This window comes from Melospiza georgiana, chromosome Z (genome assembly GCF_028018845.1).
Source record: "Melospiza georgiana isolate bMelGeo1 chromosome Z, bMelGeo1.pri, whole genome shotgun sequence".
NCBI lineage: Eukaryota > Metazoa > Chordata > Aves > Passeriformes > Passerellidae > Melospiza > Melospiza georgiana.
In genome coordinates, this window is record NC_080465.1 from 68,464,693 (window position 1) to 68,536,781 (window position 72,089).

A 72,089-nucleotide genomic window follows, 5' to 3' on the forward strand; every position below is an offset into this window, starting at 1 on the left:
ATATATACACTGTAGCAAATAAAGAAATTAATGTTCATTTGCTGTAAGTTCCATATTTCTCTTATTTCTCTTCATTAATTAGTGTTCTATCTCCTGTTTGTTTTCTCACTTCTCATGCTAATTAGCCCAGTTCTTCAGTCTTTTATTATCTTTTTCCCAAACAGCACATCCAGTACAACTGCTGAACTGACTTGGTTATTTTCTTCCTTAAGTTTCTGCAAAATGTCCTTACGGTTCATGAATTTTGCATTACTTGTGTCCACTTTCAAAAACAGATGTCTCTGCAAGGCTTTGTTAACATGCTTCTAGATCTGAGATAATTGAATTAGATCAGTGTTGATTACACTTGTTTCTGCGAAACTTCAAGTTTCAGTAATTTTCCCAAACCATGTTCCCACAATACAGGCTTATCACAACCTTGCTAAATGCTGGCTCTAATGGCATATGATAAAGTGTAAAGTTACATTTCCTCAAAATAATTAAAACAATTAATTAGAAGAGATAATTAAAATAATTAATTTTAAAAATTATGAGTAAAGTTATGTCATTTCCCACACTAGCTGGCACAAGGCTTATTAGTCACAGATGTAGAGAGTTAAAACAAAGCCACATTTATCCCTAGTGTTTGCAGTAAGCACTGCATGATACGAAACAAAGCATTAATCCTAAATAGGGATCAAATGCTGTTGTGCTAAGGTTAAAAGAATTTTCCCCCACTGCTGCATAAACTCCTTTTAAAAGAACACAACTTGATGGGTAACACTTTTAACTATAAGGCCTATGACTGTCCACAAAAGTATGTTCTACATCCTTTCCGCATATACTTCAAACACAAATATTAGATACTACACAGTAATATCTAAAATTTCTGGCTGAAGCATGGAGGTTATGAAATGCTGCTTCCTTAAAAGCATAATTGGATTTTATATCTAGTGGTTATCTGGGGAAAGCAGAAGACTACTGAAGGAACTTAAAGGAGCAGAACCACAGAATATTCTGACTTGGCAGAGATCCACCACAATCATAAAGTTCAGTTCCTGGGCCTGCACAGGACACCAAAAATCACACCATGTGCCTGAGAGCATTGTCCAAACACTTCTTGAATCCGTCAGACTGGGTGATGTGACCACTTCCCTGGGGAGTTTGTTTCAGTGCTCGATTACCCTGTGGGTCAAAAACTTTTTCCTGATATCCAACCTAAACCTCCAATGACTTAACTTCATGGTATTTACTCAAGTCCTGTCACTGGTCATCACAGAGAAGAGATCAATATCTACCCCTCCTCTTCCCTACAAGGAAGTTGTAGGCTGCAATGATGAGGTCTCCCCTCAGTCTCTTCCAGGCTGAACATTTCAAGTGACCTCAGCTACTCCTCATATGGCTTCCGCTCCAGGCCCTCGGCATCCTGATTGCCTTCCTTTGCATGCTCTACAATAGCTTAATGTCTTACATTGCGGTGCCCAAAACTGTCCCCAGCACTCAACGTAAGGCTGCACAAGTGCAATGCAAATTTGCAAAAGAGAAACACAAGAGTGCTGCTATTCTGCAAAAGTTTACAACATACTGCTTTGCCACAGCTCTTCCTTAAAACGGAAAAGTTTGTAAAAGGAAACGGAAGTACCCCTCTCCCAGGAGGGAGTGTCCTGGGCCCGCTCCGCCGCGCCTCACGCGCTAGGGCGGCTCCCGGCATGCCGCGCGCGAACGCGGCCATGTTGGTGCGCAATGTTCCACAGCAGCACGCAGCGCCGGCACTGGACCTTCCATGGCGAGGGTGAACTGGCGCGGCGCCGCGCTGAGGGGAACCGCCGGGCCCGGGCCAGGGCAGCGGCCAGCGGGAAGGTGCGCGGGGACACAGGAGTTGCGGGCGGGGCGGCAGGGTGAGACTGCGGCGAACTCAGGTGCGGCTTTGCTTCTCCCAAGGTGCCGCCGGGCGACCCGCTGCTGCTGGAGCCGCACGAGGAGCTGGCGCTATGCAAGTATTACGAGAAGAGGCTGCTGGATTTCTGCGCCGCATTCAAGCCCGCGATGCCGCGGTCCGTTGTGGTAAGCGAGGCGAGGAGGAGCTGCCGCCTCGGCCCTCCTTATTCCATCGCCTGCTGCCTGCTTGGCTTGTTCTTGAGGGCGCGGATATCTTTAAATCTCTTTATCTCTCTTCTCTTTTCTAGCACTACAGTATGTGGCCGCTTTTTGGGTTGCTTTGTTTTTTTTTTTTTAATTTCGTTTTCTGACACGCGTAGCCATTTCAGAATCTGATTATGTTTTTCAACGTGATCTTTTGCTTGTGGCTCTTAAACTTGTTTGGGTGACTGAAACAATCTCCCAGTCGCTAAAGGAGACGATCCGAAATTTGGGGTCGCCTTCAGATGTTTCTCCAGCATTTGTGCTTCTCCGACCACAAAATAAGCTGGATTGTATACTGGCAAAATATTATCCTACAAAGGAAAAGCAGAATTACCTTGAACTTATATGTCTTGAATGCAAAAGAGCGTCTTTCAGAAGGGAGAAGTGGGGATGTAGAGCTGAAGAATTGAGTGAAATTGTCTCTCTCTCTCTCACTAAGACATTAAGGTGTATGATTTACATTGTCCCCTGTTAATCCTCCCTTTTCCACGCAGGTGTGCTGAAGAGCACCATGCTTGAGGGTGCCTTTCAAAGATGGCAGTCACTGCCATGGCATGTTCTGTGAAGCCAGACTGATGTTTGAGAAGTAGCTCCTGCAGAGTCTCGTTTTGGAAAGCATCAGCTTTCATGCTGATAAACGTGCTGCAAAATTTACTGATGTAAAAAGTCAAATGGTTTGAATTGCTTGCAGCTTTCTGGATAATTTTTTTCAGCTTTTGATTTTTAAATTTCAATAAAACACCCACTTCTTTTCATAAAGATACTGTTGGCTTTTTAAGCATGTCTAAAAAATGAAAATTAGTTTGTATTACAGTTGTAATGTAAGGTTCTTGCAGGCAAAAGTAAAGAGTTTGAAATACTTAATGACATTTAATGGCTGTATGTGTCTTAGTGGCTCAGTGTATCCTGTATGCCTGTAGTATATATCCAAACTTTTGTGGTTTGTGGGTGCTTTTTTTATTTTTATGTATTTATATTTTTTTTAATCCATTTTTTTTCCCTCCCCATTTTTTTCAATTTAGGGAACAGCTTGCATGTATTTCAAACGTTTTTACCTCAATAATTCAGTGATGGAGCATCATCCTCGGATAATAATGTGAGTTATCAACACTTCTTGAGTTACTCTATCAAATGAAATATTAAAGGTATGATCTTTATATTTTTAAAGTCCTGAAAAAAAAACAAGAAAGAAAATCTGAGATCTTAAATAGGAGTAAAGACAAAATATGGTCAGTTTCACTGCATTTTTGCTGTATTCAGAACAAATGGATGAATGGATGCTGCATATGTCAATTGTTTGCTTTTTTGGTTTTTTCCCTCCTCAAGGCTAACATGCATATTTTTGGCCTGCAAAGTAGATGAATTTAATGTATCCAGTGCACAGTTTGTTGGTAACCTTCGAGAAAGTCCTCTTGGTCAGGAAAAAGCTCTTGAACAAATACTGGAATATGAGCTGCTACTTATTCAGCAACTGAACTTCCATCTCATCATCCACAATCCATACAGGCCATTTGAGGGATTTCTAATTGATATTAAGGTAGTATTCTCTGATATGCTTATGCTCTGTGTAGTAAAGTAATACAAGTCTGTCATGCATTGTCTTGAAAAACTTTATTTCCTTTTGTGCCTGTGATTTAAAAGATCTAATTTCTATAGTGATAGATACCTGAAAGATAGTTGTTTTACTTGTGGTCTTTAAGTTATTTAGGATCTTTTTGGGATAAAGATATTGTCTGCTACTTTTCCACTTTATAAAATACTGTTGAATTGTGTGTTCTGAGCTTATGAACAGGAATGACAAACAGCTGCCTTTTTTTCTAAATCATTACTTTTTAGACTCGCTATCCAATGCTGGAAAATCCTGAAGTTTTAAGGAAAACAGCTGATGACTTCCTTAACCGAGTGGCTCTGACAGATGCATACCTGCTCTTTACTCCCTCACAGATTGCTCTCACTGCGATATTATCTAGTGGCTCAAGAGCAGGAATTAATATGGAAAGGTAGTATTTTTTTTCTTATATGCGTGATTTAAACAATCTGTTTGCTTCTTGTGTAAAATTGTTCTGCTCTAGACATTCTTAACTACTAGAATTGTGTATTTATTGATTGCTAGCACTTGTCTGTTCTTTATGTTTTAGAATGGCAGTGGTACTGTTCATTTTCACAAATAGGTGATGAAAGCAGTCAGTTGCTGTCTGGTTTTTATATTCCTTTGGAAGAAGTTAAAAAAAAACTGATGACTTTGCCTTAATTAGAATAGCATAGGATTTTCAGACTCAGTTTGAGGGTTACACAGGGAAGAAAGTGGAAATATGGTAGAAACTGAGAGTCAACTGAAATTACACTGAACTGGCAGCTAATGGGCATGCTGTATCATGCTGTGTTTGGCTGCTGCAACTGTTCAGTTTCCACAGATATGCACCAGGGGTAATGTGTTGCTTTAATCTTTTCTTTCCCTTTTGTGTCCTTGACACTGGTGTCTGCGGAGGTACTGTCAAACACTTTGATACTTTTGCTGAAATGTGTAGTTTGGATTAGTTTTCTTATAGTTTTCAGATGAGCTGAAGTAGTTGCTGTAATGAGATGTACCTGGCATGTTTTAATATCATGCCACTACCTGTGAGCATTTTGCATCTGGAGTGTAACACCTGTTCTAAATCCAAAATGTTCTTTTAAAATAAAATCTTCCATCTGTTCTAAATGTATCTCAAATCTCTCTAGTTCTAAAATAAGGAGTGTTGGGAGTATTCCTTCCAGGATTCACTGTCTTCTGAGAATTGTGTAAAAACATTCAGGTGCTTACTTTAACTTGAAAGTTGATCTCATTCTTAGATCTGTGTTCTGTACTGCTCATGCCAAAATTCAGAAAACTGTGCTTGCAAAAAGGACAAAAATAATTTGTAGATAATGTGTGATTCAAGGTGTCTGAACTTTGTTGGCACATTCAGGAAGAATTCAAGTCTTTGTTATCTGTTTTCACCATACAGTTGTTATAAGCTTGTCATTTACTGTTTGATGTGAGTTTTTGCTGTCAGACGTGAGAGAAGCTGATGGTCTGTGGTCAGGTGCAGCTCTAGAGGTGGTACAGAACACGTGGGAATTGGAATACCTGTTGCTCTTATGGGGGAAGGGATAGAACTCCTTGGTTGTTGTGGGTGTTGGTGAGGACGATTGCTCATGTCCATTTTATCCAGGCAGTCTGCATTAGTGTTCTTACTAAAGAGAAGTTTGATCTCATTGGAAAGAGGAAGGGACCCATAGGCTCATGCAAGACAGCATTTAGTAACAGCTTTCAGCTGCCAAAAGAAGCAGGCCTGTCTTGCATGCTCTGCTGTTGCTCAGTCTGAAAACCACTATAGTAATTGCTTGTCCTGTGGGCATTTTGTACAATAGCATGATGTTGTCATAAAGTCATAAACTTAATTTGACTTAGCTCTCTGAGGCTTAGAAATACTTAATTTGGCAGTATTATTTCTTCATGATTGGTGGAATATTTTTGTTACCTTCTTAGTGACAGATTAGCTTTTTTTATCACTTTATAGCACTTCAGTAAACAAAGCGTTCTTCCTTATCTACTTATAAAGCTCTGGGAGAAGTTAATTAAAAATAATACACATTTACTAACTTACAAATGATTGCCATAGATTATTATGACACTTTAAAAATTTATTCTTCAATGTCTCTTTGCAGCTATTTATCAGAAAGTCTTATGCTGAAAGAGGACAGATCAACCTTATCCAGATTACTAGATGAAATGAAATGTAAGTAAACATTGGAAAATTATGTTAAAGAATATCTCAAAATGAGGAAAAACCATCTTTTTCCAAATTACAAAAGCTTTAGATGGAAGGGTCTGCTTCAAATGGTTCTCTTCACCTTAAGGCATGCGTAAGTATGCTGCAGACAGTAGAATGAGCTACCCAGGATGTGGATAGAAGAGGAAAAACGACAAAATGAACAAATAAATTAAACAAATTAATATGAACAAAATAAAAAAATTAACAGGCAGAGGACCTGCCTGATGCTTTCAGACATAAGAGCTAGAGTCTAACTGACTAGTGCTAACAACTGATCCGGAAGTGAGAAATTTATTTTGAGAACTAGATAATGGTATCTGTAGGACAGAACGAAATTGCTTTTTAAGTCACTGTATCTTAAACATTGCGGTTTCAGGCAAAGCCTGCATGTAATAACTACTACTACCAGATGAAGGACTAATGTGATGTGCCAGTATTTATAGTGCACATCTGGTTTGCAGCTATAAGATGTTTCAGAAGATGCTTAGTTTCACTAGTGTGAGAAATATCTTTGTGTGTGTGTGTATATTTTACAAATATTAAGAATGCTACCATGGTAAAAGGAAGTGTAGTACACTGATTATTACCTTTTTGTATTTAAATGAAAAGGCTGTTATATGAAATTCCCAGTAGGTAATCAGTTACTGAATGCATTAAGCTAATGCATGCACTTCAAGTGGGAGTGGTGGCAGTGAAACTAGGCTGGCTGACATGAGCAGTGAATGCACCATACAAGTAACCAGGGTCTACAAATTCAATTTACCTTTAATTTATAAAATTTAAGATGTCCTTTACTTTCTGGTCTTCTAACAGATCAGGTCTTTAAACTTCCATTGCTGAGATGGAAGGGAATGCTGGGATCATTTACTCTTCAGTTTTTGTGGATGGTAGCTTTAGCCCAAAGCTAGCTCTTCTGTAAACATAAGATGATTGGAAGGAAATTTTTCAAACATTTGTAAATTACTTCTACAGAATACTGGTGGTAGAGAAAAAAAAACTTGTAAATTTAATTTGCACTATTAGAAAGACTGGAACTGGTATTTTTTTAGGACAGCAGGTACAGTGTTGATTACAAAAAATACCTGTATATTTTGAAGCTTGTTAGCAGAATAATGTGAACTCTGCCTAAGGAAATCCAGTGTGGTGATGCTGGATACTTGTTTCAGTGTAGTTACAATGAGGAAAGGAAGGATGACCTCTTGGCTCAAGCCTGGCTATGACATAAGCAATACTCAGCCACACTGGAGACTGGACAGGGTTGTGTGATTCACAAGTGTGGTGGGTTGACCCCAGCTTGATGCCAGGTGACCACCAAAGTTGCCAAGTGACCACCAAAGACCCTATCACTGACCTCCCTAGCTGGGCAGGGGAGAGAAAAAAAATAGCAAGTTCATGATAAGAGCAGGGAGAGAGGTCACTTACAGTTACTGTCATGGGCAAAACAGACACAACTGGGGGAAGTTAATTAATCACCAATCAAATCAGAGTAGGGTAATGAGAAGTGAAAACCAAATCTTAAAAAGACCTTTTCACCACCCCTCCCTTCTTCCTGGGTTCAATTTCACTCATGAATTCTCTTCCTCCAGTGCAGGGGGACTAGTCAGCGTATCATGTTTATCATGTTTCTGTTGCTCCTTCCTCCTCACATTCTTCCCCCATTGCAGTGTGGAGTCCCTCCCACAGAGACAGTTATCTACAAATTTTTACAACATGAGTCCTTCTCACATGCTACAGTTCTTCATTAACTGCTCTAATGTGGGTACATTACACGGGATAGAGCCCTTCAGAAATAGGCTGCTTCAGTGCCATTCTCCCATGGGGTCACAAGTCTTGCCAGCAAACATTCTGTAGTGTAGGTTTCTCTTCCCTACATGGTATGGTACATAGCATGGTATTCCCAAGGGGTCACAGCCTCCTTCAGGCACATCTACCTGCTCCAAAGTCGCCTCCTGTACAGGCTGTAGGTGCAGCTGCATACTCCACACTCCTGCTGACCTCCATGCAGGGAAACGGCTGCTTCACCATGGTCTGCACCAGGAGAATCTGTTTCTGTGCCTGGAGAACTTCCTTCCTCATGTTTCTCCCTGACCCTGGTAGATGTAGGGTGTAGATGTTCTCATATATTCTCATTCCTCTTTCCAGCACCCATTAGTGTTGCATCAGTTTTTGGATTTTGCCCTTAACATGTGTTATCACAGATGTACATCCACTATCACTTAATAGGCTTGGCCTTGGCCAGTGCTGGATACATCTTGGAACCATCTAGCATTGCCTCTGTTGTGCATGGGGGGAACCTCTGCCAGCGTCTCATAGAAGCCACTCCACTCCTATAGGTCCCCCACTACCAACATCTTGCCATGCAGACCCAACACAACAAGGCAGAGCAGAAATTATCTGTGTGCTTACAGCTGTGTTGTTGCCATTTTAGGCATGAAAAATCTCATTAAAAAATATGAACTGCCGAGGCCTGAAGAGGTTGCTGCTCTTAAAAAGAAGTTAGAGAAGTGTCACAGCTTGGACCTCTCATTTAATACAAACCCGTAAGTATATCTTGGATGTGTTAAACTTTGGCCTTTTTTATTGGCATATGAACATTTATTTTTTCTTACCTGTGTGAGTGATGGAAAATGAAAACCCTTAAATGTGCACACAGTGTTTGCCTGCTTGCTGTATCTACTGGAAGCTGAGGTCAAAGAAAGTAGTGTTTTCACTAATGCATGAACAGGTTCTTATGTGCAGATCTGCATGGCAAGCTGATTATTTTGTAAAACAAAACTGGAATACTGGGTGGCTTCTAAGGTGTGACCATTTGATGTTGTATGTGATGAGAACTAAGGGCTTTAAAATCAGGTGATTAAAACAAGAATGCTGTAAAGGCTTAATGTTTTCTTAAGAATTATGTGGATGGAAAGGACTACACCCTGAACTTCCAGCAAAATGCATGCTGAGGCATTGGTATTCATTTTTTATGAAACAGGTATGTCCATATTGTAATCCTGGTGTCAAATGATGACAGTCTTAACTTATAAAAATACCTAAGCATTTCACTTTTCTTCTGGGTTAGGAAGAAGAGGAAAGGTTATGAAGATGATGAATATGTCACAAAGAAAAGTAAAATGGATGAGGTTAGTAAACTTATTATACAAGTTTTTCCTGTTTTTTTTCACCCTTAATGCCAAGACAAAAGTGACACAACTACTGAGATAAATTTATGCATCTGTATTACAATTTTATTTGTTGTGCAGACTGAACCTTTTTCAACTTTTCTTCCAGAGCTTTTGTTTGGACAATGGTTAGGAGAGAGTCCATGCTGGCAGTGGAGTAGAACCCTTTTTAATTGGACTCATTTTGATACTAAAGATGCTGGATACTGATAGTGTAAGACACACTAAGGATGGAATTTAGAAAAACTTGCTAACATCTAAAGAGGGTCACCTACCAAATTGTGAAGATAAAAGACAAGATTTGTGTCTTGCTATTAGAGACCATCATAGTAGGTTGATGCTATAGTGTAAAATTAGACTCTAAAACATTATTAAGACAAGATTATAATAAAATTGGCAAGTTTTCATTCCAAATGCCAGTCTTGAAAAGTATACTAAAACTGGCAACTCCATAAAACAGGCACTTGGAAAACTGTTCACTTTATGACAGAATGACTTAGAACTAACAGCTCTGTATGAGCTTTGGAGGTTTCACTTGTTTCCTGCCCCAGTTTGATTTGTATTAGTTACTCTGCTATGGTCTGAGGCAATTTTGATTTTGGATCTTCTTTTTAATTTATATCTGTAATTGTTTCCTAAAGGAGTAACCTGATAGGATACTCACATAGCCTACAGCACTTTGTGATCAACTTTTTTACAGTTCCAAAGGTCCTGAAACTCACGGTTTTTCATTAGTGATGTATCTGAACTGGGTTTCTACTTGTGTATATTTTGCTGAGTAATAGCCACATGAAAGAGCAGATTTCCGCTGGCCAGGACATTAAGGAGAAAGTGTGCTTAACTTTTTTAAAACTTACAGTGTGTGCTGCAGACTGCTCATATCTTAACAATGGCTTCATTAATCCTGTAGTTAGCTGATATTAGACTGTAATCTACAAAGCCGTAAAAAGCAGAGGACATCAGCAGAAGATGCAATATGAGCTATTTTGGAAATCTCTACATAGTTATCCAACATGAAGCTCATGCTTCTTTATCTCAGGTGCTGAAAAGAGTGTCTAACATGACTCTGTGTCCATGACTGTAAGCATAGGTATGGGTAGCTAGTTTTAAGGTTAAAGGCCTGAACTGCCCCAAGTTAAAATATTTTTTAGTCTTCTGTTCATGGAATTTCTCAGTAAGGTCTTAAATCCAGCCCATAAGCACCACACCACCACACACAAATGTTGCTCAAGGTGCTGTGTTTTTTCCTTCTATTAGGAAGAGTGGACTGATGATGATCTTGTGGATTCAGCATTACTTTGAAGGAAGATGGACTCCTACCACCCTCTGGTGTCAGGTGTGACTGCCTGCCACAGGTTCCTTATTATGTGTCATAAGATGTTTGTGCTGTTAGTTCTTACCTTTTAATTTTAGTAAAGCCATTTAATTTCCTAAAAGAAAAAGTTGTGGTTCAATTAAACCATTACATTATTATCCATTACAGGTCCAACACTAGTAAGATTAGCTTCAAGAAATCTGGCCCTTGTTTTTGATTCAGAAACAGTTTGATGTGGCTGCAGTGTAGTGTTATGAGCACCAGGTGATTTATTTCCTTTTCATATACCCAGTTAGAGTTCTACAATACAAACATGTACATGCAGCTTTGGGTGTTTCCCAGTTTGATTGTCTTTGCTGCATTTTGTGTGTAACAGGTAAATTAGGTAGGCAGCTCTGTCTTCCAGTTTGTATTTTTACCATGTTATATTGCCTGTACCAAAGCAACCAAATCTACAAAAGAATCCCTGTTAATACACTCTGTTAAAGTTTTAAGTAGGACACACTGAAAGGTAAATTACTTACTTGTCTGAGATGCAGTTTAACATAGACTTGACATGGTTATGGAACAATCTAAGAAAAGACTTCTCTAGTAACAAGGTGTTGCAAACACATGTATTTTCACTATGGAAGAACATCACATGTGTCTGCCCAGTGCCATACATATGATATCTGGGAGCTGTCACCTTCAAGCAGCTGTTCCAGCTGGAGACCAGGGCAACACAGCAAGAGTCACTTTAGTATTCCAGCAAAGGTGCAAAAGCAAAGTCTCTGATTTTATGTGACAGTGATTTGGAGTTCTGATAGACAGGAAAAACTTGCTAGGTGTTGTAAAGATTTGGAACAGTGTTTGTATGTTAAAATTATTTATGTGGTATTTCATTGGTCTTGTCAGTGAATCTTTTTATTCCCTATTATTATATCACTGCCTAGAACATAACACACAGTGATGATGAAATACCCTTTAAATCAACAGCACATTTTACTTCTTATTTTTTTTTAACATTTCATGGCACTGTAGTGGGCAGGAACACTAGACAAGGTTGCTCCAAGCCTCGTCCAATGTCACCTTCAACACTTCTGTGGACTAGGGCATCCCTGGCTTCTCTGACACTCTGCCAGTGCCTCAGCCCACTCACAGGAAAAAATTTCTTTTTATTAAATCTCAACCTATGCAGGGAGTTTTAACATATATTTTCTCACCCAAAAATGTACAAATTAAGGCATTAGGATAAGGTAATGCTGGCTGAGGACTCATGCTCAAAAAGTGACACATTGTAAACACTGCAAAGTATACCACCAGTGCTGACACTAAAAAATTTCCACAGTAGCCATGAAGCCAGTTTTCATAGAGTTAGAAACAGGCACCTTGATTTATTTTAAAAACTTACTTTTCACTTATAAAAATATTTATGCTAGACTTACAGTACAAAAAAGACCAAACGATACCTATTTTATAAAATGGTTTAATGAATGCATGCATGTCTGATATAATGATCAATAAATTTACTGAATTCAAATTATTTACTGTTGTAAACATTTTACAAAAGCATTGTGATTTATCTGGATATACAGTTCTTGATGGAAAAAACTATTCAGATGAATCAGTGGCACATCAAAAAAATAAAGCTGACAAGACCCATTCTGCATATTCTCTTTCAACATCATTCCAGCAAGAGAAACAGCATGGTATAAAACATGTACAGTAAAGGTGGTTCCTACCATAACATCAAATTCTGGAAACTGTAAATACAACTTAAAAGTGGTTGAAACAGTCAGAAGTCATAATTATTGTAACCAGTCAGAAATTACAGTAAGAAATGTTATCCAGTTAGTTATAGGTGGTTGTCAGAACAACATCTTTCTTCTCATGTCAGTTGATAATTCTTTTCCAATGAGACAGCAAAAACTTTGGCAATCAGAGGTGCTGAAAATTTCAAAGTCCTAGACACAGTCACAGCATTTTCTCTGCGGAAGGTTAACTGTACACCAAGGCTCAGAGGTTGTGAAATTTCATTGTTTCCAAGTGGAAAAAAAAAAAAGTGCAAATGTCCTGCACAGATAGCTTAAAAAAAAGCTGCTGGTACAATCATTCACCAACAGGATCTTTGTTTTCTTTTTGCATAGTTCACACATCACTGGGAATGTGACAGGGTGTGCTGTTTTTGGCAAGAGCAAGAAGGAAGTGATATTGGTGAGAGTTGCCATGTTGGGCATGCTGGATCCATGCAGAATTCAGGTCGAGAGCTGCTACCTGATGTTGTTAGACACTGAATACTGATTTTGTTTTTGTTGTAGCAGTTCAGTAATGGCCAAAAGCTTCTTAAGAACATGCTGTAAAAAAGAGTGAGTCAGTAAAACTACATGTTAGCTACTGAAGAGAGAAAAGGCCTGCCTGAGCAGCATTTTCAGCATCAGTCTATCAGACCTGCGACTTGAAGTTTAAATATATTACTAAAAAGAGAAAATGTCTGATTCCCTAGCCAATAAGGGTAGTCTTTAAACGATGTTAGGGACTTTGTCTGTCCTCCCATGGATGTTCTTGCTTCTTTGTAGTTAACAGGAAGGCAGAGGAAGTGTACAGCTAATACAACACACTATTAAAATCTGCCAGCAGTTTTCCAAGCATACAGGTGTACTGGCAAACTAGTACTTTGGTATTAATAGAAAGCTAAAGAAAGTGAATTTGGTTCTCAACGGAAAAAAAAAAATACAGATCTGAAAACTTAAGACCGAGAGAGTCTGTCAGGAGACAGTAATTTTGTGGATTTAAGGCTTCCTTCAGAAACTTAAATAAAATAAAACACCCAAAGCTAGTTGGTTTTGTTGCATGGAAGAACAAAACTAAGGATTAAGTATTTCCTTCACAGCTAATAACCCCATGGTGAAATACAACATCATACTGCTAACAGAAATACCACAAAAGAATCCGTCAGTATGGAGGAGTAATTCAGGACTCAGCACCCACGATCTACGATTTCTGTTAACTCACCTGCATCACCCCTCGTTCATTGCTGAGTGTCCGTAGCTCATCTGAGTGTGCCACACAGATCTCATGCAAAGCTGCCAGGTCACGGGAGAGGTCAGTTCGGGAGTGCTCTGCAGTGTCTGGAAGCTCAGGAACATTCTTCAACAAAGTAGAAGACAGCAGATTTAGGGTGCCAAGTCCAACTTTAGTCTTTCCAGCTAAACCTCCAGTCCACCCTTCTATTATTTATTATCTGTTTATTTTCTTCTCTTCACAGGCATGTGTTTTGTGAGGATACTGCAATTTGTAGTGCTAGGAGAATTCTTACTACAAGATCTGGTGTTGCTCTACCTTTGAGCTCACCAGAAACCTACAGCATTTTGATACTCAAACCCTCTAAATGAAGGGAAAATCCATCCATTTAGGGCTTTTTTAAATCTAAATGAGAGAAAAGCAACAAAATTCAGCAAAATCTGCTGTTATCTGTCAAGTAATTCATTAAACTGATGATAAACCAATAATGCTGCAATTAAAACAGCCGAATAATCCAACAGGTATTTTCAAACCAACAGTTATCAGAGACCTCATGTAAAATCTGTCATTTAAAGAAAACTGATGTATCATAATATGCAGAAGTTGTGATTTAATCACAAAAGGATGACATCTGAAACCTACCCACATGCCACCCTTTTTTTTTTAAGTGTTCTGAGATATCTTCTAGGACACTTCTTAAAATTATTAATTCAGGATGCTTAGCATATTTTTTTTCATCTCACTTTTTAAAATTAATTACTGCATTTAAAATACTTACATATAAAACATGACCTAACTCCTGTTACAGCAATCACACTCACAAAATAGTCACGTTTCACAAGAACAGAGTGACAGCATTTCACTTTCAAACTACAATATGTAGAATGCACGGAGTGAAGCTTTTGCCAGTTCTAACTGAAATTCAACCTATTTTTTAAAGAAAAATTACTTTCAGTCTCGGATTAAAACCATGTTATATATAAAAATTTCTGGTTTAAAAACCAGAAATTTCAGCTTCTCACATTTACAGAGGCACTAAATTAATAAAATGTTGCGCAGATAATTGATGGTTTTAATTCCATATGACAGACCAGCAATTTTTAAATAAGTATTAAAAAACAGATAAAAGCATTCAAAACTATGTGGCAGCTGATGCATTACTGAGCTAGTTAATAAGAGGTGTAAAAAATTTTAGTTTACAATTCTGCTATGTAACTTCAGCAAATATTTTTTTAACCACTTACCCCAAGCTCATCCAAGAACATGATCATGCGATGTTTGTTGCTCTTGATGAATGGATTTACCCCTTCCATATATGGCTCCTAATAATTTTTAAAAGTATTCATTAACAAATCATTGCCAAGATAATTGTCACATCTGAGACGAACACAGTGCAGTCAGGCAAATGACACTGCAAAACGAATATGTAAATAAAAATAATATCTTTTTTCTAGTGTATTTCTAATGTCTAGTGTGCTGGCAGTCAAAAGACTACAGAATTTGGTTTTCTTGTATTCAGAAGATAGACAACCTGTGATTCAGAATTCTTCTTATACATGCATACAGACAGAAATTTGTATCAAGGTGATTGTCTCTAAATACCTGCTTGCAGTGAATAGATGCTCTGTGTTCAGAGGTATCATCAGGAACAAGTGCTTTCTTTCATGTTTTGTCATTAACTCTTACATTCCAAGTTCTGTGTGTCAGAGAAACAGCCTTCTCACACCAGCCTGAAGTCATGTTAATTATGCTTAAATCAACAGATGTACTTTTAGCAATATTTCAGCCTGGAAATTGAGACCAGTCACTGCTGGCATTCTCTTAGTGTCTTAATAGAAACTTCATTGAAAGCTTGGGCTTATTAGTGCAATAAATACACTTGACTTACAGTTTTCATTATGTCTAGCAGTATGATAGTATAAACAGGACAGCTTTGAAGTTGTCTACCACAGAAAACACCAATCTAACAAGTGATAAATGCACGGTCAAAGTAAAGAAGAGGAAGTCATAGGTTCTGCATGAGAAAATAGCAACAGATTTTTTGCATGTGTTGAACAGGAACATATGAAAGGTATACTGGAAACACAGTTCTCTGTAGGATGTTCTCTATATGTAAAATTATATTCACCTTTGCTCCAAATTCAACCAGATTTGCTAAATTCTGCACAGACTTGGCGACCAGCGTCAGTGTTCTTGCAGCAGTGGGGGAAGGAGAATCTGGCAGGAATGCACAGTAGATAATCACTGGCCATTCGATTTAAAATTTACAGCAGTAACATTCAAATAAATTCTTTTCCCATTCATATTTTTATTGATTTTTAAAATATAAAACAACTGCATCTGAAAGATATCACTTGGTAAAGTAAAATATATTGCTTTTGTAATGTCTAAAAGCCATGTTAATCTGATAATCTTATTTTCTGTAACAGTAGCACAGACCAAGAAGGCAAAATAAATGTTACTAAGAGTTAGGTGAAATGATAACCATTTGCTCAAAACTTGAGTTTTGCTGAAACTTGTTAAAATATTTACCTTTGAAATTTAAAAAAAAAAGTTTACATTTTTCTTATCTGCTTAAACCCACATCCCACATAAGTGGGCACTGACAAGTTACTGACAGCAGGAAAACAAAGTCAATGTTACATGTGATCATAGCCTGGAAAATTACTTTTCTCTCCAGTTAAGGTAAATGGCCTGGTTGAAAACATTCCACTGACAGGGTTTTAGGATTATATGGTCTGTAAGTTTCCCTTAACAGTAGTCGAGAATACTAGCTGGAGGTAACTCAGCACGATTGTGATGGACAAGCTCAAAAGGCATTACTCAAAATTTTTAAGTAGTTCTTTACACCTGCAGTCACATGGCAACCCAAGTTAGGAAGGTACCTAACTTGCAAACCACACAAAGATAACAGAATGCCAAAGAAATTATCACTTGTTCCAGGCCATATTTCTCAAATGCTTTCTCCAAAGCGTATATAGGAATGATTGCTCTGTGAGAGAAAGGAACTTTGTCTGACACAATCCTTCTTATTTAATAGTTTAAAGACTGATGATAAGAAAACAAGCCACATTATCTTAAAAACTGTCTTTGAATAACAAAAAAAGCTCTTCTGAACCGGATTTTTTTATTTTCTCCTATATTTCCTATTTTTCAGCCTTTTTGAAGGCCATCCCTTTCTCATCTTAAAGATTCTATATCTAAGATCTACTGTATTTAATGGCTGGAAGCCATCTAAGCAGGACATTCAAATTATTCAAGAAAAATTTTCTAGATGCACCAATGTATTCCAAGCTCTGTAGACACAAACCAACTTTATAAATCTTGTACATTTCAGAAATACCACTGCATTCAGCTATTAACTCTGGCATTGCACTGTATTCAAAGTGATGTCTGAAGTTCCCATAGTTACATTTTTCACAGTGCTAAAATACATTAAACATTGCTAGACTTGACTCAAAATTTTATTATTAAATATCACAGTAGATGTCTTTTTTTTACTTTAAATTATACTGCGGGTATCTGCAATCAAGCCTTTGAGGGTGAAAAGCCTATACCCTAAGAAGAAGTTAGCCAAATGATGTGGATAACTTGACTTGAAACACAGCATTCAAAAAAACTTCCTATTTTGCTACATCAGATGCTACAGTGATTTCATGTCTCGTGCTGCATAAAGTATAGATTTGATCTGAAGCACATAGTCACCTGAGATGATATTAAACATCCTTGGATTCAGGATAGCAGGACAAATCAGTCGAAGAAAAACAAAGCCACTGAAATGAAATAAAATTGTGTTTTGTTCAAAACCATTAGAAAATACAAGTAAAATTCTGTAGTCTTTCAGTAATAAAGACAATGTGGCATCTTGTTGAGACAATCACCAAGAAACTAGCCTGTGCTATGTAAAAATATAAATCAAGATCATCATGCTATGATTCTAGGAACTGCAATGAAATCTCAAAGAGAGGCACACTGATTTCCCAGTAAAGGTGAATGAACTGTTTAATCATGTAGGAGGAAATTAATTGCAAAGTAATTATGAAGCCAATCCCTGACCATGCTTGTCTCAAAAAGGACCCACCCTTGGTCTCTGACCTCCCAAAAATGTCTCCACTGTCTGCTACTGCATCCATCTCACAGCCAGCCACTTCCCCAGGCCACTGTAAGCTGGAGAACAGGAGTGGATGAGCAAAAAGATCTCTCTTGTCAGAACACACCTTTAGGTCAGCTTCATCTGATCCATTATCCTGACGATCTACACTTCAATAGCAAAATGAGGGATCTGCTGCTTGCCACTATGAAAGAATTGCTGCCATTTTAAAAGCTGGAAAAAGAATGCTCGGTTCTAACTGCAGAACTAGGAATTCTTGCAGCAGGAACCCAGAATAGGTTTCAGCAGCATGAGAAAAATCTATTTTCCTGTTAATACCAGAAGTAAAAATCACCACTCACGTTAACCTCAACTCCAGCTAATTGTTGTATAATGAAGTGACATACAGACCAATTAAGTCAATCTAAAATATCTGTAATTTTATCCTTGGACACCACCAGCAGGCTGGATTTCACCACAGCAATACCTGAGCCTGACTTGTAATGAAAGGAGAAAGGGAACTTTGCCTGTTGTTAAGTACACAGTTAGTCCACGTTTCTTTAAAGAGACAAATATAGTGATGTTGATGCACCTTCTGTAAGTCCAAGATACCTAGTATGTTCCGCCATACATGTATCTTTAAGAAATACCAGTTATGGGCTGGTAAGAAACAGTTCTCAGCAAGAGGTTAAGCTAAAATAATTTTTGTGGTGAGAATTCAAAGCTACAAGTCAGTAATTAATTTTGAAGTCTTGGCACATACACCAGTCACTCTTTTAAAAAAGTGCCCAAAATTGAAGGCCAACAAGGTACACATCTAGCAGAGACCCTGCTGATAGGGAAGATCTGATATTCCTTACCTTTGTCAACCTGCCTAAATTAGGAATGAGCAAATATCTATAATGGAGTTTTAAACCAGACAGAAATGGTAGCACATTATGACTGATACAATAGAGAAGAGATACCCAGATATCAAAAACTGTCCATCTGGCTCTCAATATTGAATCATTCTTAAACCAAAAATAGCACAATGGAAGGTAATAAACATCATTGAAGGCGGTGAAACTGCACTCCAAAGAAAAATCTCTAGTATCCCCTTGTGAAAATGGAACACCACAAAAGCAAGTGACAAAATATTTTAGCATCCAGTGGAGACTACTGGGAAAACAAAGTGAGCTGCGTGTTCACTAAGGAAAGCCACATGGTCCTCTCTGGAGCTGGGGAGGAACAGCCAGAGATTGGACCTGGGGAGGAACAGCCAGAGAAAGGGAATTCACTACTGACCTTTACAGCCCTGCAGCAGCTTAGCCCTTCAGAGTAAAAGAAGCTCTCAAGTAGGAGCAGTCTCCATTTGAAGGCAATGCCACTTCACAGAATGAAACACATAAGGCTTCTGGTGTCAAAACGATAAATACAAGCCGAAGACAAATACTCTGAAAGATCCCTCCATGGGAGATTAACCTCAACTAACCATACAACTGCTTGACACCAGGAAAAGAAAAGCTGAGGCTCTGATACCCTTAAAATCCCTGCCACGTTTAGAAAAAAAGTGTCAAGACCACAGCTTTGTCAAAGGTTTTTGTTTGACCTGCCCTGGCAATGAACAGTTAGAGTTAGTTTTGTATTGTGCTGGTTTAATAATGTAGACTGGAGTTTTGGTGGCTGGTGTGAGTTCAGAAGAGCCAGGTTCTGTAACCTCCAGCAGCATTTTCAGAGGAGCTCCAGAATATTTCAATGATTGGGCCTGTAGTACTGTAAATTCAAACTGAAAACCATTAAGTAAAGCTATACTGACCTCTATACTATATCATTTTATTTTGGCAAGGCTCTAAGAACAAGACCAAGAATCCAGCAAGCTCAACCTTTAACTGGGACATTGTGCTTCATTATCATAAATATCTTAAGCACTGCAGTAACCTTTGTAAGTTCATACAGTTTTGTCAGTGAAAGAAACATAGATAAGCATACTGAAGTACGTCTCCAACAAGGCTTCAAAGAAAAATTTCAAGAATAAGGTTGACAAGTAACTTACCTAACAACCCTGGTTCTCATGGTAGTGTTAGCTGGCCATTTGTTTTGAACAGACTTCTGCAGGCACCCATAAATATACCTCAATGTCCTGCAGAAATAGCAGCCAATTACTCCTTCCATTAAACTTACAGAATCAAAAAAGCAGGTCGGAAAGGACTTAGACCAACCTCCGACTTGATGCAGAACTATTATCAACTTTATATTAATAACTTAGACAAATCTTTAAATTATAAATTACCTCTTAGTTAAAGTCAACAAATTTATAAGAATTGTATTTTAAAAGTTGTTTTCAAAAGGAAAAACTATTCTGTGATCATTCAGATGTGAATTAAATGTTTTGTAACTGTTTGCTTAAGTAGTATTCCCTTTTTGAAAAAAGACCGCTTTGATGGTTGAATTTTCTTTTTGTTTCTCTCTTAACTAAACAAAAGCTTTTCTTTCCATACATGACATACAGTGAAAAAAGAAAGTTAAGCACCACAGCAATAGTTCTCTCCCATGAAAAAAAAATAAAAGGACATTTGTGGTGTATTTCAGAAAATGCTGATCACTGCATCATATACTTAAAAGGACTGCAATTTTCAATGCTAACCTTCCCAGCACTAACACAAAAGAAAATTCCGTGCTACTGCAATGACTCAAAACTGAGGGTTTCATATACTTTAAAAGCTAATGACACTATGAAAGGAAACTCTGTATTATCCACTTTATATTAGAGGATTCAAATCTGAGGTGTGAAAATAAGTTAGTTTATCAATTTAAAGAAGCGGGGGAGAAATAGCCTCTGCATTTCCCTAGCAGACAAAAAGAGGCATAGAATGGTATCGTTAATATGCTGTTAATAATTCCATCTCTATCTCAGAGGAGGAAGACTAACAAATAGACATCACTGTCCGCTAACTACCACCGTCTTCTACTTTTCTGTAAAAATATGAAATTAACTATTTTATTACTATTTTGTCCCTGATCTCAAGTCTTGTAGTTTCTCCTTTAAAAGAAAACCAAATGTGCCAGCCAGAGGCTTTTGTAAAACACTATTAATTGCAAGAAGTGTTACTTTCCCCCATCAGTTTTTCTCTGTTTCTATACAGCAACATTAGGATAAATCAGTAAGAACATAATTTTAATGTACAATGTTATTCATGGAAACACAAGTTTTCAAATATAAATCTGAACAGAAAAGTGCAAACTTACGGGGGCAGTATCTCTGCAGCCATGAATATCTTCTCTACCAATTCTGAAAGTATACTGAGCAGATGTGCCAAATTAGTGTTTATATCTTCATTTTTTTCTAACTTCGAGGGATTTAACTAAAACAGAAAAAGAATATGTTTATTCTTGTATCTAGAACTACATAAATTTTTTTTTTTTTTTTCTGAATATTACACACTGAGTAGTGTTTCAAAGCAAATGAAATATTGTGCAGTCGTACAAGTCTCTTACAGAAATCAATAATGTTTCAATAAGTTGTCAGGGAATGTGAAGCAACAGTTTTAAGTTCTAATATATATATGTGGCTTTTATCAGCTTGGATATTCGCCATTTTTTCATCTTTTTGTCTCTCTCAATGCAAATTTCTGATGACTCCTATCTTTTCCACGATGAAGTTAAAGTGAAACACAGGAGTTAGGAGGGTCATTTTTAAAAGAGTTTCAGGATCAGTAACAAGCATTTAATATGGAATTTTACAATTAAAACAGAAGTTCAGATCCCGATTTCTACAATATCTTGAGTGCAACAAGAGGTACCTAGATTAGGACATTCAGTAACAGCTGCAGAATCCCTGCTAAATGATTAAAAGAAATTTTGATTATAAAACTTAGTAAGTTTTACTATGAATAATGTTTGAAGCCAAAATCCAGGAAAACATATAAAAACATCTCTTAATTAATTCAGTTTCTGTATTTCTGATGTAAAAATGTCTAATTCTAAAAAAAGTATTAAATGTCTCTCCAACTAATATTTAATGTAAACACAATAGTTAATAACCAGTGGATCATTGGGTCAACAAACCAAAATGTTTAAAAACACAGTTTAAGGTATCACCTCACAGGACTGCTTGCTCTCCATGATCTTTAATATGGAGTCTTTCAGCGCATGATGAACGAAACTTGTTGCTGTGGCTTTCATATACTGTTCCATAAGTGTGCTTGCTAAAGTGGTGGCACGGAACAAGGTAGTAGCTTCATCTGAAAAAAGAAATTGGAAAGAGAAAAACTGAAAAAAGGAGACACGAAAAAGAGAGGAAGAACATGATTACTCTTTGACATAAGCTGCAACTAAAGGAGGAGAAAAAAAAGATAGCACCCAAACCCTTTCCTCCCCACCTGTCCAGAATTCCAGTAAATTTTTGTGGGATTTAGTGCAGTACCTTCCATGCTTATCTCCCTGTCATTTAGTGTTCGTAACAACAAGGACTCGAGCTTTTCATGAAGAAAAATCTTCAATAAAATGCCAGCCAACAGTGTTCTATCCTGTCCACAAACATGTGATAAGGCATAGACTACATGAAGTTCTTTCTGGAGTATAAGCTGAAAGAAAAACAAATGTAAAATATTTAGAAATTTCTCCTTAGATATAACAGTTTTGGAAAAATACTACATATCTATACATATATATACACATAGCTGTCACTTAAAAATATTATTTGATTTACAGCAACCGGTGTTACTGAGATCCCTCTCAACTACTGAAAAATATTAGTTTTGACAGATAAACCAGATAAATGGATGGTTAAACTTAAGTTCATACCTCTTTAAACTCATTGTATTCTTCTTCTGGCATGATCTTCTCCATGGAATATCGCGCTCGAACACGCAAAGATCCTGGCTCAATACCCTTTAATGGTACATAGGAACTGAGTTGAAACCACTCATCTGTTGCATGTCCTTTTTGTAATCGGCTTAACTGGCAACGCATGAACACTTAAAGGAAAAAAAAAGCATTGTTCAGGTAGGTTATCTCCACCAAAATAAATGCTACTATTAAATAAAAAATGGTTTTATTTTTAACATATCATCTTATTTCAGGAAAAAAATACCAGCAAGAGTAAACAAAAAGTTTATTATCAATATATGAATGGATTCATTCTCTCTTCAATGGCTTAACAGTGTCCTGTAAGCTAAAGAAAAAATACAAGGCAATCTGTAAAAAAATGCCACATGAATCCTGATATGGCTTTCCTTGCAACACCCAAGTAGGGTGCAAATCCAGATAGCAGAAACTAAAATACAGGTTAAATCTTTAGAGTTCACTACTCCCTTTCCAGCCTTGCACTGACACCATGATCAGGATCTGCTCCTGTTTATGATTAAGAGTGCTCCTATAGTATTCCCAAACACTGACATATGTTTTACTTTTATAATAACTCTAGTCTAAGTAACAGTTTATGCATATTACGTTAAAAAAAGTGTTCCCAAGTACTTGCTGACTAGATAATGAAAGTCAGCTCAAGAATAGCCAAATCATTAACTGGTGATGATGCTATGCTAAAATTGCCAAGCAATGACCTGTACTGCAGCTGAAGTCTGGTGCAGCAGCTGGCTAGCCAGCTACAGCAGCTGGGGGGGAAGACAGGCCCATCAAGAGCAGGAATGTGCTCCCTAGTGGAGGGGTGTTCCCCACAAAGAAAGGGCCAGGCACTTGCAGAGGCAACAATGTGCCTCTACATTTCTGCAAAGCCAGTACACACTGTCCACAGTTCCAGCAGATTGTCCCAGTGTTGCAATACATAGCAGGATAATATTCAATACTGGAACAGAAGTAGATTATATTTATAATGCCTCATTCAGGACAATCCTGCTGCCTATTTCATAGTCTTTGGAGCTGATGAACTAATAAAAGTTCATGCATTTATATCAGTCAGCATGAAAAACAACCCATCACCACCTGCTATTTATCACCAGTGCAGATGGAATGTGATAAGCCTACATAATAAATTTACTTTCTTATCATACTTCTCCCTGGCATCAAAACTCAGTATCCACAACTAAGCAATGCGCTCTTCTTCTTATTTGCTTGCACATATAAAGCACATGTACCACAGTGAGACAAATGGTGAATGAACTACTAGAATAAGCTGATGATTTAGTTTTTCCCTGTGGTTATTGTAGCACTTCATAGCTATAATATAAATAATATGACTTGACTTTGATTTAAAAAAAATCATACCAAATATCTGTACAAGGACTGCAGAATAGTTATCAAAATTTATATTAAATTACTTTGAAGTAGGAAGACTTTTTTCCTGTTTATAATGTTACATTGAATTGGTAGGCTCCTTTCAGTAAGAGATTTCTATCAATATGAATTAATTTGAAATTAACCACCGCAGTGCAAAACCAAACCAGAATCTCCAGGTCAACACCTTATGGTATTGTCCTTTGAAACCTACAAATTCAACTGTCAATAGTAACAGACGAAAGTCTACTAGTAAATTCTAGGACTTTGGATTTTTCAAGCCATATTATATATTTATTTGAGTAAGTCCTTAAGTAATTTACAGTTAGAGAAACAGAAAAAAAAAAGTTAATATAATTGATGCAATTGTTGCTGAACTGTTTAGTATAATTTCTGACTATGTGGAATGCTTAAAAAAATCCAAAGTAACTACAGAACATTCATAATAGACAAACTTCAATGCAATGACCTGAAAACTCAGAAAATATTTTAAAATACTGAAAAAGATAGTCTTCATTCATGTGTTACTTTGGTATTTAGGTTTTGTGTGTTACAATGAAGGAACAAAGCAGTGAATCCAACAATTACATTTTGGACCTTTAATCTGCATTAGATGGAAGGAAAAGAAAGCAGAACAGGTGAGTTAACCCAATTAATAACTGGCAAGATGAATAGCATCAGCTGTACAGGACTGCCACTTCATAGCATTCCACAAGTAACATCTGTGGCTGAAAAGGAAAGGAAAGATGGTTGGTTAAGGAAAGGAACCAGTTATCTTGCTTTTGAAGAGTTACAGGTTTATTCTGGCAGTGCAACACAATGTATGTCAGAGAAAATGTGGTTTAACTCATTTAACCCCATTGAACTTCACATACTTCATAGGGCTCAGGATGTAAGCAGAGGTGTATGTTCATTCAAGTTGACTTAGTGTAATCTTTATATCAAAATGAAAGAGTTATGCTGGATTATGCTTATGCTGTAAGAGTGTAGATAACTGCAGTAAAGAAATTCAGCCAATCCTGCCCCTGAACTAGAACACGAAGCCTTCCATCACCTGAATGCACAAAACTAACAGCTTAATCAGGACAGAAAGGAGGAAACTACAAAAATACTTTCAAAGAAACTACTGAAGTATCCCTCTCAAGAACTACTCTTTTAAGGTTCTTTTCCTAGCCAAGGCTTAGACAGGTAATCAGTTTTCCAGCTCAAATGAATTCAAGACCAAGTTCACAACTGCATTTATAGCTCCTTAGTCTGTCAGAGAGAATGTACCTTTATTCCTCCTGCTATTCAGAAATTTTTCTAGTGAGAGAAGGAGAAAGAGATCTGAAATTGAATCAGGTTCTGCAAGACCATGCAAAATGAGTTGTAAATACCTACTTTGGCTAATGTTTCCCTACAGATCTTAATAAACCCCAGAAAACCAAAAATCAGTAAATTAGCTCTGGTGTAAGTTACAGACCAGTAGCACAATATATGCAAAGTGAAAACAATTGCACTAGATTATATATACTCTGACTGACTTGGAACAGACAGCTTGGAACATAATAGAAAAAAATCCTGGAACAAATGTCAAGAGGACATGGAGAGCCATCCTGCCCTGCAAGGAGCAAACAGGGGGCACAGGGCTGAATCTGCCCCAGAACAAGTACATTGGGAAACAAGATACAGTGAAAGGGGGAGGGGGGGGAAACTACAAAAAAAGAAAAAGAAACCTAAAATTATTGTGTAGGAAGACACCTGACCTAGAAAAAAATTCTACCTAACAGCTTCAAATTCACACTCTTCAAACTCTTCTTTTTTTACTGGAACAGAAAGCCACGTTAAAGAAGCACTGATCTGGCTAATACAAGGAGAAGAAAATACAGATCCTTTTCCATTCAAAGTGATACTAAGATAACCTCAGATTTAAGCCAAAGTGTGGTAATAAGGGAAGAAAACAGATGCGGTAAAATGGAAAGAAAAAAAGGAAAGGTTTCTTCAGAAGCTGCCAAGATTATTTTTTTAATAAAGAATTGCATCTTTCCCTGTCTCACAGGAAGCAATCAAAAACCTGAAAAGAAATTCCATGTAGTCAGATTCCACGGAACTTAACATTTTATGGAGCAGACTAATAAAGAAAATTTCTCTTTGCTCTTGCTTTTTGATAAGCACATTCATTATCTAGCAGTAGTTACCAAAGCAGCAAAACTATGTCGCCATACAGGACTAGAGCGTAGTGCATTTTATGACTAAAATCAGTGAAAGTTCTCATTATAAAAACATTAATGGAAAACCAGTACCAGACATCAAAAACATACACAGGCAGTATGGTGAACATAAAAGCCTACTTAATTCTCTTGTGACAACCCTTAACAAAAGCAATGATAACCACACAAAGTATCCATTGTTGTAATGTATAAGCATCTTTTACCAAAAAATACTTACATATATCTGGATCTTTACTTTTCTTTGTTTTGTTACTAAGACTTATCTCAAATCGATTAATATCAGATGAAAGATCACTAGTAGAAAAGAGAGAGAGCCTTAATTAATACTATACATGGCTGGCATTTAAGCTTTTCCTAATTTCATTTCAATCCCCAGTTATCATTATCAGTGACTTAAATAAGCAAACATAAGTACCTACAGAAAATTCTGCCCATGCAGAATTTGTCTGAAATTGCTGCTGTATAAGCACATATACAGTATTTTTTAAAATACTGTAAAATTATAAACAAGTGTTCAAAATCTTAAATCCAACACAAACTGAAAGTGAAATTCACTAATTCAAGATAATTAAAACTTACTCAAAGACAAATTCTTCAGACCACACAGGGTTCTGTCCTTCCCTGATGTGTGTTTTTGCTACTTGGACACTGTTCAGGTAGATGTTACAATATGGATTTGTAAAATGCTTTACTGGGAGTGTATGAGCTTCTTCTACATGCAAAATGAGACTGCTGACCTGAAAAAAACCAAAAATTTATTTTTTTGTTGCTGAAATACAAAGCACATTAATGAATTATTTTAATCCTCTATGCAGAGGCTAATGTGAATACTGAATACCAAACTCCTTATTAGAACAGTACAGACCAAATGTATTGGAACATTTTAAGAAGCACAAGGAACAAAGTAAGAGTAACTCAAATAACTAGTGAAAACAAAATATTCAGACCCATGTTTTTAAGGCATCTTGGAGTTACTGAAATGGAAGACTGGCACTTTGAGTAAGAACCATGAACAATTCCAAATACCGTGGATTATTGTTTGGTGCTTTCCCAACAGAAATTCTCTTGTGCAACACATTATATTGTATTCTTCTATGCAGATAAACACTGTCTTTGCTTCTTGAAGAAAAGAATTCCCTTTTTGTTTGGCTTTTGCACCCTGAAGCTCCCAACTGCACCTGTCACTTTATCTGTAAATTCACCTAATTTAGTTCACTTATTTAGAAGTATCCAAATTTCTTTAATGTTCACAACCAAACAGTTGTGGTTTATTACTTTTTACTCACCGTTTTATTCCATTCTCTACTGCCTGTAACAAGCAACGACATTCAATGTTCCTCAGATTAAATAATATCAGAAATTCTTAAAGTATTTCCCTGTTATGCTCCAATCATTACAGACATAGCTATTTAAGACTGATTGCCCTCTCTCTCTGAAGAAATTCTGGCATGTATTTTCAAGACACCAAGAGAAATTAAGACACAAGCTTGGCTCAGCATGTATTTGTTACATAAAATGAGTATCATTAGTTAAATAACATGTATTTACATGTAACTAAAATGTAAATATTGGGTATTTTATGTATGTGTAATATAATTTTTTTCACATTTTTTGTTGACATGTTGTATGAACTTTTTTAATTTCCCATGTGAGGCATATTCAAAAAGCTGCTGACTTCTTTAGACTTTTATTTAGGATTTGCTACTGTTGAATGGAAAAATCCTGAGACTTATTAATATCATTTTGCACAGAGGAGGCAAAATACTCCTCCACATGCACCTCCAACCCCACAATATCAGCTTCACCTGACGCAGACGTTTATTTGATGTTCCTGGACTGGATTTTCTTAAACTGCAAAACACCTGCAGAGCTTTCATCCAGTCCTAAGAGAGAAGGATGCAGAAGAATGTAATGAAAACCAAGTCAGATACAGCTTCTTGCAGTGGAACAGACATATCTGTATAAAGTATCTGAATTTTCCCTTTAGCTTGGCATAACCTAAGTTTTCTGTAATTCCACAGTACGATAGACTGAATATTAAACCAAATTTATTATCATTACTAAGCAAAACCTCATAAAGAATTTGCAAATCTGAACCATCTTCTCTTTCAGTATTATCAAGCATTACTAATGGATATACAGTGTGACCTTTGCCAATTTCCCAGTGCAGTGATACTACAAGAAGTTACAAATTGTATATAAAATTAAGAAAAAGTTGTTTACTTCTGAGAAAATTGCATTCAACAAGCCAAACAGGTCTGATTATTCTCTCCAGTAGTCCCATATGGCAGTCATAACACTGTATACTTCAAACAAAGACTGAACAATTAACAGAGAAATACAGAGCATATATTCAACATTCTCCAGTTTGTCTTCGGAAGGTGGAAGATGTATTATAGCCTCATTCACTAGTTACTGTCTTTGCAACCATTAAATCCTGTACATTTCTTGCAAAGCACAAAATTTAGGTTTTGACCAACAGTCTTCTCTTCAGTCAGTATCTCAAAGATATGCTATCTACTCTCAAAGTACTGTTTAACAATGTCATTAAAACCCCCATAATACTGCTTCACTCATTCTTCACAGCATCTTCCGCATCTTAAAAATACTGAAATACGTACTGCATCTATTCTCAGTTTTGTGAGTTAGGCTTCAGTTTTCAAATCCTTCCAAGGAAAAGCTTTCAGCTACACCCCACCAAGGTTCTATTTTTCTATGAAATGATACAAGTAAAGAAAGCTGAGTTTTCTCAGCTTTGTTATCTCTTTGTAAAGTTTTCTGGGCCAAAACCATATTATAAAGAAATCCGAAACAACTGTGTTCTGTATAAACACAGTGAACAGCTTGTTAAGCAGTTTCAAAATCAAATTAAACCAAATGTTCAGGAAACAAAACAGGACATTCTATCTTCTACACATTCTTAATTACTTTACTTTTTTGAAAACAAAAGATTTTACAGATATGACAAAAATTAAGAAGCATGGAATTTAATTTATATATTCTCAATTATAATACAGCATACTGTCTCTCAAAGTCAATACACTGACAATTGTATGATGAATTCCACTACATAATTCTTATGTCATCTCTCCAAATTTAACAATTTGCATTAACAATTTTTAATAATTGGCATTAATTTAAAAAGAAAATCTGTGCTTTCCTTTATATACAGAACATAAAAAATAATATATAGACTTCATGCTCTGGTGAATACAGTCTGTTATGAGTGCTCTAAAAAGCTTTCATGTCATTCAAATAACATCAAATGCAAACCTTAACTTCTAATGCAATGCATACATCAGAGCTGTGAACTTGCAGAGCTTAAAACTTAAACAAGAACACTCTTATCATTTTAGATACAATCTACTGGTAAAATCATTTCTCTGAAGTAAGCTTCTATCCCACAATTCCTAATCAGTGAACATAACTGTTAAGAGAGCTAGTAACTAAAGACACCACATAAACCCAGAAAATCTTACTCTGTGCATATACATGGCAAATGACTGGAAAAGACAGTTCTATGCACTTTGGTCACATACATGCATTAGCATTTTATTTATTTCACTCTGAAGTAAAACTCTAACTTACTGTGCTGTGTTTTATAGCATGGAAAAGACCTGAAGAGTAAATTTTTTCTTCTGAATTGAACTATGTCAAAAACCATGTATGTTCTCCAGAAAGAGGTAACAGAAAGTAATGGAAGTTCTGCACATGGGGCCTGACTGGAATTTGTCAAAACCAAAACCCTGAAGAACAGGTAATACAGGTGCTGGATTTTCAGCACCAACCTTCCCCCTCAGAAATCTGCTACCAGTTAATTTTAACACCTGCTGTGTAACGACTAAATATTTGAGATATATTTGCTTCCTGCTTCAGAAGGGAACATCACTGAACAACACAAGATTTAAAGTTACTTTTTTTACACGTAGCAAATAAAAGCTCTCACCTGTGCTTGCTCTGGAGTTTCGCCTGCAAAGTAAAAGATGTAATGCTCTTCACTAAAGTGCTGAACTACTATCTGAAAACAGTTTGGCCTTAAAAATAAAAAAAAAGAAAAACAAAAATTAAGTTTAATTAATCTTCACATATTAACAGACACCTTCACTTAATCTGTGCCAAAACAAAGTTTACACTGAAGTAACAGATTTCTCCTGTTTGTCTGTAAGATGCATTGAATAACTGCATCAGTGTTTGTTCATCTACATGTTACCATCACAAATGGAAAGAGAAAGACTTCCAACAAGATTTATCAGATCTTCAAAAACTGCATTTTGGTTTTGAATGTATTGTGTCATTTTAAGAAAACTACAGTACATGCAACCTGCTTCAGAACACTGACACATTTTTAGAATGGTGTGTACTGAACAAGCATGTATGCTGGCTTACAGTTAAGGCAAAAAAAGCCATCTCAAAACACTTGTGAACTCTCTATTCCTAGAGAGTTTAAAAGCAGTGGAAGTTCAGCATTTTTTCACAACCAGTTAATCATACATAAAGGATTTTTCTTTCAAGAAACAGTATTAACCTAAGGAATCCCCTATATGAATGTGTCCCACAGCTCTTATGACCAGTAAGATGTGTACTAGATCATACTCAAAACACTTGAGTGTGTAACTCACTCTGAGTATAGTAATTGTGCAAAAACAATCTTTGAGGATGTTTACTTATATGAACTAGTATAATACAAACAAAGTACTTGTTTTTAAACAGAAAAGAACCCACAGACTTCTAACAAAGCTAGCTTTCAAATACTTACCAAAATAATGTAGAACTTTTCGAATTTACAAAAATTCTTTATCTCATTAACTCTTGGTGCAATAGGATTAAAAAAACCCCAATGTCCTACCTGCCAAATAAACTGTCATGTACTCCATAGACAGAACACACACTAAGGTCTATTAGTCCTTTGGGTTTTGTGGCTCGTTTTTCACTTTCAAAATAAATAAGCTGGGCATCATTTCCCTCTAATATAAAGTACAAGTTTTTCCATCTCTTTCCTTTACCTGCACAAGAATCAAACAAATAGTTATAATATTGTCTAAAACAACATGTAAATTTTGTAAATTAAGAAAACAGAAGAGGGCAGTAAAGCTTCTGTCAAATTCCAAAGAGAAGAACAATGTACAGATAATCACACTTGAGTTATAACATCAGTATACGCATTCCGTTTTATACAACATGTAACTAAAACCAGATCCTCTTCACAGATGCAGGTAGAGTTGCAAAAGATTCTTCAAACATCCTCAGTGTTTTCAACAATATTATGAGAGCGCATATGAGTTGCCCCAACAATGAGCTCCTCTCAGTGTTATGCCTGTATCTATACAGATTGCAAATAGCGACAATGTGGACCCCATTCATTAATTTTTTTTTTAAGAAATGGACTCAACATTAGAAAGCTGCTCCTAAACTCTGACCATTGATTGCATTACAATACCTTACAACATACAGCTGAAGAACAGAAATGGAAATATTTTATATGCAAACTTAAATCAGAATCAACCTGCAAGCACAACCATATGTAAGAATTTGGCAGGTTCCACTTGCTGCAGAGAAAGGTTCTTTGAATTACAGCTGATTAGGAGCATTCTGCAACAAATTAATGCTTAAATCAGAGCACCATTTAGAAAAAACTTTCAGCCTTTATTTCACATTTCAATCATCATAAATCCACTGGGGTCTCAATAAACTAGTAGCAAAATTGTTTTCAAAATACAAATTTAACACTCATTTATTATACTATGACTCCTAGGTGGAAGAGTGGTTTTATTGCATTTAGCCCATTAACACTATGTGCATCCTTTTACAAGACTGTATTCTAATTTGCCTCTTTTAGCCTAATTTTTCCAAGCCATTCCTATTTCATTCCTTATTCCATTGCATCTCTCTACACCTCTCAGAATAAACCTTCTCAATAAATGAGATGCTTCCCTTTTTCTGTTCAGACGGTATAGTTTGGAGTGGTTTGGGGTTTTTTAATGTCTCTTGTATTAGGCTATATGTAAACTCATACCTTCTTTCTTGCATTTGGTCACTATCCAGATTACCACCTGTAAATTATCCTTCTTGTCATTTGCAGAAATCTTGTTATTGATACCGTTTTTCTGCATCCATTAATGCTGGTTTTTCCAAAAAGTAGAAATATAACACTCGGCAAGGGACCAGGTTCCTCAAAACTTCAAAGACTTGTTCAATGGAAACTCTTCAAGGTAATACTCAAGGTTACACTGAAATAAGTCAAGCTGTCAGCTTTTAATGTGCTTATTGCATGCTATGCTGTGTTAGCATTCGAACCCTAAAAACTATAACCTTTGTATGGCAGACTGTGCATATTAAATTTAAGATTGAAAACATACAACCTGACTTGGAATAACAAAATTAAACCAACTGTTTTCTGCAGTGAATGTACAGATTTACACTATTCTAGCTCTCTCAAACCTCTATCAGCTAGAACTTAGTGACTTCAACATTAAATACAAGCACTTTATGAAAATATATTTCATTTCATGATTTTGAATGCTACCTTTGACAAGGATGCCTAGTTTCTATGCTGTGCTGATTTTTTCAGAACTTTCAACCTAAATTTTCATACTGCATGTAATTTTATGTATTGCATTGTCCTACTCATCTACTACTTAAGGAAAGAGATCCTTCACACTCCTTACACACTTTCTAGAACCTTTTGCCCGCTTCAATTTCTCCCTTTCTAGTACTGCTAAATTCATTAAACTCAGCTAGAAGGTGTTGATCTCTGCCCTCTAGTGACCAACACTTGGGCACAAGGAAATGGAACAAAGCTGATGCAGGGAAATTTCAGATTAGACCTTAGGAAAAAGTTCTTCACTGAGGAGATGGCTATTGTTGGGATTTATAAAATTAGAGAGTTTTGAGAAAGTGGTTAAAAAAGCAGGCCTCAGACAGCAGACTGGTGAACACTGCTAATACAGGGGAAAGTTTTCTAAGCAGTAGAGCACAAGTGAGAAATAGAACAATAAGCTCTTGTGATTTGTCTTTAGAGGTTGCAACAAGGTTATTTAATGTATATCTTTAGAAGGTTAGTATGAATGAGTTTCTGTGCTTTGTCTCTCATCAACGAGCTATTGTGTTAGAAAACAAGTCCCTATTGTGTTAACTACCCTTACCTGTGTTTCATATGATTGGATAGAATTATTGTCAATATGTTTTGCTCTATGTGTGATTAGCTGAAACCTAAGGTGAGATGGCTTTATGCTACCGTGTAAAGTGATGTTTCTTTAGCATTCCATTTGAATCACGGAGCTGCGAACGTACTGTCTCCATTGTCCTAACAATGTACTGAGACTGATGTGTGAAATAAACAGCTCACGACGCTGATTCAGATTATCCCGTCTCCGTTCGTGCTTGTAAATAGTTTGCTGACAGCAAAAGCTGGTCCTTAGAAAAGGGTATGCAGGAAATGCTCACAGCCTGTCAGGGTTTAAGGAGTGTCCAGATAATGCTCTTAATCATGTGGTTTAGTTTTCAGCAGACCTGCGCATGATCTTTATGACTCCCGGCCAGTTTAAGATACTGCATGATTCTATGATCCTTATTTGCTTTTTGTTTTCCTTTAAAGGAATAACAGAGGCAAACATAACTCACTTTTTTTCAGAAGATAACCTTTTTTGACAATATTTTTATAAAAAGCATCCTTTGTTTTCCGACGAATTGTATTGTAGATTTCTTTTCCGTCCACTGTATCATTAAGCACTTGTTCTTGGTGCTAGAAAACATGTCAGAAAAACATACTTTAAGTTCAGAAATTGCCAACTATGAAGTTGCAATCAGGATCATCTTACTGAATGCTACCTAACTCATTACTATTGTTCTCTCATGCATTTAACTAAAGCATTCATTTTTCATACAATACACATGCTAGAAATGTATTATAACTCTCCATATTTTCCAAACTGAAAGAAAATAGGGGTTTTCAATACAGACAATCTTCTACAAAGTAAGTCTTCTCCATGTAAAAACAAAAAACATGATGTTTCACCGTGATTTCACTGTGTTAAAATTTATGCTAGTCTTTGAAGATTTATCTAGCTTGTAACTGTCTTCTACCAAAGCTCAGAGGCCTGACATATCATGGTTAAACTCTGAAGCAACAAAAATGGTGCACATCATAATTAAAACCGACTCAAAGTGGCACAGTCCCCCATTAATCTCTTTAGAACTCACATGTTGTAACTGAGCAGAATTCAGGACAAGAGAAGAAAGGAAGAAACAGGAAATAGAAAAACTGATAAATTCACACAATAAAGGGTAGTATCTAGAAATGCACACAATAAAGGGTAGTATCTAGAAATGCAAGTAATAAATATGACCAAGCCAGGTCTGACTTTACTAAGTAAGCTGATGAACAAAAGTTCTTTAGCCATAAAAAAACCCAAGAAAAGCAAGACTATAAAGTAGTAAGGACATCGCTGAGATGAAAAGACATATGCACTGGTTCTTACATAATATTCTACATTTCTTCCTGTGCATATATCTGTAAGAATTATGATTTTGATCAAAACAACAGCAAGATGAAAAATAATTTGGTAATACTAATAGGAATTACAGGACCTACAAAGGAAGCTATATCCATATGTTATGAGATGATAACATAACATAACATGATTATCTATCAAGATCATGTTTTTAACATAAGTGCACAAGGAGTAGTGCACAAAAGAAGACATCTAGTGGCAAATACTTTTAAGTAAACAGCATATCAGACACAGGAATTCCACCAGATTGACTTTGAAATGATGCAAAACTCTTGAATTCTTTTCTCCCCCTCAAAAACACAGAGCATGGTGTTACATGGAAGGGAGGTGAAGCTGAACATTAACTGCACCACTGAGCACTACATTTTCAAATAAAGTCACAAGTGCATCTGGCTAGGTTAAAAGAATCTGAAGTACTCTCACATGGAAAATGAGTCAATAAAGAGTTGATTAATATAGAAACTGTAAGTTTCACATATGTGAAAAGCTGAAATGAAGACTTATTGCCATTATTAAGAGAAAAAATGAAAAAAGTTAGTAATTAAATTTTCCAAGGAGCAATCTCAGAATTCTTACTTGCTTTCTGACCCAAGCACATTACTGAGCACAAGTTAACAGCAGGAAAGAATGGGGAAGCACCAAGGACACAACACAATAGGAAAGACTGCAATAACAAGGAATGTATCTCTTAGTGAAACACACCAGTTACACCTGTTGATACTTACAGAAAATGAGATGTGAACAGCGGAGTCATTCATTGGAGGACTGGGCTGTGAACAGTTGGCTATGCTAACATACTCGTCCCACACGGATGGACTTAACTTCTGCCATGGCAGTGCCTAAGGTGCTGTGTTTTGGTTTTGTGACTGTAATGGTATTGGTAACATAGCATAGTGTTCTGGCTTTTGTTGATCAGTACCTGTATAGCCTCAAGACTTTCTCCATTTCCCTCTCTGCCCCCTTCCTCAGTAAGATGGCTTGCTAGACAATATGCTGGGAACAGAGATAGCCAGGACAGGCGATGCCAATTTATTAGAGAGATACTCCCTGTCATGTAACATCATGATCAGCAATAAGCATGGGGGCACACGGAGGTCTCAGAGAACATCTGGGCATTAGTCTACTTGTGAGAGGTGCTGAGTGCTGCCTTTGTATCACCCTTTCCTTTGCTTATAAAACAGTATTTATCTTAACCCAGGAGTTTTTTGCTTTTGCCCCATTCCACAAGAATAGAGAATGAGCAAACAAAGGTACAGGTGGTTAGCAGCTCACTAGGGTCAACTCACCACAGCAAATTACATGTATATTCATTAAGTGCTTTCCAGAGGGAAAGGGAATTATGCATAACACGGTACTACTCTAAATTGTTCTGGTACATGTTCAAGAAAGCTGAGTTCACACCAAAATTGGTAGCAGCAAGACAACTATGAAAACATTACAAAGAGACAGGATCAGCTTCTGTGTGCTTAGCTTCGTGAACAGAAGAAATGCTCTCAGATTAATAAAAAAAGATGCCACAAAGGGGTATGAATTGCCTTCAACTCTCTTTAGAGAGGACAGGAAGAGCAAATTTCTGATTTCCACTGAAACAGGAAAGCTCGGGAACAGAAAAAGAAAAGAACAGGTACGTAAATTTTACAACTAGTTAAAAGCTCATGAAAAGGTAATGATGTAGTATGCTTATCACTGGTGATCTCTTAGAATCAATTTCTGCTATGGGGCAAGTGTGCTGCAGAACAAGTGCTGCAGTCCCAGCCCCGCAATCACTCCTGAAGCTTTTTGGTGTGTATAGGTTTCCTGTGACAGGGCAAAAAACCCAGACACTGAAGAGAGGGCAGACTGGCTCCCCTTAATATGGGACTAAATCAAAGCACGAGCCCAGGAACTAGGGGTGCAGAGTAGAGGTTGAACACCTCACAACATAAACAGAACTTACCATACTTTCTGTTTACTATAACCCAGTCTTCAGTAAGTGTATGTATTTGAGGATAAAATAAAAGAAACAGATGAGCTGAAAATATTGAAGCTGTTGATGATTGACTACTGGAGATTATGCTGTTTAACTACCACTGGTATCTCTGCTGTAATTTAGTTCATAAATTGATTTGATAGTGATTCAGTGTGTGACTTCAACATCAAAGGCTCAGAGATTAAATCCTACCTGCATTGGAACAGGATCTTTTAAGTAATATCCTTCAACAATCTGTTCTTTTCTGTAGTGCTCAATGATGTCAGCAATACTGTTCCAATAAGAAAAAGAATATTGAAATGTTAAACACATTAATTTTTCCACCGTTTGAGAATCTGCTTTTCCATAAAACCACAAAAAATGTTCCCTCAAAGTTTTAATAAAATCAAGTGTTAATCATCATAATCTTATTTGACAGGAATATACTGAAGTCAAGAAAGTTCATAAAACTGTATTCAGAATGTATTAACCTAAACTCTGCAAAATATTTTAATGACTTGCTTAAAATGTCACATTAGGCACTGCACCTTCCACATTCAGGTAGTACATGTGCATTACCTGCTTTCCAACCAAGTTGAAAAATTACTATTTCATTGGCAATAATTGTCCAAGTCCTAGAATAATTAGATAAGTGGAATGGGACATATTCTGAGGGAAGTGCAATCCCCTTCTGGAAGAACAGGAATAGAAAACAGAAAAGGTTGGTAGTAGGGCTTATACAGATTACGACTGGACATCACTGAGCTATTCTTTCAAATACTCATGTCAGTAGCACTCCTTTACAGGGATGCACTGATTCTAGTCATCAGATTGAGACTGCAATTGCATTTGGAAGGCTCAGGAGAGACGTAGTGACAGATACAAGCTGAAATTCAAGGCATTTCAGTTGCTCTAATTTATTTTCACACTACTGAAATTCACATTGTAATAAAGAATAGCAACAGGGACATCAACAGAAATTAATCATTTACATGCAAATATCCATCTAGAAAAACAGCTAAGTAATTAAATAGATAAAAATATACTCAGTGTGACTTCTCAGTTCATGCATACTCAGCTGTGTGTGCAAAGATACAAATAAGGCATGTGTGCAATGCAGGAACAATAGCTTATACTGTAAAAAATCTCAAAAACTTTTAAATAAAGCTGTATCAAGGTATCTTGGTTGACTTTCCTATTTTATTCGGAAGCTATGAACTAGGCAAACTTGATAAAATAACCTTCCAAAAAGCACTTTTATTTTTCAGATATGTAAAATGAGGTTAATGTTTCTTTCCGTTTCAATGAAATCAACTAGTTAATTTCAATTTTTACTGAGATACTGTCTGTATATGCTGTTTTCTACATAAGAATTGCAACTGTGTCACACTAAAAAACACAAGGACTCAGTCATTACATTTGACAGGTTGAATAGCTACTACCAACATTTCCTAATCGATCAAACAGCATTACATGAACTTTCTGACTCATCAAATTAGGAATACCTTGACCTTCAATGCAGCATCTACTTCCTTGATTAAAAATGCCATTAGGAGTTCCTCAATGTAAAGAGCAGGTGCCTGCAAAATTTCTGCAATTTTGTAATACAGGCCAAAGAATAAAGTCAGTTGTATTTAAAAACTCTTTCTGGAGTTAGAGTAACGTTTAGACTAGGAATTCCAAGCCTTGATGAAGCACCCAAGGACTGTGTTTTTCATTATATGTTTGAACTTCCAGCAAATTTATCAACCTTATACACACAGAAATTTGAACTGAATATCACCTTAAGAGTATAGTGGTAATTCTCCCAAACATACAACAAAAACAAAGATTTTCCTTTGACATTAAGGACGATCTCTAGAAAACTACATATCAAAATACCAAAAGAAATTCTTAAAGCACTTTGTCATAATTTATTGCTGCTTAACTTTAAAATCTTGTTTTCTGTTTGACTGCATAGAATCTCTTTCAGACAAATATAATCTACACACCAAGTGAATCCAGCACTGCATTATAAAGTAATCTGAAGCAATAACAAGGTAGTATTTTTCTGAAAGTGTATTATTTATTGCTACAAACCCATTTGAGAATAATAAGAGTTCCACTAACTTGATGATTATTTTGGCATCACCAAGGATGGGGGGCTTGGGGCCTATCATCCTCATCCTAAGTCATGCAACTACAAATTGGCATTTATTTCCATGAAAGGCTGACCCTGCAGCTAGCTTAGTTTTCAGTAAGGATGGCTGAAGGCCAGATTGATTAATGAAGAAGGTATTCCAGCAGCCTGGGTGTGAAATTGGCATAGGTTCCTAAGGATCCAATTATTTAGCCTCACAGCATCATGTGAGTGAAGTCATATAAAAAAGTCCACTGAACTTCATGAGGAGACCTGGATATTTTCTCACACACAGCTGCTAAAAACCTCTACCCAATCAGAAGTGACAGAAATTCTCTACTGGGGTAAGAATGCCCTTGTTCTACGTGAGCAGGTCAGGAAAAATGCTGATTTTTTTAAGGCAGACAATGACCTCTTTTTAAGGAGGAAGGTGAGTTCTCACTACTGAAAATACTTCCAGATACAGCAACTCTAAAAAAAATACTATGAAAGACCAAGGTGTATTGATAGTTTCTCCCATAAAAGGGGAAAGACTTCATTATTTCTCTTTCTGTTTTGTACAAATTACTATTTTTTTGCCTCAATGGCAAAAGAAATACATCTTAAGTTTGTTCACTCTAAATGAACTGATCAATATTTCTGCTCCAAGTACCAAGCACATACTTCAATGTAATTTAGTAATTTTTTCAACAACGAAGGCATTTATCGCCTTTCTTGTAAATACCCATTTCTATTATTTGAAAACTCTATTGATTGTCTCAGATAAAATTAGCATTTTTATTTTCCCCTTTTCAAATAGACAAGAACTCATGTAGAAGCTTCCAAGCTGCTTCAAATAGAGTAATCTCTTAATTAAAGATACACAATTTATGGATCCACATGATCCATTCAAACTACAATTTACAGAGTGAAGCAACTGTTTGGCAGAACAAGCACAAATACTTCAAGAGAAACAAGTTACACTTAGGTTATTTAAGCTGTAAGAATCTGCTCAGTTAGTAGTAACTACTACAGAAATTAGAGAAAATATTTAGTATAAAGGAAACTACAGTCTTAAAATCATAGTAGCAAATAATTACCAGGAGCAAATTATGCAAGCACAAAATATGCACAATTCCTTTTGCCACAAAAACTCACCTATTATAGTATCGGCCTCCCATCATAAATTGATTGTTTGATGTTGGACATATTTTAAAACGCTGAATATTTTCACTGGTCCGGAAATAAAGTGAATAATCACCAGGAGTATTATCTGAAGGCCTCACAAGAAAACTGCACACCTGACCAACTGAAAAAACATCATAACAGTGTTATTTTTCTTAGTGATATATGTAAACCCTTAGAAAATCTATTTCTACATAAATTAGAAAGAACTGCACACCTGAAGAGATACAAACCCTATAAAGGTAAATTACAGTAGTGATCTCAAACTAGAAGAACTAGTACTAAACCACCAGAATTAATGAAAAACGGTTCCACTGTAGGCTGCAACCTAGCCATATCTTTGCCATCTCTTTAAAACATCATACAAAAAAAAGCTTGATAACATTTTCAAATCTCTGTGCCAATATTTAAAGTAGGGTATTAAACAATATGAGTCAGAACTACTGTTTTCAACTAAAAAAATACTTGCTTTATGAAAGTGAAATAATTGATTCCACATAAAACAATTTAAAAAATTAATTAAATAAAAAAAATTTAGATTAACTTTACTTGAGAACATACTCAGTACTGACAGCCATGAAAGTTTTCGTCCAATGTAGTATTCCACTGAGGTAGCACCCAGAGGGATTGGAGAATCTAAAACACTCATTTATGCTTAGATATAGAAAGAAGTTTTGCCATAGTTTAATATTAACAGGATTGCTTTGTGTCATTTCACTATCACTGTATTTCACATCAGAAATACACATACCTGTCATCAGCAAATTGTAAGCTTCTTGTTTGGAGATCTTCCCATGGAACCATCTTAACAAAGATGAAGAGAAAAATTAGAAAGCAAGACTACCAGCTCTCTTTTTTGGTTATGCTGACATCCAAGACTCTGGCACCTATGAATTAATCTTTATTTTAAAAGACCCAATATATATGGATGAGACAATCAATGTCCATGCTACTTAATGATTCTCTCCTCCCAACAACATGAAAGACTAACACTAATAGGTATATAAATAAATTACTTCAATAAAACACTTGGAGCTGATGTTCAAATACAAGTGAGTTTAGAGATTGATATGAATTGTCCAAAAAGTAGGTCATTTCATAGGCATTATTTGAAGTCATACAGCAATGTACTAGCATCATTAAATCTGAAGCTCAAACAAGAAGTTATACACAGAAAACCTCAAACTCAAATTTGCGAGAGCTGTGGAAACAAAACCTAGGTTTGTTAGATTAATGAATATAAACTGCTTTGATCTCACACCTTGCACCTTCCCAGAGTCTTGTGTCAGAGTAGTAGCCCACAAAAGTTCACAGCCTCTGCCTAGTTTTGGCATGATACTTACCACTATTTAGAAAAGCCTGACACACTACAACTTAATAATCTGTATTTAAAGGAAAGCTAAAGATACAGTGCTTTTATAAGAAAAGACTCGAATTTCTGGCTTTCTTTCTATATTATCTTCAGATATTAATATAGACTCCGATGAAAGGTAAACAAGAGCTGAAAGACAGAACCAAAGCTCCAACATGTCCCCTACACGCTACTTTCCAAATACGAAATTTTCACATTTGAAGACATCCATACTGCCAAATTGACTAGCAGAACTCAATAAACCAAATAGACCACTGAAATGTCTCCTTCTGCCACCAGCCTCTTGGAAAGTGGGAAACAGCAAAAAAACAGCAAGCACAAATATGACAAACAAACGAGGTCATCAGATCAGTTATCAAGGCACTAGACATTTTTCACAACTATCTGCCACTCATCTTCACTTGTGAAAGTAATCTATTAAAAGACATATCAACACACTACTGATTCTAAGTTTAATTTTTAAATTTTTTTTAAGTATTTAAGTAAATAGAAGGAAGAACAGTCACAGTCCTGTGATTTTTTCTTCAAACTTTAAGCATTATAAGAATCACAGAACTGTACAGAACACAGAATCCTTTGCATTGGAAAATACTGTTGATCATCACATCCAATCCTTAACATAGGACTGCCAAGGCCATCACCAAACCAATGTCACCAAGTGCCACACCTACACACCTTCTAAATCTATCCAGAGATGGTAATTCTACCAAAAGTCCATTACAGGACTTTTTCACATTAGTTATCCCTGCAACTGCAGCAGCTAGTATATAAAGAAGTCTTGAGATTGAAAAAAAAAATCTCTTTGGTCACTTTCTCAAAAACTTAGAAATCTCACAGTGGAACTTGACAAACAGTTATGATTGCTTTCAAACGACAAAAAAAAAAAATCCTTACATTTTGCCTTCATGGGGATCTTCTTCTCTTCCCTATGAGAAAATTAACATATCAAGTGAATGACAACAGTACAACTCAATTTAAAAAAAAAAAAGTCGTAAGTTAAGACCTCCTGTATAAAAAAAAATGACCTTTAGATATCTGAGGCATTTTTTACCTAAAAGACTTGCTGCAGCTCTATGAAAAGCTTCCCTCTTCATTCATTAGGTGAAAATTCAGCAAAAATGTTACTTCTGATGATTACTTCATTCATGATTCAAGTCCTTTAGAGGTGGTAACTTTTTAGAAAGTTTCAACCTTCTCAGCCTTCCTAGCGTTAAATTACCACTGACCTATCAGTCCACAGATCAAAAGTCTAGTATCGTCACTTCAGTTTAGCTATTCACATCCGGACATAGGCATCAATGAGAAGCATCTCAAGTAACATTGCTATTGGCAAAACACACATGCTGTGTAAGAAGATATTATAAAAAAATCTTTTTTTTTTTCTTTTTTTTCTTCTCACCAATAAATTTTTAACCCAAATTTCATCCTAGAATAAAGAGAAAGATCTACCACAATGCAAAATTACATTCTGCTGAGTTAGCGAACTTTTCATGGCAATTGTAAAAATAAACGCAATTGAATGATTCCTCACCAGGACAGTAGATTTTAGGGAAATGCCCAGTAAATTTACAGTACTATTCATTTGCACTTATCTTTGAACAACATGAATAAACATTTTCTGATAATAAACTATGTTTAAAAGTTTGTTTCAGTTTTTTAGAACTACTAGATGAATTTACTAGATTCAGAAAACTACACAATTAGAAAACAGGCAATTAAATGTCACTAGTTTTTGTTCAGTATTATTTTATAAAAAAATCCCATTCATTTAAGAAATCTGAATACAAAAATTACTTACCACTTCTTCTACCAGGTCTTCCACAATAAGACCTTGTTCATCTGTCCGTAGATTTGTAACCCACATCCAGCCATCTTCCAATTCATTATGGACAATAAACATGTCTCCTTTAAGGAAACTGAAGAAGGTTACAGCAAGATTTAAATCAGAGATACAATCATAATTTAAAGTTTAAAGAACACAATGAATTTCCATAAAATATTTGGGAAAACCTATTAGTAAAAAATGCAGGAACTGATATTACAAGCACATGTGTATTTTTCCTCACAGTTAAGTAGCCACATATACAAGTTTTCATACTTTTGATTTATGTTTAGTATCTAACATATATTTCAGTGCTCTCAACTTCAAAATGTGCTAACGGATAAAACAAAAATAGCTAAAACACAGTAATATTGTTTTTTTATCGAGAGATCAAATACGCAACACAAGTAAAATAACCCTTAGCAGTCTATAAGAAAGTAATGTTCCTTTCATTGAAAAATTACCTTGCATAATGCAAGTTGTAGAATACCTATTCATTATGTTCTCACATATGAAGACAAGTGATGCAAAGAGAATACAGAGCGGTTGCCAGAGATGCCATGCAATTAGCTACAAGCATAAGAAGCATTAACATTCAGAATCAGAGAATCACAGAATCAAAAGGGTTGGAAATTACCTCTGATATTACTGAGTCCAACCTACTACCAAATACCACATGTCAACCAGATAATGGCACTAAGTGCAACATCCATAATCTTCCGAGACAGTGATTCCACCACCTCCATGAGCGGCATTTCAATGTCTCATCACCCTTTCTGTGAAAAATTTTTCTCTAATGACCAACCTAAAGCAACCCTGTAGACTAAAGGGGAATTTAAGATTATGTTCTCTTATCCTGCCATTGGCTGCCTGGCAGAAGAGACTGAACCCTATCTGGCTACATGCTTCTTTTAGGGAGTTGTAGAGAGCAATGAGATCTCCCTTGAGACTCCTTTTCTCCAGACTGAGGCCCTGCAGCTGCTCCTAATAGGACTTGTACTTCAGATATTTTACCAGATATTTATTACCCTTCTCTGGACACACTTCAGGACCTCAATGTCTTTCCTTGAATGGCCCAAAACTGGACATGGTTCTCAAGGTGTGGCCTCACCAGTGTTGAGCACAGGGAAAGAATGACCTTCTTAGTCCTACTAGCTACAGCACTGCTGATCCAAGTCAGGATGCCCTTAACTCTCTTGGCCACCGGGGCACAGCTGGCTCATCCTCAGCGAGCTGCTGAACAACACCCACAGGTCCATTTCCACTGGGCAGCTGTCTAGGCCTGCAGAGAGTTTATTGTAAGGCCAAAGTGCAGGACCCAGCACCTGGTCTAAGGGAGTTTTCATTTCTGGAGACTTGTGTAAGTTACTCCTTAAATATTAAGAACACAAACTCAGGTCACATGAAAACCTTTCACTGCAGCACAGAATTTTTAACATTTTAAGAATGTTTCATGATGCATCAAGGTACAGGAAAACCAATAAAGAGTGAAGCTCATTAACTACCATTGCAATTAAAAATTTCATAGCAAATGTCTGTGGCACGGCTCTCATATGAAGTAGGCTAACAGAAAAAACAAACCACTATTGAAAACAAAGAATAAATTCAACTATTCAGCTTTAACAGGTAACAAACAACAAAAGCACCCTCCATCACTGCATAGTTACTGCATGGAAGACATGTTGAAATTAACTCAGTAATACTTCAAACTTAAGAAATATTTATTATGATATTAAAATTCTAAGTCAAAATTCTCTGAAATACATAATTACTTCAAGAGCATATTAATTCAATCTAGAACAAACTTGAGAACTCTGGTCTCAGCTATGCCATGAACTGAACTATTTTAGCCATGTAGATATCAAAACACCAACTCTGCATTTCAGCTCTGTCCTAAAAGAGGAAGAAAAGGTTTAATTGCCTATAATTTTTGTTATGAAGCTGACAGGTGCAATAAGACACGTAAAAGATTATTTTTTGTTGTTCTCCCACAGAGTAGGAAGCCTTAGTTGCAATGTGCCATTAGAGAGCCCATTCCCAGTCTATTACCTTAGTAAAACACATAATTACAAAAACAAATATCCTCATATCATCCTTTAAAGGATCAGACTGGACTGTGAATCCTGGACTAAATTTCCATCCAAATGAGGATATAAAGCTCTCATACGATAATAATCTTAAACCTAAGAAAATTCCCAATTCAACTGGTGTACTACATCAGTTTATGAAATCTGTTGCATTAGAGAGACCAGAAACCAACACAAATCATTTTCAAATCCTCCTATTTTTTCAGCAGGAAAAAAATTATCTCAAAAAAGCAGTATCAATCCCAAGTAAGCAGAAAATGGTCTTCTATTGAAATACTCACTTCTTCCATTCTTAAATTTGTAAGTAGCCAAGGCCCACTTTCTCTTTCTAGTAATCTGAATTGTTTCCCTCAGCTACACATCTAATAGTTCTGTGTCAGTTTAGAAAAAAACCTAGCTCATTTCTTTCACACACTCAGATAAGGCATTTCCATACAGAATTCTTTGACACATAAATTTGTCCTTTTGGTAAAAATCTAGGGCTTTATAAACATATTTCAAAATTATAAGATTTTAATTCTATATACCTTTACGTACCTTCCATTCAATTAATGCAAACAAATATACCAAGAACAAAATGTCTTACTCTTATTTCAAACCAAAGAACAGAGAGATATAATCTGTTAATCTAACCACATCAAGTTTAAGATGCAACTGGAAAATATTTGCATACAAACACGTACGTAAATTATAACTATTTATGAATACTCTTGAGAATTTCACAGCTACTGCTGTTACTCAAACATACCTTATTTCATCAGTTTCTGGCACTTTGGTGTAAGGCAGAATTGCTCGAACTCGCCTTCTGTCTTCCACAGGCTACAATTTAAAAAAGAGCAATGTTTTTTTCTCTTTACTCTGTACTGTATATTCTATACTGTAGAATCTTTTTCCCCAGCCTTATGCTATTCTGAGGCAAAGAACAGAACCTTGCCAGTTTTTTATTTCCAAAGCTCAAAACCACTGTCAACTAGAAACATATAATTTGTTGAACTAAGAGCACTTACTTAAAATTTTTTTTTCACTTAGAGTGGAAATAACATCCCGAATTTTAAAATTCAGAAACATCTTTATTCAGGTTTCGGGTTTTGTTACAGGGGATATTTTGCAGTGGTTTTTTTTCATTTTAATTACTTTAGTTGTTTTAAGGATGGGCATGTGAAAGAAACCTTGGCTATCTACAGGATGCATTTTGAAACTATTGCTAGATATCCAAAATGTGACAGAATAGTGATAGTTACACAGTAACAGTGCTCTTTATTACAAGAACTGAACTTTATTACAAGATAACAAGTATTGTCTTGTTTTCTCTGTCTACTTAAAATGATGTTACTACATTGTGCAATAACTGCAATACCTATATCTTCCTCATTATGTATTTTTATTAAATAGCAATTTTTTTCATCATTACTTTGTATCAGTAAAAATGCATTTTTATACTCCCTATAGTCCCACGTATGCCTATGCCAAACAACAGGAAACTTTCTAAAATTTTTTTCCCAAAGAAAATTTTGAATTGTGATTAAAGTTACAAACGTTTTAGTACGTTGGTCTTCAGGAATTTTTTTTACTTGCCTCTGGAGGTGCTACTGGAAATAAGAGCTTTTCCCCTTTCAGCAAGCAGGACACATGACTGTAATAACCGATCAGGTCTGAGAGTGAAGCAAAGCGACGTCCACCAATGTAGTAGTCTCCACACATGGCAATAATCCTGTTAATAATAAAAAACAGAAGCTTGACATTAGAAAAAATTTTGCTACCAATTTTTTTTTAAGAAAAGGAAATTAGCATCATGTTTAATTCTTAAAACAGCGCCTACATTCAGCAAAATACAGTATTACATACCCTCTGTAAACATGTAAAAAAACCTAATGAATATTTTATCAAAAATATTCATACATATATTTTATAAGCCACCAGTTTTTTATCTAAAGAAAGTGCTGATTCACAGAAAAAGACAGCACATTTTTCAGAACTAAATGAAATAAAATAAAAAAAAGTAAGCGTGAACATCCTGGAAAACTGAAATAATGCACTACTACACAACAGCATTATTACTTGTATCATGCACAACAAACACCTTTTATAATAGGCACAAAATGAACAAAGTAGCAAAGTACTTTAACAAAAAATTACTACACCTCAAAACTACACAACGCAGAAAACAAACACCATCAAAAATTAGTCATTTCGTTACAGTTAGTTTAGCATCCATATTAAATGTTAAAAAATTATTTTGGAATAATCAAAGTATCTCCTGAAACTCAATTTAAAAAATTTATATCTAATGGGAAAAAGCTCACACAACCATTTCAGTAGTTAATGCATAATCTGAATTAAGCTGTTTCTTCCAGAAAGAAGTAATGTAAAATGCATACAAAGATGAATCTTCAGATATTAAGTCCAAGCTCATAAGCATATAACACTGCAACAGAAGTCAGAAAACAACACTCAGGACATATGCTGAAAGCTGTTTCCAGCAAACCTTTCAATTACTAAACATATAATCTATTTGTGGCTTTTGCTTTGGGCTTTTTTTTGCTTGTTTGGGGTTTTTTTGTTTGTTTTGGGAAGTGTTTGTTTGTTTGGGGTGTGTTTTTTCCCCTCAAAATTAAGGAAGCAACCAGGTGTGCTAACACTTTAACTATGATAACTACAATGATTACTATGGAACAGACACAAAACAATCTCCTTCACTGACTAATGAAACCTGCAGGGTGCTTTAAGTCTACTCAAACCACTTTAGGCAAGCTTCTCTATCCAGATATTTTTGGTTTCCTCACACTTCGGTTCTTCACCCTACAAAGTAATTTTAAAGTAGCATGATTTAAAACAATCAAACACAAGTAAAAAGCTGTACAATCAAAGCTTTAAGAGCCAAAAATACTGCATTATAATGCAATCATTGTTCACTTTATTGTGTTCTGAAACAAAAAGTAGATAGATCAAAATAAAACACTTAATTCTCACCTAAAATGATTGACATTTGTTTTACTAAGGAATGAAAGCACAAATGAACCTGGTCTCCGATCACTCTCTCGAATAAGGTAACTTCCAGGTTTTCCCGCTTGTCGAAGACGTTCTTCTGCAATTGTTCTGTCAAGTTTTCCATGATACCATCTGAAAAAGAGTAACAATGGGCATCCTTAGAACTTAAGGGTTTTGTTTACTTTCAGAAAATAGACCTGTGAAAGGAAGAAAATCTTTCAGTCAAAACCCATATAACTCCAAAACTTTGTGAATCACATTGTTACAAGTTCAACCTCCTAGATGACTCATTTCCAAAAACAGTATTTTTAACATAGCAGTTTTCCAGATAACCTACTTTCCCCAAGGAACAACCCTAAGAGGCAGAGACTCTACACATATAATAGTTTTTATCTCCTCCTTAATTTGTTTACTTTAAAAAAACAGAAACTGAGGTGACTGACCTGGCTTAGAATTACTGTATTTTAAGCCTACAAAGATGTCAGTTCAGGCTCAGTATCCCAAAGGCACAAGCGCAGAAGTGAATTCTATCAGACTGTTCCTCAGCTGATAGTGATGCTGCTGCAGCAAAGCCAGTAAAGAATTGGACAGCAGTCACCAGGCCACCATCCAGCCCCAAAATCAACTTTTCTAATCACAACATGCACTCTCTCAATCAAAAGTGAGTGCTGATACATGGCAATCACAGACTGCAAAATATGACAAAGGAAATCTTTAATCTACTGCTGCCATTCAAGCATCCAATCACCTTTCTCAGTTTATTTATACAGCCTGTGTCAGAACACTTGTTCTACTTCAAATGATCAAGATTAACTTGTTCTTCTTTCAAGAAAGTAGTGATATAGAGCAGTTTTCAAAGACAGCCATTCTTCTCATTACCTTCACCAAGCCACAGCATGGTCCAGAGCTATATATTGCAATAATTCATTAGCTCCTCCACCTAATTTTGCTTGATCAAACCTTTAATTTTTACACTCAGAAACTGTCAGCTTCAAAACAGCCAGTGTTTTAGACAATTAAAATCCTTCACCACTTCAGATCACATACCATTTAGCTCTAACACTTCAGACTGTTTTGTAAGATTCACAAACATGCAATTTAGAAGATATGTAAATGATCTCTTGAATCAATATATGCAAAAATATCAAATATTTCACAGCATACAGCTTCAAAATTTTAAAAAATTAAAAGTTGAGCTGTTGATAAAATCTGAACAAAAGCAATTTTTTTCTACGAAATGGAAAAAAAAGCTTTGAGAGCTTTCATCAGAACAAAACCTTGATAAACCAAACCAAAAAACACCATTTCACCATTAGGAGCAGCACAAGTATAAATACTGTTTAACCTGACAAACCTGGGTGCTTGCTAGTATTGCTCCCCCTTGCTTCTCTTCCTCATCCTGATCAAAACAAGCTAAACCAGTAGAAGCACTGTTGTGTCTGTACAACATTTAAAACTTGCAACTACTGCAGACCTAGTTAAATCAGCAAGAGCCTGTGTCATTCCATTCCAGAGCAAAGCAGCTTCATTCATGAGCAGAAATCTGTCATTCAGAGACAGACACAAAGAAGTGGTCATGCCTTCTCGACAAGGAGAGTCTTTTAGGAAATGAAGCAAAACAAAGACAGCTGATTATCAAGTAAGATTAAGATTAAATATTCTGTGTGTCAGTGTGCCCAGCGCAGCTGAAACCTGAGTGAGTTTGCTCCCAGCACGTTGCAACTGGCATTGCTTTCCCGGACAGACTGACTTTCATGAAGTATATAACTCCTCAACATTCCATTTCTATTCTAGACTAATAACAGATTAATTGAGTTTTTATTTGCTCCTATTTAACACACACTTGAGGAAAATAATCTTAATTCTATTGAGAGACCCATTGCATTAAAATGCCAAATTTAAAGAAAGGCACAATTTCAAAATGAAGAAGTGAGAGTCTCAATAAGAATGCAAATTACACAAAAATTTTACAGAATAAATAGAAAGGCAGGAGCAGATAGAAGAATTTTTCTGTAAAGGACCAGGATTTCTAACAACAACAGCACAAATTTAGGTGCCCCAATTCTCAGTTCAGGAGCTTCAAACAAAAAAGACACCCTCGTTGCTGGTGATGGCAATATATATATATTGTTATATGCCACATCCTTTAACACTGAACAGGCTATACTTTGTCCCATTCAACACTTTTATATCAAGTGTACCAGGAGACATTTATTACCTGGTAAAACATTTAAGGAAAAGTTTGGTTTTGGAAATAAAAATATTAAGTTAACTTCTGAGTGCAAATACATTCAGTGTCACTGAACTCACATATAAAATGTTAACTTCTGATGGAAAAAACCACTCAGCTGTATTTACAGCTCACACTGCATTAGTGTAATGTACCAAATTACAGTATAGTACTAGTCGCAGAAATAAGCATTAACACTAAATTTAATACAAATGACAGTAAAGTAGTCAATATTGAGCAATGACATGAGAAAACAGCTCAAGTGATATACTCAGGAAACCTTGTAGGTTTTACATATCTTTAAAAAAATAGGATACACATTTAAGTGCAAACTTGTATAATACCTTTAGAGTATGCAAAACGGTTGTCAAGAAATAACTACATTTTTTCAAAGAGCAGTTTCATCAATAAAATACATCAATAAAAACAGTTTATTCACATAATACATAATCCAGGAGCACTGAAAGACATCACTGTCAGAATCAATGTCATATAACCCATCCTTCTATCACCAGTTTTTAGTATTATAGAAAGATACATTCTGCAACTTCCCATCATAATCTTCAAGGACTTTGATAGCAAACAGTAAACACTGTTTTACAAAACTGCAGTACTCAATCTCATTTAAGGGTATTGACTAACCTAATGAGCACTAATGAAAGATTTTAACATCTCTTATGCTGCACTACAAAGAAAGATCCATCCAATAGTCAGTTTTATCCAAAGAAAGTAGAACAGAAATGAGTAAACTACAGAGCTAGCCATACTCCTAACTAAGAGAACAGAACACAGAACACTCTGATGGAAATAAACAGGCTACCATCATTTCTGAAATGAAATAAAGTGACTCCCAGATCCTTTCGTTTTAAGCTCCAATCAGGTAGTTGAGTGAAGCCTGAGTATTTCAGCAAAAATACATCACAGGAAACCACCTCTCCCTCTGAGTTTTCTACCTCAAGATTTACAACTTCAATATTTTGCAATCAAAACAATTTCAAATTTATTGTTTTCAGTCCAAAGCAAAGCCAACCATAGAGATTCTTACTGAATGCAAAAGGAATTGCTATGTATGGTCTACTATAAGTCTCATGAAAGGAATTAAAGTTTGGATGTGAAAGTATCACATTAAAAACCTGCCTAGCTTATCATAAATAAGTTGCCAAATGACTGTGACTTACAAGTTCTTACACTCAAAATTCTAACGCACTACTACTTAGATGTACATCCTCCATCATTGCCAAAGACAAGATCCCTATAATTTCTCATCAGTCATCTCTGCTTGTTTGCCTGACCCTACCTAGGAACACTTCTGTATTTCTAAAATTACCTTTGCATTTTTTTTAAATGCTGACAATCCACTCCTTTCACTGTGTTTTGAGCAAACATAATTCAATGACATTCTGAATCACAGCTAGTACTCTAACAATGCAGTTACTGTTATAACATGCATTGAAAGAGAGTAAGTATAAGTAGCCTTGCAAGCATATGTTATAAAATTATTCAACTATAAAATGCTCTATCAATTATAGATTGCAATTAAGGTGTTTTTTTCTGTGACTACCTGTTTAACTTGCCTGCTTTAAGAAACCTGTGTAATTGTTCTTTATTTTGCTTCTACGAGAATACCAGTAAAATGCTTCCATGTTTCAGAAAATTGTCAAAACTGTGCATGAAAATACTCCCATCTGCCAGTTTATTTCAAAAACAACATGTTCAGAACTCCAACTCTATCTATCACAATTCAATTACAACATGCAGACAAAGACACAATATCACAAAGAGCCTCTATATCCACACATGCAACATACAGGTGCACAGAAGAATGGTGCCTATACCACCGCCACACTGAGCGGCTGACAACCATAGGTCAAGTCATGAACCTCATGGAATGATCTGCACTGCAGTCAGAGCTGCAACCTCTGGTCCACACACAAACAAGAGATCCCTATATTTTCCCAAGCTACATGGAAGATGTTGGGTAGTCACACGAGCCCCATTAGGCCCAGCCAGCCATTTCTATTGTCAGGAGGGATGCATTTAGCAAGTTTGCAGTATAGCTATATGGCTTCTGGCCCCCACCACACCACAAGACCTGTGCAAGGAACAAGCCATTCACAAAAAGGCAGTAGATGGTGAATTTACTATATGGAAGGAGGCAGCTGGTATTACGTGTAGAAGCATGTCACACTGTACAACCAATCTTTATTTACATATTTCCTTTTTACATGTGGGAAAAGCACGTGTGAAGTTTTGCCACACAGGCACACTGCTGGCTTTGTTCACATCCTCATGCCCACATGCTTCTCTGCAGAGCTGCTTTCCAGCTGTTTAGCCCCACCACGTGCTTAGTGTTACTACTCCCTAGTGCCAGAGCTCTGTGTTTCCTTTGTCCAACTACACAAGCTGTCCCGCAGCCCAATTCTCCAGCCTGTCCACATCACCCTGGATGTCAGCACAGCTACCTGATGTTTCAGCTTCTCCTCTTTCAATTTTGCATTATCTGTGAACTTGCTAAGGGTGCATGCACTCTATCTAAGCAGGTCACAGTACTGACCCATGAAGGCACCCTAGGGAATACTCCCAGTAATTTGCTTCTATCTGGACTTCGAGCTGCTGATCACCATGCTCTGTTCCTAGTCATTCAACCTGTTTTCAATGCACCTCATGTCGTTTAACCTAAGTTATACTCCATCAGTATGCCTGCAAGAAGACTACAGAAGACAGTGTCAAAAGCCTTAGTAAGTTATGGAAAACTCTCTCCCTTTCTCCCCCAAGTCAATGACTACATCACAGAAAGCTCTTAGGTTGATTAAGCACAATTTTCCTATTATAAATCCATGCTGATTACTTCTCACCACCTTCAGCACAAAATATGATTAAAAGATAATAGCATTTAAATATATTATATATTAAATATATTAAAATTTAATAATAGAAACCTTTTTCTGTTGCATCACTAACAAGACTGATAGAGAAAACATTTTATATAAAAATAAAAACTATTCAAGACCACCTTCAGTCTTTAAATAGTGCATAAAAGTAAATAAAGCAGGTCAAGTGTATAAACTCTGTCAAGCTCTGAACATTTTACTAGTACTGACCATACACTGGAGGGACACTGAGGAACCAACCCTGCAATACTTATGCGCAGTACAAAGACTATATTAAAACAAGACGTCTTCTCCTCTCTTCCACTATGCCTACCAGCAAGACATATTACAAGATGCTTATTTTTCTGGGGAGAAAGATATGAAAGAAACTGGAAAACTACTATGGGAATTTTGCAAATTTATGCTTGAACCAAAATATGGAGTCCTATTCTGAAGAGACCTAAGCCCTCACTAGAAAATCTGTGTTCACCTTTCCTTCACAACCACAGAACATATAGACAAAAAAACTTGAAAAAACACAGTACAGTATTACACTTCTCAATGGGGTAGGCTAGTAAAAGAACTGCCAAAGTCCCACACTGGTATTATGGGACTCAATCAATGACACAAAATAAAAACTAAATAAAGAGCATGTAAAGACATTCTAGTTACTGTTTAAACAAAATTATATTCTCCAATGTTAACTAGAAATACTGATTAAACTACTGAAAAATCATCCTCAAACTTCTGGCTTCAAATGCTGTCCTACTTCTGGTTTTATTTATCTAAAGTTTTCATTTACTTATGAACTAACACACTCAGTTTACTTACTGCTTCACTTCCTGCAGTAGGTTAGGTACAATATTGTTTCACTGTGTTTAACCACTCATTTAAGACTACTTCTAACACCACACATCTCACCGGAAGCAGCCCAGAATACACTACCCTCCGACTTTTGAAAAACAAGGTGTTGTCTTCCATGCACAACAGGAACCACTAAAGAAAATCATTATCTAATAAAGACAATATTCTATGCTAACTACATTAACTGCTAAACAAAGAAACCTCACACGCTAAAATCTATTGACATCACATTTCATTTTCTTTATACAGGTACCTAACTAAACACACCAACATTATTTCCTGATAATTTATAGTGTAACAGATTCCTTCATTAGTCTGGAAAAAGGCCTTCTGCAATTATTCAGAAAAATTTTTCTCTTGAGTTACTGAAACAAATGCAGAACTTTCAGCTTGCCACCTCGAATACTCATGTGAAGATACTAGAACTTCACTGTATGATGAGGAAAATGGTCTACTTTAATGAAATCCATTCTTATTCGTATTTCTCGGTCTTCATCTTCAGTTTTTTCTTATTATACTGCCTGAACAAACTCCAAGAGTGACTGGAAGAATATATCTACTTTGGGCAAGATTTGTTTTAACCAAAGAGTATTTTGACAGTCTCTTTCATTTTGCGTGGTTGATCACTTTCAGATTTCAACTGATTTCCATTTCAAACTGATAAGCGCTGCTCAAAAAACACTATATGAAAATGCAAGTTTTGCAGCAATACTGGAATGGTTCCTGCCACATTAATGCAATGCTAGGACAGAAAATAATTTTAAATCAAATACATTAAAAAATCAGCATTCATTCATTCATTAAATCCCAAGGCATTTCCTTATGCTATTTGAGTCTCTGTCTCTGAGGTCTGCAAATGGGGCAGAAAGCAAGGGGAAAGATGACCTAAACAAACTCAGCATTACCTTTATTCCCTAGTATCCTGTGCATCCCACCTGGCATTAAGCTGCAACAGAAACACACCACTGCTGTGCTCTATAAAAATGAAAGTGCATACACACACACACACATACTGAATAGACAAGCCTCAAATTAGCTTCACTCCAGATCAAAGATTAAAAAAATCAACTACTGTGAGATTCTGAGTTTGTGAATAAAGAGAAGGTCTTATATGCTAGTATCTTGCCACTGCTTGAATATTAAAGAATACACAATAAAATTAGATATATTCCCCAGATCTCCCTGAGCAAACCATATTTATAGCATCCTCATGGGAAGTGCAGAACCTGCAGGTGCTTCATTTCCCATCTCTCTGTACTAGTTACTACAAAAGCAAGAATGCCAAATCTACACTATTTCAAAGCATACTCATGTTTAAAAAAGCATTTGTAACATCTTTATAGCCTAAAAATTGGAAGACTGGGAACTCATATTGTGTCTGGTTTGTGTTTGAGCCTTTTTGTTTGCTTTGTGCTTGTTTTTTTAATCTGCAAAACAAGCTCAGAGAAGTTTGTTATAAAGGCTATTATAATTTTATGTCCTACTTAAAATGAAAATGGCTCCTGAAATCGTAAGAGTATGTAACATAATGCCAAAGTTAACTCTGCTAGTCAAGTTATGACAGAATATAAAGAAGAAATCCAAAATTTCACACAGATTATTAGTTAACTTTCTACCTATCTAAATATGTCTCTTAAAATACAACTGTATGTTATTCCCTAAATTATCCACTATACGCAAGAACTACAAAAACAACACATTTATAGAAATTACACTAATGAAAAAATGCAAGCCTCTGAAACCATTTCAGTTTGGGGAGAATAGGATAAGGATATGGAAGAAAACGCTTATTTTCTATTCTAACACACACCTTGGAAGTGCTTTGAGTAAACCTGCAGATTTTCTATAGTGAAATCCAAAGGTTGTATTAAGAGTATTTACTAATTACATGGACTCTATATAACATTATCTGATCTTATACTTCACACAACTTAAACAAAGAACTAGTCTGCCTCTAGTGGAAGATTCTTTCTAGTACCAGCACTAAAGGAATCCAAATTAAACTGATGTACGGATAAATACAGTAAAATTTAATTATAAGTTTATAGTTTATTCCAAATGTCTCCTCTCTCCAAGCATAGCCTTTATGAAAACAACTTTAAATTGGCTGAGCAGCAAGGCAGTTAAAACATTTATAAAAATATCTCTCTGTTAACATTTTTAAAATTGGAAATTATTTTAATTCCTTTTAAGTCCATGACTCAAGACTGCCTGAATTTTTAAAAAGATCCAACAAGTGGGCATTACTTTGGCTGTTTCTATATGAAATGGAAAATATAAGTTATCTTCTTTTTTTTTTTTTTTAACAGAAAGCAATGCAACACAAAATGATGACATGGTAAATTAGGTCTTTTATACCATGGATGGGGTTTTTTTACTCTATTTACAGAAATTAAGTTTATTACTCTACCGTGAAGGGGCTACCAGTGACTGGAAACGTCTCCCCAACAGGTAGTTTAAACGATAACCAGAATAACTCACTCTTCCTGGCAGCCTCTGCAGTACTGCTATGAAAACTTGCTAAAAACTAATTCAGCCGCCTTTTTCCCGTGAGCTGATGCCACTCAGTACCGGAGGACCAGCTCCCCGTGAAGGGGAAGGAGTCCGACCTCCCTGCTGCCGCCGTTCACTCTCCTGACTTGCGGGTGGGCTGCGCTCCATAGACCACGGGCAGTGTCCCCGTGAAGCAAACTTCCTGCTGGAACGGAACAGCAGGAGGGAGGGAAAGTGAAGAGGTGGGACGCAAAACTTCTGCGAGACAGCCAGCCGAGTTTGACACACTGTCTCCCCGGCCAGCGGTGGGGGCCCGGGGCCGCGGTACCCACTCCCCACAGGGACTGAGGCGGGGGTGGCGGGTACTCACTGATTGGTGGGGGGCGCGTTGAGCGGAATGGCCACCTCCTCTTCCTCGTACTCCGGCCCGTCCAGTGAGTCTCCCTCGTCCACTGTCCCCAGCCCCCCGGCCAATGCTGGGGGGGGCGGCAACGGGGGGAAGCCGGGATCAGCAGCCGCAGCGGCCGCTGGAAGGGCTGGCCCCACGCCCAGCTCCAGTAGCTCCAGAACTGAGCACAAATCCGGCCCGCCTGGGGGGCCGCCGCCGACCAGGAAGGGGCCTTGCGGCTCCGGCGCCCGACCGCGGCACAAGGCGGGGCAGTGCTCCAGCTCACCGGCCGCGGCGGCTCCCGCCGTCCCGGCCACAGCACCCGAGCCGCCCTCCTCACCCGTGGCCTCGGCCGCCATCATGTTGAGCCTCACCGGCAGCTTTACACCGGGGAGGAGGCGACAAAGGGGCTCCGGGCTCCGGGCTCCGGGCCCCTGCCCCCACCACGCCCCCCCCCCCCCCCCCCCCGACCCGGCAGGCAGTGGACTGGGACGCGGCTGAAACTTCCCGGCAGAGACGGCCGGGAACAATGCCCGGCTGGGCGGGGGCTGGACCGCTCCACAGGGCCCTACGCGGCTGCCTCGGCCCGCAGCCGCCCCAGGGAAGCGCCGCCCGCCCGGGGAGCTCCGCGCTTGCGCGGCACCTCTGCGCTTGCGCGGGCTGCGCGGCCCGGCCGGGCCAGGGGGACAGGTTTCGTTCCGCGGCCGAGGGGTGGGAGCGTGCGGTAGTAGGGTGATTCACTAGTTTAACACAACGTGAGCACAACACAGCTCTGAACCCGTATGATCCAGGACCAGAGCCATGCCTTTTGAACACCTACAGGGATGATGACTTCATTACCTCCCTAGGCAAGGCGTTCCAATGCTTGACCACCCTAACAGTGAAGAAACGCTATTGAGTGTCTTCCAATCATCTTATTCTGTAATCTGAGTCTCCTCTATCTGGGTTTGAAACCGTTTTGATTTGTCCTGCCATTGCAAATACAATAGAAGAGACCAGTCCCCACCTCACTATGCCCTCCCTTCAAGTATTTATAGAACAAGTGGAAATGTTTTTGTCAAGGGAGCATTACACTGGATATTAGGAAAAAATATTTCACTGAAAGGGTCGTCAAACACTGGAACAGAGTCCTGGGGCAACAGTGGATTTGCCATCTTTGAAAGTATTCAAAAACCATGTGGATATGGTGCATGAGGACATGGTTTCATGGTGGACCTGTCAGTGTTCGGTTGATGGTTAGACTTGATGATCTTGGTGATATTTTCCAGCCTTAATGATTCAGATTCAATTCTAACAGTATTTAAAAATACATCCTGGTGGTACTGTTTACCTTGTAAGAACTGTGACTCCTTGTCTACTTTACTCTGTACTTCCCTGAAACTGTCTTTTGTCATGTTACTGAAGCTTGCAAGCTCTCAATCCCACTTTATGCAAACCTAAACCTACCTTCACCATCAACCATTTTTCTGCCTAAAGTGGATTATTTGGTATATCAGCTTCAGTTCACAACTAAATACCTCTGGGATCAAGAAGACATCATGTGATTGCCATTACCAGTCAGTGCAGTATGTAGATATCTTTAGATTTTGTATTTTTCTCCCAGTGTTAAAAGAGCTTACAAATAGCAGCACGTTTACACTTGCATGTTTCTCTACAATTCTCAAAAGGCATCTAAACATTCAGGTTTTCAAAGCTTTGCATTACCCAAAAGTATTAAGTGAATTTTTCCTGAGGCAACTAAAACAAACTATTGCTCCCACTTTCACAGCTCTCAAGCTCTGTTTATCTGCTGAAATTGTTTCATATCTTTCCTTCTGAGGGCAAACTCTGCTTCCAACTTACACTACTATGACATGGGGAATTATGCTGGTTTTGTGCCCAGGGTCACAGTGAAAAGAGCTAAAGGGCTGGCTTTAGCCCTCAGTCTATATCATTGTAATGCACCCATTTACTGCTGGTTTTCTGCTTTAAGAAATTGTAGTTTCAAGGAATATTGTAGGCACACACATGCTGCTGCTCTCTCTGTGGCTTTCCCTTTACTGCTTCTTGCTTTTTTTCACAGATTTCTAAACAAAATAATTTTAACCTTGTCACTGTAGCAGTAGCAATAAGCCAAAATACAGAAATACAGTGTAAATATTTTAAAGATTCCCTTTATGAGAAAATATTTTCTAAGTGCCTTCAAGGGCAGCAGCATGTGCGTGGGGGTTGGAAGGACAGCTGTGCTAAGATTTTCACTCAGGAGGGGGTAATTGTGTACAACACACTTTCAGGAGGTTTATTTTGGTGAGAACAGTTTTAAATTTTAAAAGGATTCTGCGGAGAAAGAGCTCCTAGTAATGTCAGCTGAGCTATTACCTCTCTGTGCACCCGACACACCTCTTCCGTTCACTTCGCAGGCAAAGCTGCCATCCTGAGTTAGTTGGTGCTCAAGGTACTACACATCAACTTGACTGCCTCTTTAGAATCATGAAATATCTCAGATTGGAAGTGTTCTATAAGGATTGAGTCCAACTCCCTGTTCCTCTCAGGACTACTCAAAACTACAGCTACAAGCCTTCGTGGAACTTTTTTATAAATGGATGTTTTTGGATGGCAGGGCAAGTGTAATAATATTTTTCTTGATATTTCTTGAGCTTCTGCAAATATGTCTATTCTGAAATCCCTGGTATAATTTACACTAGGATAGTCAGTCCTTCATCCCTGCTGTGTCAGAACGGTGTCAGGCTAGATTCCATGAAAAGTACATTTGCATGTTCCCTAGTTTGAGCTAATGTAATAGTACATATTTTGAGAACAGTGGCAGGGGGGAGGTGTTCCAGGCAGATGTATGCCTTATTAGGAGCTCAGGTGTTCAGGCTGGAGTCACTGAGTTGTATGGCATTGGGCAAGTAATTTGAGCAAGGTTATTCTTTCTCCATCAGTAAAGTAAGAAGCTATTTCACATATATGCCAGAGAATCAATTAGGGTTTTTAACAAAATTTGAAAGCTGGTAAACACCCTAATTATTAGGGTGAAAAGCCACATAAAGTGGCTTTCAGTTATTAAAAGGGAAGGTATTACTTTTATAGTAGATACAAATACCACAAACATTCCCTTTCACTCCTTATTTCCTGCCTCTCTCTATTTGCTTGAACACAGTTTCTGCCTTTCTAAAGTTTTATCCCATTTCAGAAATTAATAGCAGCAGGGGAATTTTCAGTCTTTCTGTCATAGGACAGTCATAAGAAAGCAGCTTTCCAGTAATGAAGAACCTGGAATGCTCCAACTATTCCAGTTCTTCCCCTTGTACTGCCACAAGTATAAAATGAACCGTTACAGAGAGTGTTGCTTCTCCCTACCTGCATAGCTGTCATGCTACATATATTGCTTTTCTGCTTTTCATACACTTGCCATGCTAGCAAGGAAGTTGTGGGTGCATGGGGGCTGGGAGGAGACACAACCAGGACAGGTGACCCCAACTGTCTAGAAGGGTGTTCCAGACCATATGACATCCTGCTCAATATATAAAGTAGAGATAAGAAAGAGGACGAATGAAAACATTCGGAGTGATAACATTTTTTTTTTCCCAAGTCACCATTACAGGTGATGGGGCCCTCTCTCCTGGAGATGTCTGAACACCTGCATTCCCTTGGGAAGCAGTGGATTGATTCCTTGTTTTGCCTGTGAGCATGGGTTTTGCTTTCCCTCTTAAACTGTCTGTATCTCAGCCCATGAGTTTTCTGGCTTTTACCATTTCAATCCTCTTCCCAGTCCTACTGGTGGGGCAGTAAGCAAGCAGCTGCCTGGGGCTTGGCCTCTGGCAGGGTTTTTAAACCATGACACCTCTTTAACTGTAGTAGTATACAAAAAAGTGCTACATGATTGCTCTATCAGTCTTGCTTAGTCACTGTGATCCTCTTATTAAAATTGCATATTATTGTCTGTGTTTAAATGCAAGAGAAACCTTACTATTTATACTTACCTGTATTTATAATTTATGCCTTCATAGAAAGCATGTTTGCATTCTCCCATGAGCCTGTATATACCGACTCCAAATACAGATACATTGAACAATTATGTTATGTTTTAAGAAACACTAAAATTATCCTCATCTTTGGAAGCTGATTTGTTAGTTATTGAGTTTTTTCCATAGGAAGTAATGAAAAACTGAGTTGCAAAGGATAGCTTTTTTTTTTTCCATTTTAAACATGACAATATTTGCATGTAATAATTTCTGGGCTCAGTTAATTGCATCTAACTTCCATAAAGGTTCTCAGTAATGATGGAGCTTAGGTTTCTACAGTATATCTCTGGCTGTTGATGAACAGAAGTTACGTGTTGACAGACATGTTAGTATTTCTGCAGCTGCTTAGGTATCCTTGGGGTAGTGCTTATACAGCAGTTAGGGGAAGGAAAAAAGGTGATAAGCATGAACAAACAGGAAAATATAACTATACTCTTAATACCTACAGAACTTCCTCTGAGAACAGTGATGTAACCTGCACAGGATAAACCCAGCTGATGCATGGAGGACTGTCTTTCATTACAAATTTGGCAAATTTTTGTGCTGTTTACTTGAAACTTTTTAAATAAACGGTTAATAACAACATTGAGGAATGCATCATTCTCACTCATTTCAATAAAAAAATTTTTCAGTTTGTGGTTATTAGTTCCAATGGCTTAATATAAAACACCTACCTATATTTTGTATTTAAACAAAGGATATATCTGTCAGGTATAGCTATATGTATAACGTATAAAAATCAATAAAATTCTTTAATGCATGTATTAATCATATTCTGCCTTGATGATAGAAATTTATGTCTTGCTTAATAGAACAATTAAAGAATAAAACTCTAGATGTAGCTGTAATATAATGTAGTGTAATATATAAGCTATAGATTGGTCTTCTCAAGAAATGTTTATATAATGAAGCTTATAAAATAATAATAGTGGAAGTTATTTTGAATTTAAAATTTTCATGTAAGTTACCAGGAAAAAATCTTTTTAAATTACATTTTAAAATTAATGTTTCCATGAATTGTGTCATTGAAAACTGAAAAGTAAGGAGAAAAAAATGCTGATTCATGCAACAGATGTTTCTTTATCTAAGGTGTAGCCAGATCTAATTTCCTGGACATCAGATCTATATGAAGCCAATTAAGTTTTAAAATGTCTGCTCATGTGGTGCCATCAAATCTTCTGTATGCACTTACTAACTGTACAGAAACTATTATTTGCATGTGAGACTTATAAAATGTATTTGCAAAATTAGTGACTTTCTAAGGTAATATTTACACATCTAAACGATCCCTTCTGTATGTGAAGATTCCTATTTCCTTCTGTATATACTCACGTGGAAAAAGTTCCCTCATATGTTACACTGGGATAGTTTAGGTGTCCTATTGTTCTACTTACAGTTTGATTTCTGTATGTCTTCCATCATGGGGTGAATTTTTCCATTAAGATATGTTTCTCAATTTGATTGTTAAAATCCCATATGGTAACTCCAATTCTTAGCTATTTTTTTAGAATTCCATGGCTTAGGACACTAATCTAACTGCAAGATTTAATAGGTAAAATGCTGTGATTTATATTATGTAACTGCCCAGACACCTAAACTTCTTGACCTTATAATGTGTTAATCTAAACATTTACTTCTCACATAGTCTACTTATCACTTTTTCCATTACTATTGTGTTTATTGCTTGTGATAGAATTTACTTGTATGAAACAATTTGTTTAAGCTGGTTGTATTTCTCTTGTTGACTTTTAAATCAGTTCCAGAGCATGAAACTACTAGGAGTAGGAACATACGTCGTCTATAGTTTTAAGGAGTAACTCATTCTAGAATAACCTAAACATACTCTCACAGTGATTATTCAATTTTAACTTACTGTGGATCGAATTCTAAAAGGTATTAAACAATTAAACTACCTGTCATTTCACTGTTATATTTAAAACAGAGGTACCTAAAGATTTAGTGGTGATAATACTTTGAAAGGTATAGAGGTCTTATGTATATGCTTCGATATGACATTCATGATGATTAGGAAAAAGGGGAAGTTCAAACATTTCATATGTGGCACCTGCTATATGGGGGCAATTATTGTAGCAGTACTTAGCTACAAATAATAGTAGTTTAATTTGACATTGAAATGGTAACTCATTAACACTGATGAAATTTAATCTAAGGTTTTCCAAGATATGCTGGTATATAGTTGTTCATTTGCTGCTTTTTTGGTGCCCATGAATAGCTTTGCAACCTTCACTGATATTGCACAATTTGTAGCGATATCCATTTCCTCATAAGGAGCAATGACACTTTGATTTTTCTAACTTTATTTCTGTAAAACAGTGAAAGATGAGCTGTTTGGAGAAGTATATCAATCACAGAATATATAATCTGAATATATGAGGCTTTGGCTGTATTTTGGAAATTGTACTGTGTAAACAGCAGTATATGTGCTTATAAAAGTAGCAGGGTTGTCTTGGTTTGGAAAGAGTCTGCTAAGGAAGGCAGGAGCCTCCCCTGAAATGGAGAATGCAAACCCTCCCTACCCCTCCGAATTGCTATATATTGTAAATTAAGGGGCTCTCAGGCAAAAAAATAGGGGAGCAGGAAATAACAATTCTTTAATAGGGAAGAAAATTAAAAGGATAAAATAAACAATGCAGTACACTGGAACAACACTGACAGAGTCAGAACCCAACCTGACACCCTGTGGGTCACAGTGTTGGTAGCAGTCCAAGTGAAAATGCAGCTGCAGTCCTCCTGAAATGTCAGGGGTGGTTCTGTTGGAGCAGGGGGTCCTGTAGAGAAGGATGTATTCTTCCTCCAAAGATCCAGTGGAAGAAGAGGCAGCTGCTGTTCCTCTGGGAAATCCAGTGGAGAAAGCCGTGCTGGTGTCTCAAAACCTCTGGATTATATCTGGGTAGTAATGCTTGGCTCCTCCCTCTGAGTGGAGCATCTCACAATGGGATGTTATAGTTCTTATCAGTCATGCAGTGACATTCAATAGCCTGTTATCAACAGATGTCCCCTCCTGATGGAGGAGTGATTGTGGTCACTCAAAGAGAGAGATAAGGCAAACTGCCCACTTGACAAAAGATAATCTCCCATACAGATGGTAATGGCATACATCTTGCATTGCAATCCAGAACAAGGGTTTAGCACAGTGAATAGAAAATTAGGAAAGGCTAAATACTAGTATTCTTCTAACTAATGAGAAATTGCAGTGTACATGGTAAAAATGAAACAAGGAGCTGCTTTGGCATACACAAGGAATAGGCACATTTAGTCCCTGCAAGAGGTGGGCATAGGGGCACCATGAGGGCAATAAAGGGTTCTGGCTTCTGCTGAAATTCATGCCAGATGGTGGTCAGCAATTCCCAGAGGAACAAATTCAGACTGGCAGATTTCAGACAAGGTTACAGTCCCTTTCTAATGGATTTATAGCTGGCATTGGTCTTCACTGGTCTTCACTATGTACGTATTTGAGCCTACTGCTCCATGTTTTAAATCTGGTTTTCACTGTAGGGGGAGATCTCTCTATAGCAGCAGATTAGCTCATGTTACATCTGCACAAGAGAAGACAGTGCCCCATCTCACTCAGAAAGGATGCTTCTTAGTATTGGTGCTTCTGAGGTTTTGTGTATTAGCAGGGGAGTGGAGGACTGACAGATCACCTCCTATGGTACTACTCTTAATTGGGCTTGCCTTTGAAAGCCTGGCTATTTCATGCCTCAGTTAAAGCAGATAATAACTGAAGGAGTTATGGGCTTGTGTATGTGATTTACAGCAGTGCACATGATACTATTCCAGTCTACAACTGAACTCACATATCTGTAACTCAGATAATGTATTCTTGTGGGAATGAAAATTTGCATTGACATAAATTTGTTTAGTTACATCTGCCAAACTATCTATTAATTCTGCATTTTCCTTCCTCCTTTGCTTTCTCACCCTTCCACTCTACTGTCCTAACAGGCCAATCCACCTATTGGCATCACCTCTGTTTCCCAGGGAATAGAGTACCTGAACAACAGGAATGCTTGACATTACCTCCTTGTGTGAATACCAGCATTTGGCCATATTCTGCCTTTTTCTATCCCTCTGTTTGGATGCCAGCATAGCAAAAATATACACTATTTTTGTTAGAGCTTTACCAGACCTTATCACCTAACTTAAGATCATGGATATCAGACTCTAGGAAGAAATTAAAGTAAATCCTACCTGTCAGGTACAGAAAATATGGCATATTTGAGAGTAGTAGGATGTATGTGGAGAAGTAAGGTCTCAGATTAATTGCTATGCAGTACTATAATGAGAGTACTGTACCAACAATTCCATAAGCAGCAGTATGAAAACTTTATTATCAGTGTCACATCAAGAGTTTTGCACATTGCCAGCTGCTTAAGATCTCAAATTGCTGAGACTCATTGAAAAACAGCAATCCTGTTATCATAGGCTTTAATCCAGCCACAGGGTACAAAATACCATGTTTCAGATGTAAAAATTACTATATTAAAGCAGTAGGAACTGCCTGTCTCCATCTTGCTTTCTCAAATACCTTCCAGGGTGATAGCAATTGGTATGAAGGGCCAAGACACACCCACGCCTAGAAGGAGAGTTACTTAGATGTGTCATGAAACCCATTATCACACTTTCTTCCAATGGAAGGGGAAGAAGGGAGATGGGAAACATTGTTCTCTTAGGGGTTTTTTTGTACCTTTGCTTGTATACTTTGTACCTTCAGTTGTATTTTTTGTCATGTCTTCCTCTGCCTTCATGAAGAGTTACATTTTCCTTTGCTGTTTTGTTGCACAGATTAGCAAAATATCTTTCGATATTAAGAATCATGTATAATGATGAATTAAACAGGCCTCAAAAGGAAACTTTCTCTTAAATCAATACCATGCTGTGATTATTTTTTAATTGAAAGATAGCACCAAGAGACCTATGCCATCTTTATGTACCTTTATTTTAAAGGAAGAACAGCTCACCTATAATCATGTGTATCCAATATGGCACATAGGCTGTACTCTGCTAATGGAGGTGTCTCTGAGATGGATTGTTCCATAGCATGTTTTAAAGAAGACAGAAAGAGAAGTAGAAAGGGATATACTTCAAATATTTAAATATATATATATATACACCTCAAATAACTAACCACAAATTGCATTCTGGGAAAACAGAAATTGTACTAACATTCTCCAGAGTTTTTAGTGTTACAGAAATTTGATATTGCAGACTCTTCTCCAAATCTAGAAAGTCACTGATGTTAACTGCTTTCATTGCTTTATTTTGTTAAAAAAAAAAAAAAAAAAAAAAAAAAAAAAAAAAAAAAGGCTAACAGAAATTCTGAAAATTGTCAAGAACATGGAAAGTTAACTCAGCAGTTCATGGAATCATAGAACAACAAAATGGTTTGGGTTAAAAGGGAACTCAAAGATCTAATTCCACCCCTTTGCCATGGGCAAGGACATAGTCCAGTATCCCAGGTTGCTCCAAGGCCTATTCAACCTGGCCTTTAACAATGCCAAGAATGGTGCAACCACAGCTTCCCTGGGTATCCTGTGCCAGGGTCTCACCACCCTTGCACTGAAGAATATTTTCCTAATATTTAATCTAACCCTGCCTTCTGACAATTTAAAGCCATTCCTCCTCATCCTGTCACTCCATGCCCTTGCCAACAGTTCCTCTCTAGTTCTTGTGAGCCCCTTTAGGTGCTGGAAGGGGCTCTAAGGTTTCCTCAGAGCCACTTTTCCAGGCTAAACACCCTCAACTCTCTCAGCCTGTTTCCATAGCAGAGGAGCTGTGGCTCTCTGACCCACATTGTGGCCTCCTCTGGACTTGCTCCAACAAATCTAGATCCTTTTTATAATCAGGACCCTAGTGCTGAAAACACCACTACAGGCAGGGTCTCAGCAAAGCAAAGCAGAGGGGACAGATAATTTTTTTTTACCTATTCTAAATAATCTTATTTTTCAGGAACGGATTCCCTCTGCTCATAGAAATGGAGAATGAAGGGTGAAAGAAACCTAAGAAATCCAGATGGAATGTGTCATTCCTTAAAACCTGTTTAGGTAAGATAAGGAGCAAAGCCTGCTAACAGTATGACTGTATAGACCTGCTCAGTTTAGAAGAGTCATTTCAATGGAACATCAGAGTAATGCAAAGAAGTCAATACTGAACTATTTTAAAAGCTTGTGGGAGCATCATATTTTCAAGATCTGGAACAATGAAGGAATGTCAACTCACCATTGTTTTGATTGCTTAAGATTCTCTTGCTTTGGAAAATAAATGTTTATGTTAATTTGAAATAGTTTAGTTCTGTTCTGAATTTCATGTTGCATATAAGTATAATATTTTGTCATAATTAAAAAGGAGAATTCAGTCCCTTGAATTTTCTTTTTCAGATATTTTGAGAAGTTAACACAGAGCAAAGCCAAATACCAAAGCCTCTATGTGTTTAAGAAACATTTCAACCTTTTCAGATTTCCACTCAATAAAATGGCATTATAGTCTCACCCTGATATAAGCTGCTTTCACAACTTTGTTTTCAAATAGGATCTGATTTACTACAGGCTTTCTGTAGTGAAAACCACATGCAATTTGACTCATAGTTAGAGAGGACGTGTTGCAGAATTGCTAATGCCCTCTGAATGTATAATTATGCTTTTTGGTTTTGGTTGGGTTTTTTTTTTTTCAGTGAAGATCCGTGTGTCTCTTATTCAGAGTATGAAAACTGCGTGATAGTATGCCATGAATATGTCTCCCCACATGTCATATCTACTGGCATTTACATAGAAACAATAGAAGAGATAGTTGTAAAAGCAGAGATTGAAATAATCTTAAATACTGCCTAGAAGAAAAATTTTACAAATGCTCCATCTGAACTACCATATTGCAGTCTTTCCTTTAAAAGAACTGAATTCTTTCAGTGCAAGTACCTATTTAAAAAAACAAGCAAACAAACAAAAACCCCAACTAATTTATGTGAAAACATTCAAATCCTGTGCAGTGAAACATGGCACTAAATCTATTGAAATGTTCCTCTAAGAGCAGGCTAGATTCTCTAAAACCAGTATGTAAAACAGCGGTTATTTGAATAGCTGTGAGATGAATATAAAAAGGAGGTAACTGAGGAAGATGAAGAAGAGACTGGATAAAGTGCTTTAAATCTATGTCCTCCTATTAGAAGTACAACAACAGCAAAATTATATATCTTGAATTATTAATAGCAAGTTAATTTTCTGCTCTTGGCAGTTAATACTTGATTCTAGTTGCATAAGTCTCGGGTCGGCTGTTTGTCTCTGCCCCAAGATGTGTGGGATGGTTCTGAGGCAGCCCGCGCTTTTGAAGAACGAGTCTGAACTCTTCGCTTTTTCGGTCTTCAGATTGTTTATTATTTCTTATCTACAAAATTTTCTTTTTGCCCAGCCGAGATCTGCTCAGCAAGGCAGCCACAGGCACTCTGACCGCCCCTGAGGCGCTGTCGTCTTTTTATACTACGAACTACGTATATCATATTTACTTTTAATTCCCAATACCCATCACCTATGTTAAACAGTGCACTTCTATTCTAAACCAATCCCCAAGTGCCAACATCACAGTAGAAAATGGAGAACAAGAAGAAGAAAGAAGAAGGACTAGACACACCCTGATTCCTCCATCTTGTCCCCATAACCCCCATACCAAAAAATCCTAAAACCTGCATTTTCACCCTGTGAACACCTTGTTTTTACTCCATTCAAACCTGTGTGGCTTTCACATCCTCATGCCAAGCTGGCAATTCGTTGAAAGGATCAAAATCAAGCCACCAGGTGTTCCAGGCAGAATTGCCAGGATCTCTGAGCCCCTCCGATGGGGTCCTCGGCAAGTCTGGACATCCGGAGGAATATGCTGAGTTACCACACGTAAGAGGAGCAATACTTCATGTTTAATCATTGAAAGGTGGGAATAAATTTTTTAATTAAAAAGTGTTATTGCAATTTCTTAAAATAGATGACAACAGATACACGGAATTGTATTTTAAGCATTCTGACTCAGACAAAATCACATTACACCAAAGAAAGATTGTATCTGTTCTCTTTAGCTCTTGGCTATACATACTTCATGTCTATACATGTCTATACATTGTATGTCTATACATATATACACATTTCATATATCTACTTATACTTGGTTATACCTCAATGTAACTACTCCACTGAAGTTAAAATGGGGAAGCATGTGAAGTTTTCTTGTGTAGAAAGTGAGTGGACTGAAAACTAGACTGATATAAAAGTGTTTAAGACTTTTTTCTGCTGCCCCTCTGGCATTTGTCTGACAGAACCATATCCCACACTGTCTATCGGTAGAGGAAACCATCAGTAAAGTTAATGTATTAGTTCATTCCCTTATTTGGGAGTACTCTTAAATCAGCTTTGTAATTTTCACTAAAAACACGAAGTATTCTTGATGTTCTACATAACTGTCATTTGTCAGCTATTATGCCATTGAACAAAGGCACTATTTTTCACTGAAAACCTCAGTAACTTTTTTTGTTATGCTTATCTTCCAGAAAAATGCCACTGTGTCTCACTGATGAGAGAATTAGTGGGTTTTGTATTCAAAGTTTTCTCTCCCATTTAGTTCTAAAGGCAACTGTAAAGGTTTAATATTTGCCCATGAAAGACCACAGCTTTATGTGTTTGTCTATATTTTACATTTACTATAATACTGGATTATCACTTAAGCATTTCTTTGTTCAATAAAATCTAGTACTATAGAAAAGGGAGAGATTTGTTCACGCATATACTTCGGAATATAACTGATTGCTAATCTAACAATATAGGAATTTTTCTTTCCATTTTTTTGTCTTTCATGGGTTTGGTTTGATCTATCTCATTACTTTTTAAAGAAAAAGCAAAAAGAAGTAGAAAAGCAGGTCCTCTCTCCTGTCTTGAAGTTTTTATGAGGATAACATGTACTTTCCTAAGTACATATTTCAACCTTGAGTTTTGTTTTACAATTTTGAAATATCAGTTCCTACAAATAGTAAATCTAGTCATTCTCAGTGAAATATGTCCAGCTTTTAATAAATGCAAGGGAAAACCCAATGCTTCTAATGAAATACACAGAGGACGCAGTTGTCTGACTGTTTTGGGAGATTAACCTAAAAAGGAAAGAGCTGTCAAGGGAATAAAAAATGCCTAAGTACTGTAGCATTAAAGGAGGTTGTATTTATTCTGTTTGTAAGACTAATCCTATAGTTTCTTGTATTTAGAGATATGTGTTTATAAGTCATTATAAATACCTTCATATAAATACATTATAAACATTAAAGCTTTTCTTTATTTCAAATGTTACCAGCAGATTTACAAATCTGAACAAAATGCTGCAATGTATTTTTCATGTATAAAATTCCAGAAGGGGTAGGGAAGAAACTCTGTAATGTATTTAATAATACCAATCTCATATCATATACACACACATGCACACACTCTGCCCCCCAAAAGAAATTTAAAAGTTTGGACCATTGTAGCCATGATATTTTCTGAAAAATCATTTCCTTAGGATTTTTTCTCCTGAGAAGGTGAAAGGCCTCAGAGAAGGTGAAAGGCCTCAGGAGCAAAATGTAAACAATGGTTATCTGCTACTGTGGAATGCGACAGGTGGTAATGGGTCTCATAGGGCTGTTTCTAATTAATGGCCAATCACAGTCAGCTGGCTAGGACTCTCTGTCCGAGACACAAGCTTTTGTTATTCATTCCTTCTTTTTCTATTCTTAGCTAGCCTTCTGATGAAATCCTTTCTTCTATTCTTTTAGTATAGTTTTAATATAATATGTATCATAAAATAATAAATCAAGCCTTCTGAAACATGGAGTCAGATCCTCGTGTCGTCCCTCTTCCTCGGACCCCTGTGAACACTGTCACAGACTATTACTCCAAATTCTGCCATTTTACCATTTTGTTACTCTTGGGTGCTTACTTTAGCAACCTTACGGAAGATTACCATCTAATCCAACGGGACTTCTAGCAGAGCTGCTTTCCAGCTGGGTGGTCCCAGTATACACTGATGCCTGGGCTTGTTCCCAGCTTCAGGAGTTTGCATTTCTTGAACTAGGTAATCTTTATGTCAACCCATTTCTCCATCCCTCTGGATGACAGCACAAACCTCTGGCATATCACCCACTCCTCCTAATATCTGCCTAATATCTGCCGTTGTAATATCAGCAGAAAATTGAGGGTGCACTTTCTATCACCAACCTGTTTGCAAATATTTAATCTCGTGTCATGTGATTTGATGGTAGGAAAGCACTGAATTAATGAGTTACTACCTGTTCTTATAAGAAGTCAGGCATAAAAATAGAGTCATATAAGAATAATAACAAATAGTTGGTTTAACAAGATGTTTGTATGTAAAATTATTGATGTACAAACTTTACAAAGAGCAAAATATTTTACAAATGTCTGATGTACAAAATTGTATAATAATATTACCGTACTATGGTCTTCCTTCACAGTCCGATGATAGAGAGTGAAAGCCTGACTTTTCTTCTCAAAGTCTATGTGCAAAAGAGAACTCAGCAAGTCCTCCATCTAATTTGAAACTGTAAGCTTAAACATCTGAAACCCATCAGGCTGGAGATTCAACCGGACAAGGTAAACACTGCCCCATTGATGTATCCATTGATCCTGGTTTTCTCTTAAGCAAATGGTTAGGGGGAAGAATTACCTCTCATCAGAAGAGTTTGGCACTTCTTTTCTAAAGCCAGTACTTTCTGACTTTGAGGGCCAGTGCCAAACAAACAAGGGAAGATATAATGTCTCTGTTGCAGGAGAACTAAGATTAGATTAAATTTAAAGGGTTTTTCTCCCACTCCTGTAATGGCAGTATTAAGAAGTGTGTTAAGTACTTTGTGCTTATATTTAGGCAGCCATAGGTGATTCATTAGAGCCCTGAGTACAAGTACAGTGAAGTATCATCGCAGAATCACAGTGCAACAGTTGATATCTTTTCTCCCAGTACAGAATTAACCAGTCCCTTTTTAAAAGTAATTCAGAATATCTGAGTCATTAAGGGTCTGTCTCAGAGTGCTATTTCCACCACGTTGCTGTTTTTGTAGTTTGCCTAACATATGAGTTATCTACTCTAACTTTCTTCAGTTTTATATTCATGTCCTTATCATCTCTAGAGGAAAAAAAGTAGCTAATATTTTGAAACAAAATACCATAAAATCACAGAATAGTTAGGGTTGGAAGGGGTCTCTGCAGATCCAACCCTTCTCCCACGCCAAGGCAATGGTGGGTTTTGAATATCTCCAGAGACTCTACATCTTTATTGAGCAACC

The 72,089-nt window shown here is 36.9% G+C and overlaps 2 protein-coding genes across 3 annotated transcripts; one reads left to right on the plus strand and one right to left on the minus strand.

Annotated features, from left to right (window-relative positions):
* The first annotated feature begins 1,681 nt into the window (after positions 1–1,681).
* On the plus strand, positions 1,682–11,919 carry CCNH (cyclin H). Its single transcript, XM_058044497.1, has 9 exons — positions 1,682–1,839; positions 1,921–2,043; positions 3,144–3,217; positions 3,448–3,658; positions 3,958–4,121; positions 5,812–5,882; positions 8,347–8,458; positions 8,983–9,043; positions 10,340–11,919. The coding sequence occupies exons 1-9, from the start codon at positions 1,723–1,725 to the stop codon at positions 10,382–10,384; spliced, it is 978 nt and encodes a 325-aa protein (XP_057900480.1). The 5' UTR covers positions 1,682–1,722; the 3' UTR covers positions 10,385–11,919.
* On the minus strand, positions 11,847–57,124 carry RASA1 (RAS p21 protein activator 1). Of its 2 annotated transcripts, XM_058044495.1 has the most exons (25): positions 56,745–57,124; positions 47,900–48,049; positions 46,505–46,640; positions 45,678–45,748; positions 42,819–42,936; positions 41,915–41,946; positions 40,400–40,452; positions 39,622–39,772; positions 36,579–36,657; positions 33,528–33,648; positions 30,754–30,910; positions 29,854–29,941; positions 27,713–27,790; positions 26,487–26,644; positions 26,125–26,201; positions 22,270–22,442; positions 21,890–22,049; positions 21,565–21,707; positions 20,713–20,828; positions 19,520–19,606; positions 17,103–17,170; positions 15,526–15,614; positions 14,642–14,719; positions 13,389–13,523; positions 11,847–12,730 (listed from the first exon to the last, which is right to left on the minus strand). In XM_058044495.1, the coding sequence occupies exons 1-25, from the start codon at positions 57,122–57,124 to the stop codon at positions 12,647–12,649; spliced, it is 2,982 nt and encodes a 993-aa protein (XP_057900478.1). In that variant the 3' UTR covers positions 11,847–12,646. The 2 variants fall into 2 exon arrangements, with proteins under 2 accessions (XP_057900478.1, XP_057900479.1); XM_058044496.1 differs by lacking the exon at positions 56,745–57,124 and having other exon boundaries at positions 47,949–48,023.
* Between the last annotated feature and the right edge of the window lie 14,965 nt (positions 57,125–72,089).

What these genes read in the sequence shown, in the direction of transcription:
- RASA1 (XM_058044495.1), bottom strand. Translation starts at nt 57,124, where the DNA reads ATGATGGCGGCCGAGGCCACGGGTGAGGAGGGCGGCTCGGGTGCTGTG. An exon ending in AACGCGCCCCCCACCAATCA is followed by an intron (nt 48,050 to 56,744) that starts GTGAGTACCCGC and finishes ACTCTTTTTCAG; the next exon opens with ATGGTATCATGGAAAACTTG. An exon ending in ATGAACGAGGGGTGATGCAG is followed by an intron (nt 12,731 to 13,388) that starts GTGAGTTAACAG and finishes TCTTTTTTACAG; the next exon opens with CATGTTCTTAAGAAGCTTTT.
- CCNH (XM_058044497.1), top strand. Translation starts at nt 1,723, where the DNA reads ATGTTCCACAGCAGCACGCAGCGCCGGCACTGGACCTTCCATGGCGAG. An exon ending in CTCTCATTTAATACAAACCC is followed by an intron (nt 8,459 to 8,982) that starts GTAAGTATATCT and finishes CTTCTGGGTTAG; the next exon opens with GAAGAAGAGGAAAGGTTATG. An exon ending in AGAAAAGTAAAATGGATGAG is followed by an intron (nt 9,044 to 10,339) that starts GTTAGTAAACTT and finishes TCCTTCTATTAG; the next exon opens with GAAGAGTGGACTGATGATGA.